The sequence below is a fragment of the Moschus berezovskii genome, chromosome 3, assembly GCF_049115385.1.
Source record: "Moschus berezovskii isolate FMDL1 chromosome 3, NW_MosBer_1.0, whole genome shotgun sequence".
Classification (NCBI taxonomy): Eukaryota; Metazoa; Chordata; class Mammalia; order Artiodactyla; family Moschidae; genus Moschus; species Moschus berezovskii.
This window is the reverse complement of record NC_142462.1, coordinates 4,397,343-4,468,319: the sequence shown is the minus strand read 5'-3', so window position 1 is coordinate 4,468,319 and position 70,977 is coordinate 4,397,343.

The window sequence follows — 70,977 nt, the reverse complement described above, 5'->3', positions numbered from 1 at the left end:
TGCCTTTCAAGAGGGAATATCATATTTCTCTTGAGATTGTGCAGCACAATATTTCCTCATCTCGCATTGAGGGGATAATTTTGTGTTTTTCGAGTTGCAGCGGGAAGCTGGGGGTACTTCTCGAGTTGCGACGGGGACTTCGGACACTCGCTCGGGTTGCTTCAGGGAAGTCAGGTCCCCTTTTGTTTTGCCATGGGAACTCCGGGTTACTCTCCAGCAGTTAAAAGGGAATAGGGCCTCATCTCGAATTGAGCCCATCAAGTGTGATCTCCTCTCCAAAGGGGACAACTATGTGAGGGAACTTTCCGAGTCACATAAAGGGTGTCAAGTACTCTTTTGTTTTTAAAGAGGGAATGTCGTATTTCTCTTGAGATTCTGAAGCGCAATATTTCCTCATCTTGCATTAAGGGGATAATTTTGTTGTGTTTCTCGAGTTGCGGCGAGAAGCTGGGTGTTCTTCTCTAGTTGCGACGGGGACCTCAGCAACTCGCTCGTGTTGCTTCATGGAACTCAGTCCCCTTTTGTGTTGGAAGGGGAACTTACGGTTTACTCTCGAGCAGTTATTTCAGAATAGGGCCTCATCTCGAATTGAGTCCATAAAGTGTGTTCTCTGCAATGGAGACGGCTGTGTAAGGGAAATTTCTGAGTCGCATAAAGGGTGTCAAGTACCCTTTTGCTTTTCAAGAGGGAATGTGGGATTACTCTTGAGATTATGCAGCGATAATTTCTACATCTCGAGTTGAGGAGATAATTTTTTGATGTTTCTCGAGTTGCGGCGAGAAGCAGGGTGTACTGTTCGAGTTGCAATGGGGAGCTCAGGAACTCACTCGGGTTGCTTCAGGGAAGTAAGGTCCCCTTTGCTGTTGGAAGGGGAACTTCCCGATTACTCTCAAACCATCAAATGGGAATAGGGCCTCATCTCAAATTGAGTCCATAAAGTGTGTTCTCCTCTCCATTGGGGACGGCTGTGTGAAGGAACTTTCTGAGTGGCATAAAGGGTGTCAAGTACACTTTCGCCTTTCAAGAGCGAATGTGGGATTTCTCTTGAGATTCTGCAGCGCAAAATTTTCTTATGTCGCATTGAGGGGATAATTTTGTGGTGTTTCTAGAATTGGGGCGGGAAACTGGGGGTACTTCTCTAGTTCCGATTCGGACCTCAGGAACTCACTCGAGTTACTTGAGGGAAGTCAGGTCCCCTTTTGTGCTGGAAGGGGAACATCCAGATTACTCTAAAGCCCTTTAATGGGAATAGGGCATCTTCTCGATTTGAGTTTATAATATGTGTTCTCCTCTCTAATATGACGGATGTTAGGGAACTTTCTGAGTGGCAAAAGGGTGTCAAGTACCATTTTGCCTTTCAAGCGGGAATGTGTGTTTTGCCTTGAGATTCTGCAGCGCAAAATTACCTCATCTTGCATTGAGGGGATAATTTGGTGGTGTTTCTCGAGGTGCGGCGGGAAGCAGGGGATACTTCTCGAGTTGGGACAGGGACCTCAGGATCTCGCTCTGGTTGCTTCAGGGAAGTCAAGTTCCCTTTTGTGTTGGAAGCGGAACTTCCGGATTACTCTCGAGCTGATAAATGGGAATATTGCCTCTTCTCGATTTGAGTCCATAAACTGTGTTCTCCTCTCCACTGAGGCCGGATGTTAGGGAACATTGTGAGTCGCATAAAGGGAGTTTAGTACCCATTTGCCTTTCAAGCGGGAAAGTGGGAGTTTTCTTGAAATTCTGGGGCGCAAAATTCCCTCACTTAACATTGAGGGCATAATTTTGTGGTGTTTATTGAGTTGGGACGAGGAACTCAGGAACTCAATCGAGTTATTTCAGGTTAGTCAGGTCCCATTTTGTGTTGGACGGGGAACTCCGTATTTCGCTCCAGCCGTTAAATGAGAATATTGCCTCTACTCGATTTGAATCCATAAAATGTGTTCTCCTCTCCAATGAGGACGGATGTTAGGAACCATTCTGAGTCGCCAAAGGTGAGTCAAGCACCCTTTTACCTTTCAAGCGTATATGTGGGATTTTTCTTGAGATTGTGCAGTGCAAAATTTCCTCATCAAGCATTGAGGGGATAATTTTGTGCTGTTTCTCGAGTTGCGGCGGGAAGCTGGAGGTACTGTTCGAGTTGCGACCGGGAACTCAGGAACTCTCTCTGCTTGCTTGAGAAAAGTCAGGTACCCTTTGGTGTTGGAAGAGGAACTTCCGATTTACTCTGGAGAAGTTAAATGGGAATAGAACCTCATTTCGAATTGAGTCCATAAAGTGTGTTCTCCTCTCCAATGGGGACTGATGTTAGTGAAATTTCTGAGTCGCATAAAGGGTGTAAAGTACCCTTTTGCCTTTCAAGAGGGAATGTGGTATTTCTCTTGAGATTCTGCAGCACAAAATTTCCTCATCTCGCATTGAGGGGATAATTTTGTGGTGTTTATCGAGTTGCCGCGGGAAGCTGAGGGTACTTCTCGAGTTGCGACGGGGAGCTCAGTAAATCGCTCGGGTTTCTTCAGGTAGGTCAGGTCCCCTTTTGTGTTGGAAGGGGAACTTCCGGTTTACTCTCGAGCCATTAAATGGAAATAGGGGCTCATCTCGATTGAGTCCATAAAGTGTGTTCTCCTGTCTAATGAGGAAGGCTGTATGAGGGATCTTCCTGAGTCGTATAAATGTTGTCAAGTACCCTTTTGCCTTTCAAGACGGAATGAGGTATTTCTCTTGAGATTCTGCAGCGCAAAATTTCCTCATCTCGCATTGAGGGGATAATTTGGTGGTGTTCCTCGAGTTGCGCCGGGAAGCAGGGGGTACTTCTCGATTTGCGACGGAGACTTCAGGAACTCGCTCGGTTTACTTCATTGAAGTCAAGTCCCCTTTTGTGTCGGAAATGGAACTTCCGGATTACTCTCGAGCAGTTAAATGGGAATATTGCCTCTACTCGATTTCATTCCTTAAAGTGTGTTCTCCTCTCCACTGAGGACGGATGTTAGGGACCATTCTGAGTCGCTTCAAGGGAGTCAAGTACCCTTTTGCCTTTCAAGCGGGAATGTGGGATTTCTCTTCAGATTCTGCAGCGCAAAATTTCCTCATCTCGCATTTAGGGGATAATTTGGTGGTGCTTCTCGAATTGCGGCGGGAAGCTGGGGTACTTCTCGAGTTGCGACGGGGTCCTCAGGAACTCACTCGAGTTACTTCAGGGATGTCAGGTCCACTTTGTGCTGGAACAGTAACTTCCGGATTACTCTCTAGCCCTTTAATGGCAATAGGGCGTCTTCTCGAGTTGAGTCCATAAAGTGTGTTCTCCTCTCCAATGGGGACGGATGGTAGGGAAGTTTCTGAGTGGCATAAAGGGTGTCAAGTACCCTTTTTACTTTCAAGAGGGAATGTGGTATTTCTCTTGAGATTCTGCAACGGAAAATTTCCTCATCTTGCATTAAGGGGATAATTTTTTGGTATTTCTCGAGTTGCGGCGGGAAGCTGGGGATACTTCTCGAGTTGTGACGGAGACCTCAGGAAGTCGCTCGGGTTGCTTAAGGGTAGTCAGGTCCCATTTGGTGTTGGAAGGGGAACTTCTGGTTTACTCTCGAGTTTTAAATGGGAATAGGGTCTCATTTCGAAATGAGTCCATAAAGTGTTTCCTCCTATCCAATCGGGACGGCTGTGTGAGAGAAATTTCAGAGTCACATAAAGGGTGTGAAGTACACTTTTGCCTTTCAGGAGGGATTGTGGTATTTCTCTTGAGATTCTGCAGTGCAAAATTTCCTCATCTCGCATTGAGGGGATAATTTTTTTGTGTCTCTCGCATTGCAGTGTGTAGCTGGTGGTACTGCTCGAGATGTGGCCGTTACCCTAGGACCTCGCTAGCGTTGCTTCAGGGAAGTCAGGTCCCCTTTTGTGTTGGAAGGGGAACTTCCGGTTTACTCTCGAGCCATTAAATGGGAATAGGGGCTCATCTCAATTGAGTCCATAAAGTGTGTTCTCCTGTCTAATGAGGACGGCTGTGTGAGGGATCTTCCTGAGTAGCATAAATGTTGTCAAGTACCCTTTTGCCTTTCAAGAGGGAATGAGGTATTTCTCTTGAGATTCTGCAGCGCAAAATTTCCTCATCTCACATTGAGGGGATAATTTGGTGGTGTTTCTCGAGTTGCTGCGGGAAACTGGGGGTACTTCTCGAGTTGCGAAGACCACCTCAGCAACTCTCTCGGGTTGCTTCATGGAAGTCAGGTCCCCTTTTGTGTCGGAAGGGGAACTTCCGGTTGACTCTCTAGCTGTTAATTGGGAATAGGGCCTCATCTCGAATTGAGTCCTTAACATGTGTTGTCCTCCATTGGGGACAGTAGTGTGAGGGATCACTCTGAGGCGCCTAAAGGGAGTCAAGTACCCTTTTGCCTTTCAAGCAGGGATGTGGGATTTCTCTTGAGATTCTGCAGTGCAAAATTTCCTCCTCTCGCATTGAGGGGATAATTTTGTGGTGTTTTTTGAGTTGCAGCGGAAAGCACGGTTTACTACTCGAGTTGTGAAGCGGACCTCAGTATTTTGCTCGGGTAGCTTCAGGAAAGTCAATCCCCTTTTATGTCTGAAGGGGAATTTCCGGAATATTCTAGCTGTTAAATGGGAATATTGCCTCTTCTCGATTTGAGTCCATAAACTGTGTTCTCCTCTCCACTTACGACGTATGTTTTGACCATTCTGAGTCGCCTAAAGGGAGTCAAGTACCATTTTGCCTTTCAAGCGGGAATGTCGGATTTCTCTTGAGATTGTGCAGCGCAAAATTTCCTCATCTCGCATGCATTGAGGGGATAATTTTGTGGTGTTCTCGAACTTCAGCGGGAACAGGGGGTACTTCTCCAGTTGCCAAGGGGACCTCAGGGACTCACTCGATTCACTTAAGGTAAGTCAGGGCCCCTTTTGTGCAGGAAGGGGAACTTCTGGATTACTCTCGAGCTGTTAAATGGGAATATTGCCTCTTCTCGTTTTAAGTTCATAAAGTTAGTTTTCCTCTCCAATGGTGACGAATATTAGGGAACATTCTGAGTGGCGTAAATTGTGTCAAGTACACTTTTGCCTTTCAATCGGGAAGGTGGAATTTCTCTTAAGATACTGCAGTACAAAATTACCTCAACTCGCATTGAGGGATAATTTTGTGGTGTTTTTTGTGTTGCGGCGGGAAGCAGGGTGTACTTCTCGCTTTGCGATGGGGACCTCAGGAAATCCCTTGCGTTGCTTCAGGGAAGTCAAGTCCCCTTTTGTGTTGGAAGGGGAACTTCCGGATAACTCTGGAGCCGTTAAATGAGAATATTGCCTCTTTTCTATTTGAGTCGATAAAGTGTGATCTCCTCTCCAATGGGGACGGATGTTACGGAACTTTCTGAGTCGCATAATTGTGTCAAGTACGCTTTTGCCTTTCCAGCGGGAATATGGTGTTTCTCTTGAGATTCTACAGCGCAAAATTACGTCATCTTCCATTGAGGGGATAATTTTGTGGTGTTTCTCGAATTGCAGCGGGAAGCTGGGGGTACTTCTCGAGTTGCGACGGGGACCTCAGGATCTCACTCGAGTTACTCCAGGGAAGTCAGGTCCCCTTTTGTGCTGGAAGGGGAACGTCCGGATTACTCTCGAGCAGTTAAATGGGAATATGGCCTCTTCTCGATTTGAGGCCATAAAGTGAGTTCTCCTCTCCACTGAGGACGGATGTTAATGACCATTCTCAGTCGCCTAAAGGGAGTCAAGTACCCTTTTGCCTTTCAAGTGGGAATGTGGGATTTTCTTTAGATCTTGCACCATAAAATTTTCTCATCTCGCTGAAGGGATAAGTTTGTGGTGTTTCTCGAATTGCGGCGGGAACCTGGGGGTACTTCTCCAGTTGGGATGCGGACCTCAGGAACTTACTCTAGTTACTTCAGGAAAGTCAGGTCCCCTTTTGTGTTGGAAGCGGAACTTCCGGATTACTCTCCATCCCTTTAATGGAAATAGGGCCTCTTCTCGAGTTGAGTCCATAAAGTGTGTTCTCCTCTCCAATGGGGACGGATGTTAGGGAACTTTCTGAGTGGCATAAAGTGTGTCAAATACCCTTTGCCTTTCAAGCGGGAATGTGGGATTTCTCTTAAGATTCTGCAGCGCCAAATTACCTCATCTCACATTGAGGGGTTAATTTTGTGCTGTTTCACGATTTGCGGTGGGAAGAAGGGGGTCCTTTTGGAGTTGTGACGGTGACCTCAGGACCTCACTCCTGTTGCTTCAGGTAAGTCAAGTCCCCTTTTGTGATGGAAGGCGAACTTCCAGATTACTCTCGAGCTGTTAAATGGGAATATTGCCTCATTTCTATTTGAGTCTATAAAGTGTGTTCTCCTCTACACTGAGGATGGATGTTAATGACCATGCTGAGTCGCCTAAAGGGAGTCAAGTACCCGTTTGCCTTTCAAGCGGGAATGTGGGATTTCTCTTGATATTCTGCAGCATTAAATTTCCTCATCTCGCATTGAGGGGATAATTTTGTGGTCTTTTTCGAATTGGGGCGGGATGCAGGGGTTACTTCTCCAGTTGGGATGCAGACCTCAGGAAATCACTCGAGTTACTTCAGGGAAGTCAGGTCCCCTTTTGTGATGGAAAGGGAACTTCCGGATTACTCTCCAGCCCTTTAACGGGAATAGGACCTCTTCTCCAGTGGAGTCCATAAAGTGTTCTCCTCTCCAATGGGGATGGATGTTAGGGAACTTTCTGAGTGGCATAAAGTGTGTCAAGTACACTTTTGCCTTTCAAGCGTGAATGTTGGATTTCTCTTGAGATTCTAAAGCACAAAATTACCTCATCTCACATTGAGGGGATAATTTTGTGGTGTTTTTTGAATTGCGCCAAGAAGCAGGGTTTACAACTTGAATTGTGACGGGGACCCAGGACCTCTCTCGGATTGCTTCAGGGAAGTCAAGTCCATTTTGTGTTGGAAGGGGAACTTCCGGATTACTCTCGAGCCGTTAAATGGGAATATTGCCTCTTCTCGATTTGAGTCCATAAAGTGTCTTCTCCTCTGCACTGAGGACGAATGTTCTGAACCACTCTGAGGCGCCTAAAGGGAGTCAAGTACCCTTTTGCCTTTCAAGCGGGAATGTGAAATTTCTCTTGAGATTCTGCAGCGTTAAATTTCCTCGTCTCACATTGAGGGGTTAATTTTGTTTTGTTTCTCAAGTTGCGGCAGGATGATGGGGGTACTTCTCCAGTTGTGACGGGGACCTCAGGAACTCACTCGAGTTATTTCAGGGAAGTCAAGTCCCCTTTTGTGCTAGAAGGGGAACTTCCGGATTACTCTTGAGCCTTTTAATGGGAATAGGGCCTCTTTCCAGTTGAGTCCATAAAGTGTGTTCTACTCTCCATTGGGGATGGATTTTAGGGAACTTTCTGAGTGGCATAAAGTGTGTCAAGTACACTTTTGCCTTTCAAGCGGTAATGTGGTATTTCTCTTGAAATTCTGCAGCGCAAAATTAGCTCATCTCACATTGAGGGGATAATTTTGTGGTGTTTTTTGAGTTGCGGCGGGAAGCAGGGTTTACTACTCGATTTGCGAAGGGGACCTCAGTACCTCACTCCAGTTGCTTCAGGGAAGTCAATGCCCTTCTGTGTCTGAAGGGGAACTTCCGGATTACTCTCGAGCCGTTAAATGGGAATATTGACTCTTCTCGATTTGAGTCCATAAAGTGTCTTATCCACTCAACTGAGGACGGATGTTAGGGACCACTCTGAGGTACCTAAAGAGAGTCAAGTACCCTTTTTCCTTTCAAGCGGGAATGTTGGATTTCTCTTGAGATACTGCAGTCGAAAAATTTCCTCATCTCGCGTTGAGGGGATAATTTTGTGGTGTTTCTCGAATTGGGGTGGGAAGCAGGGGGTACTTCTCCAGTTGCGACGCGGACCTCAGGAACTTACTCGAGTTACTTCAGGAAAGTCAGGTCCCCTTTCGTGTTGGAAGGGGAACTTCCGAATTACTCTCGAGCCCTTTAATGGAAATAGGACCTTTTTTCGATTTGAGTCCATAAAGTACGTTCTCCTCTCCACTGAGGACGGATGTTAAGGAACATTCTGAGTCGGCTAAGGGGAGTCAAGGACTCTTTTGCCTTTCAAGCAGGAATGTGGGATTTCTCTTAAGATTGGACAGCACAAAATTCCTTCATCTCGCATTGAGGGGAAAATATGGTGGTTTTTGTAGAGTTGCAGCCTGAATCAGGGGGTAATTCTCGAGTTGCGACGGGAACCTCAGGAACTCACTCGAGTTACTTAGGGTAGTCAGGTCCCCTTTTTTGCTGGGAGGGGAATTTCCGGATTACTCTCGAGCCCTTTAATGGAAATAGTGCCTCTTCTCGAGTTGAGTCCATAAAGTGTGTTCTCCTCTCCAATGGGGATGGATGTTAGGGAACTTTTTGATTGACATAAAGTCTGTCAAGTACCCTTTTGCCTTTCAAGCGGGAATGTGGGATTTCTTTTGAGATTCTGCAGTGCCACATTACCTCATCTTACATTGAGGGGAAATTTTTGTGGTGTTTTTTGAGTTGTGGCGGGAAGCAGGGGTTACTACTAGAGTTGGGATGGGGACCTCAGGACCTCGCTCGGGTTGCTTCAGGGAAGTCAAGTACCCTTTTGTGTTGGAAGGGGAACTTCTGGATTACTCTCGAGCCGTTAAATGAGAATATTGGCTCTTCTCGATTTGAGTCCATAAACTGTGTTCTCCTCTCCACTGAGGACGTATGTTAATGACCATTCTGAGTCACCTAAAGGGAGCCAAGTACCTTTTTGTCTTTCAAGCGGGAATGTCAGATTTCTCTTGAGATTGTACAGCGAATAATTTCCTCATCTCGCATTGAGGGGATAATTTTGTGGTGTTCTCAAATTGCAGCGGGAAATGGGGGTACTTCTCCAGTTGGGACGCAAATCTCAGGAACTCACTCGAGTTACTTCAGGGAAGTCAGGTTCCCTTTTGTGCTGGAAGGGGAGCTTCCGGATTACTCTCGAGCTGTTAACTGGGAATATTGCCTCTTCTCGAGTTGAGTCCATAAAGTGTGTTCTAATCTCCAATGGGGACAGATGTTAGGGAACTTTCTGAGTCGCATCAAGTGTGTCAAGTACCCTTTTGCCTTTCAAGAGGTAATGTGGTGTTTCTCTTGAGATTCTCCAGCGCAAAATTACCTCATCTTCCACTGAGGGGATAATTTTGTTGTGCTTCTCGAATTGCAGCGGGAAGCTGGGGGTACTTCTCGAGTTCTGACGGGGATCTCAGGAACTCAATCAAATTACTTCAGGGAAGTCAGGTCCCCTTTTGTGCTGGAAGGGGATCTTCCGGATTACTCTCGAGCCCTTTCATGGAAATAGGGCCTCTTCTCGAGTTGAGTCCATAAAGTGTGTGTTCCTCTCCAATGGGGACGAATGTTAGGGAACTTTCTGAGTAGCGTAAAGTGTGTCACGTACCCTTTTTCCTTTCAATCGGGAATGTGGGATTTCTCTTGAGATTCTTCAGCGGAAAATTACCTCATCTCGCATTGAGGGGATAGTTTGGTGGTGTTTGTAGAGTGGCGGCGGGAAGTAGGGGGTAATTCTTGAGTTGCGACAGGGATCTCAGGAACTAGCTCGGGTTGCTTCAGGGAAGTCAACCCTTTTATGTTGGAAGGCGAATTTCCGAATTACTCTGGAGCCTTTAAATGGGGATATTGCCTCTTCTTGAGTTGAGACCATAAAGTGTGCTCTCCTCTCCACTGAGGATGGATGTTAGGGACCGTTCTGAGTCGCCTAAAGGGAGTCAAGTACCCTTTTGCCTTTTAAGCGGGAATGTGGGATTTCTCTTGAGATTCTGCAGCACAAAATTTCGTCATGTCGCATTGAGGGGATAATTTTGTGGTGTTTCTCGAATTGCGCCTAGAAGCTGCATGTACTTCTCGCGTTGGGACGGGGACCTCAGGAACTCACTCGAGTTACTTCACGGAAGTCAAGTCCCCTTTTTTGCTGGCAGGGGAACTTCCGGATTACTCTCGAGCTGTTGAATGGGAATATTGCCTCGTCTCCATTTGAGTCCATAAAGTGTGTTCTCCTCTCCACTGAGGACAATAATATGGACCATTCAGAGTCGCCTAAAGGGAGTGAAGTACCCTTTTGCCTTTCAAGCGAGAATGTGGGATTTCTCTTGAGAATCTGCAGCATAAAATTTCCTCATCTCGCATGAGTGGATAATTTTGTGGTGTTTCTCGAATTGGGGCGGGAAGCAGGGAATACTTCTCCAGTTGTAACGTGGACCTAAGGAACTCACTGGAGTGACTTCAGGGAAGTCAGGTGCCCTTTGTGCTGGAAGGGGAACTTCCGGATTACTCTCGAGCCCTTTAATGGGAATAGGGCCTCTTCTCGTGTTGAGTTCATAAATTGTGTTCTCCTCTCCAATGGGGACAGATGTTAGGGAACTTTCTAAGTGGCGTAAAGTGTGTCAAGTACCTTTCTGCCTTTCAAGCGGGAATGTGGGATTTCTCTTGAGATTCTGCAGCTCAAAATTACCTCATCTCGCATTGAGGGGATAATTTTTTGGTGTTTGTAGAGTTGCGGCGGGAAGCAGGGGGTAATTCTTGAGTTCCGACGGGGACCTCAGGAACTCGCTCGGGTTGCTTCAGGAAAGTCAAGTCCCCTTTTGTGTTGTAAGGGGAACTTCCTGATTACTCTCGAGCAATTAAATGGGAATATTGCCTCTTCTCGATTTGAGTCCATAAAGTGTGTTTTCCTCTCCACTGAGGACGGATGTTAGGGACCATTCTGAGTCGCCTATAGGGAGTCAAGAACCCTTTTGCCTTTCAAGCGGGAATGTGGAATTTCTCTTGAGATTCTGCAACGCAAAATTACCTCATCTCGCATTGAGCGGTAATTTTGTTGTGTTTCTCGAGTTACAGCGGGAAGCAGGTGGTACTTCTCGAGTTGGGACAGGGACCTAGGAACTCGCTCGGGTTGCTTCAGGTTAGTCATGTCCCCTTTTGTGTTGGAATGGGAACTTCCGGATTACTTTCGAGCAGTTAAATGGGAATATTGCCTCTTCTCGTTTTGAGACCATAAAGTGAGTTCTCCTCTCCACTGAGGACGGATGTTAGGGAACATTCTGAATCGCCAAATGAGAATAAATTACCCTTTCGCCTTTCAAGCGGGACTGTGGGATTTCTCTTGAGATCCTGCAGCGTAAAATTTCTTCATCTCTCATTGAGGGGATACTTTTGTGGTGTTACTCTAATTGAGGCGGAAAACAGAGGGTACTACTCAAGGTGCGACGAGGACCTCAGGAACTCACTCGAGTTATTTCAAAGAAGTCAGGTCCCCTTTTGTGCTAGAAGAGGAACTTCCAGACTACTCTCGAGCCCTTTAATGAGAAAAGGGCCTCTTCTCATGTTGAGTCCATAAAGTGTGTTCTCCTCTCCACTGAGGACGGATGTTAGGGACCATTCTGAATCTCCTAAAGGGTGTCAAGTACCCTTTTGACTTTCAAGAGGGAATGTGGTAGTTCTCTTGAGATTCTGCAGCGCATAATTTCCTCATCTCCAATTGAGGGGATAATTTTGTGGTGTTTCTCGAGTTGCGGTGGGAAGCTGGAGGTACTTCACAAGTTGCGACGGGGACCTCAGGAATTCGCTCGGGTTTCTTCAGTGAAGGCAGGTCCCCTTTTGTGTTGGAAGGGGAACTTCTGTATTACTCTCTAGCCGTTAAATGGGAATAGGGGCTCTTCTCGAATTGAGTCCATAAGTTGTGTTCTTCTCTCCAAAGGGGACAGATGTTAGTGAAATTTCTGAGTCTCATAAACGGTGTCAAGTACCCTTTTGGCTGTCACGAGGGAATGTGGTATTTCTCTTTAGAATCTGCAGTGCAAAATTTCCTCATCTCGCATTGAGGGGATAATTTTGTGGTGTTTCTTGTGTAGTGACGAGAAGCTGGTGGTAGTTCTCGATTTGCGACGGGGACCTCAGGAACTCATTCAGGTTTCTTCACGGAAGGCAGGTCCTCTTTTGTGTTGGAAGGGGAACTTCCGGTTTACTCTCGAGCCAATAAATGGGAATAGGGCCTCTTCTCGAATTGAATCCTTAAAAATGTGTTCTCCTGTCCAATGGCAACAGCTGTGAGGGAACTTTCTGAGTCGCATTAAGGGTGTCAAGTACATTTTGCCTTTCAAGACGCAATGTGGTATTTCTCTTGAGATTCTTCAGCACAAAATTACCTCATCTCGCATTGAGGGGATAATTTTGTGGTGTTTCTCGAGTTGCGGCGGGAAGCTGGGGGTACTTCTCGAGTTGCGGCCGGGACCTCGGAACTCGCTCTTCTTGATTCATGGAAGTCAAGTTCACTTTTGTGTTGGAAGGGGAACTTCCGGATTACTCTCGAGTCTTCAGATGGGAATATTGCCTCTTCTCGCTTTAACTCCATCAGTGTGTTCTCCTCTCTACTGATGACGGATGTTAGGGTACATTGTGAGTCGCATAAAAGGTGTCAAGTACCCTTTTGCCTTTCAAGCGGAAATGTGGGATTTCTCTTGAGATTCTGCAGCACAAAATTTCCTCATCTCGCATTGAGGGGATAATTTGGTAGTGTTTCTTGAGTTGTGGAGGGAAGCAGAGGGTATTTCTCGAATTGCAATGGGAATCTCAGGAGCACGTTCCTGTTGCTTCAGGCAAGTCAAGTCCCCTTTTTTGTTGGAAGGGTAACTTCCGGATTACTCTCATGCCCTTTAATGGGAATATTGCCTCTTCTTTATTTGCATCCATAAATTGTGTTCTCCTCTCCACTGAGTACTGATGTTAGGGGACATTCTGAGTCGCATAAAGGGAGTCAAGTACCATTTTGCCTTTCACGCGGGAATGTGGGATTTCTCTTAAGATTCTTCAGCTCAAAATTTCCTCATCTCGCATTGAGGGGATAATTTTGTGGTTTTTCTCGAGTTTAGGCTGGAAGCCTCCAGTTATGCCCGGGACCTCAGGAACTCGCTTGGGTTGCTTCAGGGAAGTCAAGTTCCCTATTGTTTTGGAAAAGGAACATCCGGATTACTCTGGAGCCGTTAAATGGTAATATTGCCTCTTCTCGATTTGAGTCCATAATGTGTGTTCTCCTCTCCACTAAGGAAAAATATTACAGAACATTCTGAGTCACATAAGCAGAGTCAAGTACCCTTTTGCCTTTCAAGCGGCAATGTGGGATTTCTTTTCAGATTCTGCAGTGCAAATTTACCTCATTTAGCATTGAAGGGATAATTTTGTGGTGTTTCTCGAGTTGCAGCAGGAAGCATGGAGTACTTCTTGAGTTGCGGCGCGGACCTCAGGAACTCGCTCGGGTTGCTTCAGGGAAGTCAAGTCCACTTTTGTGTTGGAAGGGGAACTTCCTGTTTACTCTCGAGCTGTTAAATGGGAATAGGTCCTTATCTCGAACTGAATCCATAAAGTGTGTTCTCTCCAATGGGGACGGCTGTGTGAGGGAACTTTCTGGGTCACATAAAGGGCGTCAAGTACCCTTTTGCCTTTCAAGAGGGAATGTGGTATTTCTCTTGGGATTCTGCAGCGCAAAATTTCCTCATCTCGCATTGAGGGGATAATTTTGTTGTGTCTCGAGTTTCGGCTTGGCACTGGGGTTACTTCTCGAGTTGCGACGGGGACCTCAGGAACTCCTTCGGGTTGCTTCAGGCAAGTCCGGTCCCCTTTTTTGATGGAAGGGGAACGTCCGGATTACTCTCGAGCCCTTAAATGTAAATAGGGCGTCTTCCAGAGTTGAGTCCATAAGGTGTGTTCTCCTCTCCAATGGGACGGATGTTAGGGAGCTATCTGAATCGCATAAAGTGTGTCTAGTACCCTTTTGCCTTTCAAGCGGGAATGTGGGATTTCTTTTGGGTTGTGCAGTGCAAAATTTCCTCATCTCGCCTTGAGCGGATAATTTTGTGGTGTTTCCCCTGTTGAGGGGGGAAGCTGGGGTTATATCTCAACTTGTGATGGGGACCTCAGGAACTCGCTGGTGTTGCTTCAGGGAAGTCAGGTACTCTTTTGTGTTTCAAGGGGAATATCGGGATTTCTCTTGAGCCGTTAACTGGTAATAGGGCCTCTTCCCACGTTGAGTCTATAAATTGTGTTGTCGTCTCCAAAGGGGACACAAGTGTGAAGGAATTTTCTTAGTCGCATAAAGGGTGTCAAGTACAGTTTTGATTTTCCAGCGGAACATGGGATTTCTCTTGAATTGTACAGCGCAAAATTTCCTGATCTCACATTGAGTGGCTAATTTTGATGTGTTTCTCGAGTTGCGGCGGGAAGGTGGTTGAACTTCTCGAGTAGTGAAGAGGACCTCAGGAATTCACTCTGGTTGATTCAGGGAAGTACGGTCCCCTTTTGTGTTGGAAGGGGAATTTCGGGATTACTGTTGAGCCTTTAAATGGGAATAGGGCCTCTTCTCGAGTTAAGTCCATAAAGTGTGTTCTCCTCTCCAGTGGGGTCGACTGTCTGAGGGGATTTTCTGAGTCTCACCCGGCTGTGCAGACGGGAGAGGTACCAGTCCCACCCGCGCAGACACTAGAGAAGCCGGCCCCGGCGGCTGAGATGGGAGAGACACCGGCCCCGCCCACGTTGACGGGAGAGACGCCTTCCCGACCCGCGCAGTCGCGAGAGACACAGGCCCAGCCCGCGTAGACGCAAGAGACCCTGGCCCCACTTGCGAAGACGGGAGACACCCTGGCCCCACCCGCAGAGATGCGAGAGACCCTTGCCCCGCCCGTGCAGACACGAGATACCCGGGCCCCACCCACCCAGATGCGGGATCCGCAGGCCCCGCCTGCACAGACGCAAGAGACACAGGCCTTGGCGCAACCGACCATGCAAAGATGTGCGGCCGAGAGGAGCTACCCCATGCTTGAGGCCAGAGCAGGCGAGAGGAGGTACCCAACCTCCAATAGGTGGTGGCTGTGCGGGGTAGGGCCGAGAGGAGGTATATACTTTCAAGGTCAGAAGGGGCGGCCTTGAGGACATACCTCTCATCCAAGGTAAGGTGCAGTAGTTGCACTTTCTTGGAACAGCTGTGAAGAGATATCCCACACCCAAGGTAAGAGAAACTCAAATAAGATGGTAGGTATTGTGAGGGGGCATCAGAGGGCAGACACACTGAAATCATAATCACAGGAATCTAGTCGATCTGATCACATGGACCACAGCCGAATGTGGTCCACTGGAGAAGGGAATGGCAAACCACTTCAGTATACTTTCCTTGAGAACCCCATGAACAGTATCAAAGGCAAAACGACAGGATACTGAATGAGGAATTCCCCAGGTCTGTAGGTGCCCAGTATGCTACTGGAGATCAGTGGAGAAATAACTCTAGAAGGAATGAAGGGATGGAGCAAAAGCAAAACCAGTACCCAGTTGTGGATGTGACTGGTGATAGAAGCAAGATCCGGTGCTGTAAAGAGCAATATTGCATAGGAACCTGGAATGTTAGGTCCATGAATCAAGGCAAATTGGAAGTGGTCAAACAGGAGAAGCAAGAGTGAACATAGACATTCTAGAAATCAGTGGATTAAAATGGACTGGAATGGGTGAATTTAACTCAGATGACCATTATATATCTACTACTGTGGGCAGGAATCCCTTAGAAGGAATGGAGTACCCATCATGGTCAACAAGAGACTCCAAAATGCAGTACTTGGATGCAATCTTAAAAAGGACAGAATGATTTCTGTTCTTTTCCAAGGCAAACCATTCAACATTACAGTAATCCAGGCCTCTGCCCCAACAAGTAACACTGAAGAAGCCAAATTCGAATGGTTGTATGAAGACATACAAGACCTTAAAGAACTAACACCCAAGAAAGATGTCCTTTTCATTATAGGGGACTGGAATGCAAAAGTAGGAAGTCAAGAAACACCTGGAGTTACAGGCAAATTTGGCCTTGGAGCACGGAATGAAGCAGGGCTAAGGCTAATCGAGTTTCGTCAAGAGAACGCACTGGTCATAGCAAACACCCTCTTCCAACAACAAAAGAGAAGACTCTACACGTGGACATCACCAGATGGTCAACACCAAAACCAGATTGATTATATTCTTTGTAGCCAAAGATGGAGAAGCTACATACAGTTAACAAAAACAAGACCAGGAGCTGGCTCAGATCATGAACCCCTTATTGCCAAATTCAGACTTAAATTGAAGAAAGTATGGAAAACCCCATTACCATTCAAATATGACCTAAAACAATTCCCTTATGATTATACAGTGGAAGTGAGAAATAGATTTAAGGGATTAGATCTGATAGATAGAGTGCCTGATGAACTCTGGACGGAGCTTCGTGACATTGTACAGGAGACAGGGACCAAGAGCATCCCCATGGAAAAGAAATGCAAAAAAAGCAAAATGGCTGTCTGAGATGGCCTCAGAAATAGCTGTGAAAAGAAGAGAAGCGAAAAGCAAATGAGAAAAGGAAAGATATAAGCATTAGAATGCAGAGTTCCAAAGAATAGCAAGGAGAAAAAAGAAAGCCTACCTCAGTGATCAATGCAAAGAAATAGAGGAAAACAAGAGAATAGGAAAAACAAGAGATCACTGCAAGAACATTAGAGATTCAAGGGAACATTTCATGCAAAGATGGGTCGATAAAGAACAGAAATCGTATGGACATAACAGAAGCAGAAGATATTAAGAAGAGGTGGCAAGAATACACAGAAAACTGTACAAAAAAAAGATCTTCTCGACCAGTATAGTCACGAAAATGTGATCACTGACCTAGAGCCAGACATCTTCGAATGTGAAGTCAAGTGGGCCTTAGAAAGCATCACTACGAACAAAGCTAGTGGAAGTGATGGAATTCCAGTTGAGCTATTTCAAATCTTGAAACATGATGCTGTGAAAGTGCTGCACTCAATATTCCAACAAATTTGGAAAACTCAGCAGTGGCCAAGGACTGGAAAAGGTCAGTCTTCATTCCAATCCCAAAGAAAGGCAATGACAAAGAATGCTCAAACTACCGCACAGTTGCATTCATCTCACACGCTAGTAAAGTCATGCTCAAAATTCTCCAAGCCAGGCTTCAGCAATATGTGATCCGTGAACTCCCAGATGTTCAAGCAGGTTTTAGAAAAGGCAGAGGCACCAGAGATCAAATTGCCAACATCCGCTGGATCATGGAGAAAGCAAGAGAGTTCCAGAAAAACATCTATTTCTGCTTCATTGACTATGCCAAAGCCTTTGACTGTGTGGACCACAATAAACTGTGGAAGATTCTGAAAGAGATGGGAATTCCAGACCACCTGACCTGCTTCTTGAGAAACCTGTATGTAGGTCAGGAAGCAACGCTCAGAACTGTACATGGAACAACAGACTGGTTCCAAATAGGAAAAGGAGTACGTCAAGGCTGTATATTGTCACTTTGCTTATTTAAATTATATGCAGAGTGCATCATTAGAAATGCTGGGCTGGAAGAAGAACAAGCTGAAATCGAGATTGCTGGGAGAAATATCAATAACCTCAGATATACAGATGACACCACCCTTACGGCAGAAAGTGAAGAGGAACTCAAAAGCCTTTAGATGAAAGTGAAAGAGGAGAGTGAAAAGGTTGGATTGAAGCTCAACATTCAGAAAACAAAGATCATGGAATCTGGTCCCAACAATTCATGGGAAATAGATGGAAAAACAGTGGAAACAGGGTCAGATTTTATTTTTTTGGGCTCCAAATTCACTGAAGATGCTGATTGCAGCCATGAAATTAAAAGGCGCTTACTCCTTGGAAGGAAAGTTATGACCAACCTTGATAGTATATTAAAAAGCAGAGACATCACTTTGCCAACAAATGTCCCTCTAGTCAAAGCTATGGTTTTTCCCATGGTCATGTATGGATGTGAGAGTTGGACTGTGAAGAAAGCTGATCGCCGAAGAATTGATGCTTTTGAACTGTGGTATTAGAGAAGACTCTTGAGAGTCCCTTGTACTGCAAGAAGATCCAACCAGTCCATTCTAAGGGAGATCAATCCTGGTTGTTCATTGGAAGGACTGATGCTAAAGCTGAAACTGCAATACTTGGGCCACCTCATGTGATGAGTTGACACACTGGAAAAGATTCTGATGCTAGGAAAGTTTGGGGGCGGGAGGAGAAGGGGACGACAGAGAATGAGATGGCTGGATAACATCACCGATTCTGTGGACATGAGTTTGAGTGAACTCCGAGGGTTGGTGATGGACAGGGAGGCCTGGCGTACAGTGATTCATGGGGTCGCGGAGAGTCGTACACGACTGAGCGACTGAACTGAACTGAACTGAATAAAGTGTGTCAAATAACCTTTTCCCTTTCAGGCGGGGATGTGGTTTTTCCCTTGATTGTGCAGTTCAAAATTTCCTCATATCTCATTGAGGGGATAATTCTGTGGTGTTTCTCGAGATGCGGCGGGAAGCTGAGGGTACTTCTCGAGTTGCGACGGGGACCTCAGTAATGAGCTCAGGGTGCTTCAGGGAAGTCAGGTTCCCTTTTATGTTGGAAGGGGAACTTCGGGATTTCTCTCGAGCCGTTAAATGGGAATAGGGACTCTTCTCGAGTTGAGTCAATCAAGTGTGCTCTCCTCTCCAATGGGGACGGATGTTAAGGAAAGTTCTGAGTCCCATAAAGTGTTTTTAAGTACCCTTTGGCCTTTCAAGTGGGAATGTGGGACTTCTCTTGAGATTCTGCAGCACAAAATTACCTCATCTCGCATTGAGGGGATAATTTGGTGGTGTTTCTTGAATTGCCGCGGTAAGCAGGGGGTACTTCTCGAGTAGCAATGGAGACCTCAGGAACTCTCGTGAGTAACTTCAGGGAAGTCAGGTGCACTTTTGTGTGGAAGGGGAACTTCTGGATTACTCTTGAGCCGTTCAATGGGAATATTGGCTCTTCTCGATTTGAGTCCATAAAGTGTGTTCTCCTCTCCACTCAGGATGGCTGTTAGGGAACATTCTGAGTCGCCTAAAGGGTGTCAAGTACCCTTTTGCCTTTCAAGTTGCAATGTGAGATTTCTCCTGAGATTCTGCAGCGCAAATTTCTTCATCTCGTTTTGACGGATTAATATTATGGTGTTTCTTGAATTACGGCAGGGAGCTGGGGGTACTCCTCGAGTTGCTACGGGGACCTCAGGAACTCATTCGAGTTACTTCAGGGAAGTCAGGTCCACTTTTGTGCTGGAAGGGGATCTTCCGGATTACTCTTGAGTCCTTGAATGGGAATAGGGCTTCTTCTCGATTTGAGTCCATAAAATGTGTTCTCCTCTCCAATGCAGACGGATATTAGGGAACTTTCTGAGTGGCATAAAATGTGTCAAGTACCCTTTTGCCTTTCAAGTGGGAATGTGGGATTTCTCATGAGATTCTGCAGCGCAAAATTACCTCATGTCGCATTGATCGGATAATTTTGTGGTGTTTATCTTGTTGCGGCGGGAATCAGGGGGTATTCTCGATTTGCGATGGGAACCTCAGGAACTTGCTCGGGTTGCTTCAGAGAAGTCAAGTCCCCTTTTGTGTTGGAAGGGGAACTTGCAGATAAATCTCGAGCGGTTAAATGGGAATATTGCCTCTTCTCGATTTGAGTCCATAAAGTGTGTTCTCCTCTCCACTCAGGATGGATGTTAGGGACCAGTCTGAGTCGCCTAAAGAGAGTCAAGTACCCTTTTTCATTTCAAGCATGAATGTGGAATTTCTCTTGAGATTCTGTAGGGCAAAAATTCTTCATCTCGCATTGAGCGATTAATATTGTGGTTTTTCTCGAATTGCCGTAGGAAGCTGGGGGTACTTCTCGAGTTGCTACGGGGACCTCAGGAACTCATTCGAGTTACTTCAGGGAAGTCAGGTCCACTTTTGTGCTGGACGGGGATCTTCCAGATTACTCTTGAGCCCTTGAATGGGAATAAGGCTTCTTCTCGATTTGAGTCCATAAAGTGTGTTCTCTCCAATGCGGACGGATGTTAGGGAACTTTCTGAGTGGCATAAAGTGTGTCAAGTACCCTTTTGCCTTTCAAACGGGAATGTTGGATTTCTCTTGAGATTCTGCAGGGCAAATTTTCCTCATCTCGCATTGAGGGGATAATTTGGTGGTGTTTCTCAAGTTGTGGCTGGAAGAAGGGGGTACTTCTCGAGTTGCGAACGTGACCTCAGGAACTCGCTCGGGTTGCTGCAGGAAAGTCAAGTCCCCTTTTGTGTTGGAAGGGGAACTTCCAGATTAATCTCAAGCAGTTTAATGGGAATATTGCCTCTTCTCGATTTGAGTCCATAAAGGGTGTTCTACTCTCCATTGGGGACAGATATTAGGGAACTTTCTGAGTTGCATAAATTTTGTCAAGTACCCTTTTGCCTTTCAAGAGGGAATGTGGGATTTCTCTTGAGATTCTGCAATGAAAAATTACCTCATCTCACATTGAGGGGATAATTTTGTGCTGTTTCTCGAGTTGCGGCGGGAAGCAGGGGGGTATACCTCGAGTTGCTATGGGGACCTCAGGAACTCGCTCAGGTTGCTTCAAGGAAGTCATGTCCCCTTTTGTGTTGAAAGACGAACTTCCTGAATACTCTCGAGCTGTTAAAAGGAAATATTGCCTCTTTTCGATTTGAGTCCATAAATGTGTTCTCCTCTCCACTGAGGATGGATGTTAGGGACCATTCTGAGTCGCCTAAAGGGAGTCAAAATACCCTTTTGTCTTTCAAGTGGGAATGTGGGTTTTCTCTTGAGATTTTGCTTTGCAAAATTTCCTGATCTCGCATTGAGGGGATAATTTTGTGGTGTTCCTCCAGTTGCGGTGGGAAGCTGGGGGTACTTCTCGACTTCTGACGGGGACCTCAGGAACTCGCTCATGTTGGTTAAGGGAAATCAATTCCACTTTTATGAATGAAGGGGAACTTCGGGATTACTATCGAGCCATTAAATGGGAAAAGGGCCTCTTCTCGAGTTGAGTCCATAAAATGTGTTCTCCTCTCCAATGGGGATGGTAGTTTGAGGGAACTTTCTGATTCGCGTAAAGCGTTACAAGAATCCTTTTGCCTTTCAAGCGGGAATGTGGGATTTCTTTTGAGACACTGCAGCGCAAAATTTCCTCATCTCGCATTGAGGGGATAATTTTGTGGTGTTTCTCTAGTTGTGGTGGGAAGCTGGGGTACTTAGTGATTTGTGACGGGACCTCAGGAACTCGCTCCGGTTGCTTCAGGGATGTCAGGTCCCCTTTTATGCTGGAGGTAAACTTCCGGTTTACTCTCGATCCATTATACGGGAATAGAGCCAATTCTCGAGTTGAGTCCAAAAGTGTGTTCTCCTCTCCAATGTTGACGGCTGTGTGGGGGAACTTTCTGAGTCGCAAAAAAACGTGTCAAGTACCCTTTTGCCTTTCAAGCGGAAATTTGTGATTTCTCTTGAGATTCTGCAGTGCAAAATTTCCTCATCTCGCATTTAGTGGATAATTTTGTGGTATTTCTTGAATTGCGTCGGGAAGCTTGGCTAATTCTTGAGTTGCTACGGGGACCTTAGGAACTCACTCGAGTTACTTCAGGGAAGTCAGGTCCCCTTTTGTGTTGGAAGGGGAACTTCCGGATTACTCTCGAGCCTATTAATGGGAATAGGGCCATTTCTCGAGTTGAGTCCATAAAGCGTGTTCTCCTCTCCAATGGGTCGGATGTTAGGGAACTTTCTGAGAGGCATAAAGTGTGTCAAGTACCCGTTTGCCTTTCAAGCGGGAATGTGGGATTTCTCTTGAGATTCTGCAGCACAAAATTACCTCATCTCTCATTGAGGGGATAATTTTGTGGTGTTTCACGAGTTGCGGCGGGAAGCAGGGTGTACTTCTCGAGTTGAGACGGGAACCTCAGGAACCCGCTCGGGTTGGTTCAGGGAAGTCAAGTCCCCTTTTGGGTTGGAAGGGGAACTTCCGGATTACTCTGGAGCTGTTAAATGGGAACATTACCTCTTCTCGATTTGAGTCCATAAAATGTGTTCTTCTCTCCACTGAAGGCGGATGTCAGGGAACATTCTGAGTCGCATAAATGGACTCAAGTACCCTTTTACCTTTCAAGAGAGAATGTAGGATTTCTCTTGAGATTTTGCAGCGCAAAATTTCCTCATCTCATATTGTAGGGATAATTTTGAGTTGATTCTCGAGTTGCGACGGGGACATCAGGAAATCACTCGAGTTACTTCAGGGAAGTCAGTTCCCCTTTTGTTCTGGAAGGGGAACTTCTGGATTGCTCTCGAGCACTTTAGTGGGAATAGGGCCTCTTCTCGAGTCGAGTCCATAAAGTGTGTTCTCCTATCCAATGGGGATGGCAGTTTGAGGGAACTTTCTGATTCGCATAAAGCGTTTCAAGAATCCTTTTGCCTTTCAAGCGGGAATGTGGGATTTCTCTTGAGACACTGCAGCGCAAATTTTCCTCATCTCGCATTGACTGGATAATTTTGTAGTGTTTATCTAGTTGTGGTGGGAAGCTGGGGTACTTAGTGATTTGTGACGGGACCTCAGGAACTCGCTCCAGTTGTTTCATGGATATCAGGTCCACTTTTGTGCTGGAGACGGATTTCCGGTTTACTCTCGAACCGTTACACGGGAATAGGGCCAATTCTCGAGTTGAGTCCAAAAGTGTGTTCTCCTCTCCAATGTTGACGGCTGTGTGGGGGAACTTTCTGAGTCGCATAAAAGGTGTCAAGTACCCTTTTGCCTTTCAAGCGGGAATTTGTGATTTCTCTTGAGATTCTGCAGTGCAAAATTTCCTCATCTCGCATTTAGTGGATAATTTTGTGGTGTTTCCCCAGTTTGGGCAGTAAGCTGAGGTTACTTCTCGAGATGCAACGGGGACAACAGGAACTCGCTCGGGTTGCTTCAGGGGAGTCGTTTCCCCCTTTTTGTTGAAAGGGGAACTTTGGGATTTCTCTCGAGCCCTAAAATGGGAATTGGCCTCTTCTCGAGTTGAGTCCATACAGTGTGTTCTCCTCTCCAATATGGACTGTTGTGTGAGGGAAATTTCTAAATTGTTTCATAAACTGTTTCACGTACCGTTCTATCTTTCAAGCAGGAATGTGGGATTTGTCTTGAAATTCTGCAGTGCAAAATTTCCTGATCTCGCATTGAGGGAATAATTTTCTGGTGTTTCTCGAGTTGCGGCTGGAAACTGGGGATACTTCTCGAGTTGCGATGGGGACCTCAGGAATTCTCTCCGGTTGCTTCAGGGAAGTCAGGTCCCCTTTTGTGTTGGAAGGGGAACTTCCGGATTACTCTCGAGCCTTTTAATGGGAATAGGGCCTCTTCTCGAGTTGAGTCCATAAAATGTATTCTCCTCTCCAATGTGGACGGATGTTAGGGAACTTTCTGAGTGGCATAAAGTGTGTCAAGTACCCTTTTGCCTTTCAAGCACAAATGTGGGTTTCCTCTTGAGATTCTGCAGCGTAAAATTTCCTCATCTCGCATTGAGGGGTTAATTTTGTGGTCTTTCTCGAGTTGCGGTGGGATGCTGGAGGTATTTCTCGAGTTGGGATGGGGACCTCAGGAACTTGCTGGGTTTGCTTCAGGGAAGTCAGGTCCCCTTTTGTGAACGAAGGGTAACTTTGGGATTACTCTCGAGCCGTAAATGGGAATAGGGCCTCTTCTCGAGTTGAGTCCATAAAGTGTGTTCTCCTCTCCAATGGGGACGGATGTTAGGGAACTTTCAGAGTGGCATACAGTGTGTCAAGTACCCTTTTGCCTTTCAAGCGGGAATGTGGGAATTCTCTTGAGATTCTGCAGCGTAAAATTTCCTCATCTCGCTTTGAGGGGATAATTTTTGTTGTTTCTCGAGTTACGGCGGGAAACTGGGGATTACTTCTCGAGTTGTGACGGGGACCTCAGGAACTCGCTCGTGTTGCATCAGGGAAGTCAGGTCCCCTTTGGTTTTAGAAGGGGAACTTCCGGTATACTCTCAAGACGTAAAATCTGAATAGGTGCTCATCTCGAATTGAGACCATAAAGTGTGCCCTCCTCTCCAATTCAGACTCATGTTAGTGAAATTTCTCAGTCACATAAAGGGTGCCAAGTACCCTTTTGCCTTTCAAGAGGGAATGTGGACTTTCTCTTGAGATTCTGCAGCGCAAAGTTTCCTCATCTCGCATTGAGGGGATAATTTTGCGGTGTTTCTCGAGTTGAGGCAGGAAGGTCTGCGTATTTCTCAAGTTGCGACGGGGTCCTCAGAAACTCGCTCAGGTTGCTTCAGGGAAGTGAAGTCCCCTTTTACGTTGGAAGGGGAACTTCGGGATTACTCTCGAGCCGTTAAATGGGATTTGGGCCTCTTCTCCAGTTGAGTCTAAAAATTGTGTTCTACTTTCCCATGGTGTCGGCTGTGTGAGGGAAATTTCTGATTCGCATAAAGGATGTCAAGTAACAATTAAATACTTAGGAATATATCTACCTAAGGAAACAAAAGACTTGTACATAGAAAACTATAAAACACTAGTGAAAGTAATCAAAGAGGACACGAATAGATGGAGAAATATACCGTGTTCGTGGATTGGAAGAATAAATATTGTAAAAATGAGTATACTACCCAAAGTAATTTATACATTCAATGCAATCCCTATCAAGCTACCAACAATATTTTTCACAGAACTAGAACAAATAATCTCACAATTTGTATGGAAATACAAAAAACCTTGAATAGCCAAAGCAATCTTGAGGAAGAAGAATGGAACTGGGGGAATTAACCTGCCGGACTTCAGGCTCTATTACAAAGCCACAGTCATCAAGACAGTATGGTACTGGCATAAAGACAGAAATATAGATCAATGGAACAAAATAGAAAGCCCAGAGATAAACCCACGCTCCTATGGACACCTTATCTTCGACAAAGGAGGCAAGAATATAAAATGGAGAAAAGACAGTCTCTTTAACAAGTGGTGCTGGGAAAACTGGTCAGCCACTTGTAAAAGAATGAAACTAGAACACTTCCTAACACCATACACCAAAATAAACTCAAAATGGATTAAAGATCTAAATGTAAGACCAGAAACTATAAAACTCCTAGAGGAGAACGTAGGCAAAACACTCTCCGACATAACTCACAGCAGGATCCTCCAAGACTCACCTCCCAGAATATTGGAAATACAAGCAAAAATAAACAAATGGGACCTAATTAAAATCAAAAGCTTCTGCACAGCAAAGGAAACTCTAAGCAAGGTGAAAAGACAGCCTTCAGAATGGGAGAAAATAATAGCAAATGAAGCAACTGATAAAGGATTAATCTCCAAATTATACAAGCAGCTCCTGCAGCTTAATTCCAGAAAACTAAGTGACCCAATCAAAAAATGGGCCAAAGAACTAAACAGACATTTCTCCAAAGAAGACATAAAGATGGCTAATAAACACATGAAAAAATGCTCAACATCCCTCATCATCAGAGAAATGCAAATCAAAACCACAATGAGATACCATTTCACACCAGTCAGAATGGCTGCTATCCAAAAGTCTACATGCAATAAGTGCTGGAGAGGGTGTGGAGAGAAGGGAACCCTCTTACACTCTTGGTGGGAATGCAAACTAGTACAGCGACTATGGAGAACAGTGTGGAGATTCCTCAGAAAACTGGAAATAGAATTGCCATATGATCCAGCGATCGCACTCCTGGGCATACACACCGAGGAAACCAGAATTGAAAGAGACACATGTACTCCAATGTTCATTGCAGCACTGTTTATAATAGCCAGGACATGGAAGCATCCTAGATGTCCATCTGCAGATGAATGGATAAGAAAGCTTTGGTACATATACACAATGGAGTATTTCTCAGCCATCAAAAAGAATGCATTTGAATCAGTTTTAATGAGGTGGATGAAATTGGAGCCAATTATACAGAGTGAAGTAAGCCAGAAAGAAGAACATCAATACCGTATATTAACGCATATATATGGAATTTAGAAAAATGGTAACCTGAACCCTGTATAAGAGACTGCAAAAGAGACATAGGCATTTAGAACAGTCTTTGGGACTCTGTGGGAGAGGGTGAAGGTGGAATGATTGGGGAGAATGGAATTGTAGCATGTATATTATCATAAGTGACCAGTCCAGGTTCGACGCATAAATTTTCCTCTGTTCATTTCTTTGCATTTGTGCTTTTTTAATAAAATTCTTTTTTAGAAATAAAATAAAAAAAAAATTGTGTTCTACTTTCCCATGGTGTCGGCTGTGTGAGGGAAATTTCTGAGTCGCATAAAGGATGTCAAGTAACCTTTTGCTTTTCAAGCGGGAATGTGGGATTTCTCTTGAGATTCTGCAGCGCAAAAATTTCTCATCTCACATTGAGGGGATAATTTTGTGGTGTTTCTCGAGTTGCCGTGGGAAGCTGGATGTACTTTTCGATTTGCGACCTGGTCCACCCGAACTCGCTCGGGTTGCTTCAGGCAAGGCAGGTCCCCTTTTGTGTTGGAAGTTCACTTCTGGATTACTCTCGAGCCATTAAATGGGAATAGGGAATCTTCTCGATTTGAGTCCATCAAGTGTGCTCTCCTCTCCAATGGGGACGGCTGTGTGAGGGAATTTTCTGAGTCGCATAAAGGGTGTCAACTAAACTTTTGCCTTTCAAGCGGCAATGTCGGATTTCTCTTGAGATTCTGCAGCGAAAAATTTCCTCATCTCGCAATGAGGGGATAATTTTGTGGTGTTTCTCGAATTGCGGCGGGAAGCTGGGAGTATTTCTTGATTTGCGACGGGGACCTCAGGGACTCACTCGAGTAACTTCAGAGCGGTCAGGTCCCCTTTTGTGGTAGAAGGGGAACTTCCCGATTACTCTCGAGCCCTTTAATGGGAATAGGGCCTCTTCTCGAGTTTAGTCCATAAAGTGTGTTCTCCTCTCCAATGGGGATGGATGTTAGGGAACTTTCTGAGTGGCATAAAGTGTGTCAAGTACCCTTTTGCCTTTCAAGCGGAAATGTGGGATTTCTCTTAAGATTCTGCAGCGCAAAATTTCCTGATCTCGCAATGAGGGGATAAGTTTGTGGTGTTTCTCGAGTTGCAGCGGGAAGCAGGGGGTACATCTCGAGGTGTGATGGGGACCTCAGGAACTCGATTGGGTTGCTTCAGGGAAGTTCAGTCCCCTTCTGTGTTGGAAGGGGAACTTCCGGATTATTCTACAGCCGTTAAATGGGAATATTGTCTTTTCTCGATTTGAGTCCATAAGTGTGTTCTCGTCTCCACTGAGGACGGATGTTAGGGAACTTTCTGAGTGGCATAAAGTGTGTCAATTACCCTTTTGCCTTTCAAACGGGAATGTGGGATTTCTCTTGAGATTCTGCAGCGCAAAATTTCCTCATGTCACATTGAGCGGATAATTTGGTGGTGTTCCTCGAATATGGCGGGAAGCTGGGGGTAATTCTGCTGTTACGACAGGGACCTCAGGAACTCACTGGAGTTACTTCAGGGAAGTCAGGTCCCCTTTTGTGCTGAAAAGGGAACTTCTGCATTACTCTCGAGCCCTTTGATGGGAATAGGGCCTCTTCTTGTGTTGAGTCCATAAAGTGTGTTCTCCTCTCCAATGGGGAGTGATATTACGGATCTTTCTTAGTAGCATAAAGTGTTTCAAGTACCCTTTTGCCTTCAAGATGGAATGTGGGATGTCTCTTGATATTCAGCAGCGCAAAATTACCTCATCTCGCATTTAGGGGATAATTTTGTGGTGTTTCTCGAGTTGCGGCGGGAAGCAGGGGGTACTTCTTGAGTTAAGAAGGGGACCTCAGTTTCTCGCTCCGGTTGCCTCAGGGAAGAGAAACCCCTTTTTGTGTTGGAAGGGGAACTTCCGGATTACTCTCGAGCCGTTCAATGGGAATATTGCCTCTTCTCGATTTGACTTAATAAAATGTGTTCTCCTCTCCAATAAGGACAGATGTTAGGGACCATTCTGAGTCGCCTAAAGGGAGTCAAGTACCCTTTTGCCTTTCAGGAGAGCATGTGGGATTTCTCTTGAGATTTTGCAGCGCAAATTTCCTCATCCCGTATTGAAGGGATAATTTTGTGGTGATTCTCGAGTTGAGACGGGGACCTCAGGAAATCACTCGAGTTACTTCAGGGAAGTCAGTTCCACTTTTGTGCCTGAAGGGGAACTTCCGGATGACTCTCGAATGCCTTTAGTGGGAATAGGGCCTCTTCTCGTTTGAGTCCATAAAGTGTGTTCTACTCTCCATTGGGGACGGATATTAGGGAACTTTCTGAGTTGCATAAATTTTGTCAAGTACCCTTTTGCCTTTCAAGCGGGAATGTGGGATTTCTCTTGAGATTCTGCAGCGAAAAATTACCTCATCTCGCATTGAGGGGATAATTTTGTGGTGTTTCTCTAGTTGCAGCGGAAAGAAGGGTGCACATCTCGTGTTGCGACGGGGACCTCAGGAACTCGCTTGCGTTGCTACAGGGAAGTCAGGTCCTCTTTTGTGATGGCAGGGGAACTTCCGGTTTACTCTCCAGCCGTTAAATGGGAATAGGGCCTCATCTCGAAGTGAGTCCATAAAGTGTGTTCTACTCTCCAATGGGCACTTCTGTGTGAGGGAGCCTTCTGAGTCGCATAAAGGGTGTCAAGGAACCTTTGCCATTCAAGAGGGAATGTGGGATTCGTTTTGAGATTGTACAGCGAAAATTTCCTCATCTCCCATTGTGGGGATAATTTTCTGGTGTTTCTGAATTGCAGGAAGCTGGGGGTACTTCTCAAGTTGCGACAGGGACCTCAGTGACTTGCTCGGGTGTCTTCAGGGAAGGAAGGTCCCCTTTTGTGTTGGAAGGGGAACTTCCGGTTTACTCTTGAGCCTTTAAATGTGAATATTGCCTCTTTTTGAGTTGAGTCCATAAAGTGTGTTCGCCTCTCCACTGAATATATATGTTAGGGAACATTCTGTGTCGCCTAAAGGTAGTCAAGTACCCTTTTGCTTTTCAAGCGGGAATGTGGGATTTCTCTTGAGATTCTGACCACAAAATTTCCTCATCTCGCATTGAGGGGATAAGTTTTTGGATTTCTCAAATTTCGGCGCGAAGCTGGGGGTACATCTCGAGTTGCGACGGGAACCTCAGGAATTCACTCGGGTTACTTCAGGGAAGTCAGTTCCCCTTTTGTGCTGGATGGGGAACTTCCAGATTACTCCTGAGCCCTTTGATGGGAATAGGGACACTTCTCGTGTTGAGTCCATAAACTGTGATCTCCTCTCCAATGGGAATGGCTGTGTGAGGGAACTTTCTGAGTCGCATAAAGGGTGTCAAGTACCCTTTTGCCTTTCAAGAGGGAATGTTGTGTTTCTCTTGAGATTCTGCAGCGCAAAATTTCCTCATCACGCATTGAGGGGATAATTCTGTGGTGTTTCCTGAGTTGAAGTGGGATGACGGGGTACTGCTAGAGTTGTGACTGGGACCTCAGGAACTCGCTCGTGTTGCTTCACGGAAGTCAGGTTCCCTTTGGTGTTGGAAGGGGAACTTCCGGTTTACTCTCTAGCCGTTAAATCGGAATAGGGGCTCATTTCGAATTGAGTGGAAAATTTTGTGGTGTTTCTCGAGTTGCGGCGGGAAGATGGGGCATCTGCTCGAGTTGCGACCAGGACCTCAGGAACTCGCTTGGGTTGCTTCAGGGTAGTCAGGTCTCCTTTGGATTTGGAAGGGGAACTTCCGGTTTACTTTCCAGCTTTTAAATGGGAGTAGGGTCCCATCACGAATTGAGTCCATATAATGTGTTCTCCTCTCCAATGGGAACGGCTGTGTGAGGGAACATTCTGAATCGCATAAAGGGTGTCAAGTACCGTTTTGCCTATCAAGAGGGAATGTGGTATTTCTCTTGAGATTCTGCAGCGCAAAATTTCCTCATCTCGCATTGAGGGGATAATTTTGTGGTGTTTCTCGAGTTGAGCCGGGAAGCTGGGGGTACTTCTCGTGTTTCGACGGCGACCTCTGGAACTCACTCGGGTTACTTCAGGGAAGGCATGTCCTCTTTTGTGTTGGAAGGGAAACTTCCGGTTTACTCTCAAGCCATTAAATGGGAATAGGTGCTCATCTCGAATTGAATCCATAAACTGTGTTCTCCTCTCCAATGGGGACTGATGTTACTGAAATTTCTGAGTCGCATAAAGGGTGTCAAGTACCGTTTTGCCTTTCAAGAGCGAATGTGCTATTTCTCTTGAGATTCTGCAATGCAAAATTTCCTCATCTCGCATTGAGGGGATAATTTTGTGGTGTTTCTAGAGTTGTGACGGGAAGCTGGGGGTACTTCTCGATTTGCGACGGGGACCTCAGGAACTTGCTCTGGTTGCTTCAGGGAACTCAGGTCCACTATTGTGTTGGAAGGGGAACTTCCGGTTTACTATCGAGCTGTTAAATGGGAATAAGGGCTCATCTCGAATTGAGTCCAGAAAGTTTGTTTTGCTGTCCAATGTGGACGGCTGTGTGAGGGAAATTTCTGAGTCGCATACAAGGTGTCACGTACCCTTTTGCCTTCTAGGAGGGAATATGGTATTTCTCTGGAGATTCTGTAGCGGAAAATTTCCTCATCTCGCATTGAGGGGATAATTTTGTGGTGTTTCTCTAGTTGTGGTGGGAAACTGGGGTTACTTCTCGAGTTGCGACGGGCACCTCAGGAAATCGATTGGGTTGCTTCAGTGAAGTCAGGTCCCCTTTTGTGTTGGTAGGGGAACTTCCGGTTTACTCTCGAACCGTTAAATGGCAATAGGGGCTCATCTCGAATTGAGTCCATAAAGTGTGTTCTCCTCTCCAAAGGGGACAGCAGTGTGAGTTAACTTTCTGAGTCGCATAAAGTGTGTCAAGTACCCTTTTGCCTTTCAAGAGGGAATGTGGGGTTTCTCTTGAGATTCTGAAACACCAGATTTCTTCTTCTAGCATTGTTCGATAATTTCTGTTGTTTCACGTGTTGCGGCGGGAAGCTGGGGGTACTTCTGGAGTTGCGACGGGGACCTAAGGAACTCTCTCGGGTTGCTTCAGGGAAATCAGGTCCCCTTTTCTATTGGAAGGGGAACTTCCGGATTACTCACCAGCCATTAATTGTGAATAGGGCCTCTTCTCGAGTTGAGTCCATAAATTGTGTTCTCCTCTCCAATGGGGATTGCTCTGTGAGGGAACTTTCTGAGTCGCATAAACAGTGTGAAGAACCGTTTTGCCTTTCAGGCGGGATTGTGGGATTTCCCTTGAGATCTGCCACACAATATTTGCTCATCTCGCATTGGGGGATACTTTTTTGGTGTTTCTCGACTTGCGGTGGGAAGCTTGGGGTACTTCTCGAGTTGCGACAGGGAACTCAGGAACTCGCTCGGGTTGCTTCAGGGAAGTCAGGTCCCCATTTGTGCTGGAAGGGAAATTCCGGTTTACTCTCGAGCCATTAAATAGTAATAGGACCTCTTCTCGAATTGAGTCCATAAAATGTGTTCTACTCTGTAAAGGGAAGGCTATGTGAGGGACCTTTCTGAGTCGCATAAAGGGTGTCATGTACCTGTTCGCCTTTCAAGCGTGAATGTAGGATTTCTCTTGAGATTCTGCAGGGTAAAATTTCCTCATCTCGCATTGGGGGATAATTTTTGGTGTTTCTCGAGTTGCGGCTGGAAGCTTGGGGTACTACTCAACTTGCGACGGGGACCTCAGGAACTCGGCCTGGTTCCTTCAGGGAACTCATTTCCCCTTTTGTGTTTAAAGGGCTACTTCGGTATTACTCTCAAGCCGTTTAATGGGAATATTGCCTCTTCTCGAGTTGAGTCCATAATTGTGTTTTCCTCCCAATGGGGAGGGCTATGTTATGGAACTTTCTGAGTCCCATAAAGAGTGTCAAATTCCCTTTTGCCTTTCAAGCAGGAATGTCGGATTTCTCTTGAGATTCTGCTGTGCAAAATTTCCTCATCTCGCATTGAGGGGATAATTTTGTGGTGTTTCTCGAGTTGCGACGGGGACCTCAGGAACTCGCTAGGGTTGCTTCAGGGAAGTCAGGTCCCCTTTTTTGTTGGAAGGGGAACATCGGGATTACTCTCGAGCTGTTAAATGTGAATTGGCCTCTTCTCGAGTTGAATCCATAAAGTGTGATTTCCTCTCCAATGGGGACGGCTGTGTGAGGGTCCTTTCTGTGTCACTTAAAGGATGTCAAGTACCCTTTTGCCTTTCAAGCGAGAATGTGGAATTTCTCTTGAGATACTGAAGCACAAAATTTCCTTACCTCTCATTGAGGGGATACTTTGCTGTGTTTCTCGAGTTGCGCCGGGAAGCTGCGGGTACTTTTCGAGTTGTAACGGAGACCTCAGAAACACACTCAGTTTGCCCTAGGGAAGTCAGTTCCCCTTTTGTGTTGGACGGGGAACTTCGGGATTACTCTCGCCAACTTAAATGGGATTAGGGCCTCTTCTCGAGTTGAGTGCAGAAAGTGTGTTTTACTCTCCAAAGGGGATGGCTGTTTGAGGGAAATTTCTGAGTCTCATATACTGTCTCAAGAACCCTTTTTTTTTTAAAGCGGGAATGTCGGATTTCTCTTGCGATTCTGCAACGCAAAATTTCCTCATCTCGCAAGGAGGGAATAATTTTGTAATGTTGCTCGAGTTGTGGCGGGAAGCTGGGGGTACTTCTCGAATTGTGACGGGGACCTATGGAACTCGCTAGTGTTGCTTCAGAGAAGTCAGGTCCCCTTTTGTGTTGGACGGGGAATTTCGGCATTAGTCTTGAGCCTTTAAATGGGAATAGGGCCTCTACCCGAGTTGAGTCCATAAAGTGTGTTCTCCTCTCCAATGGGAACGGCTGTGTGAGGGATCTTTCTGAGTCGCATAAAGGGTGTCAAGTACCTTTTTGGTTTCAAGCAGGAATGTGGGAATTCTCTTGAGATTCTACAGCGCAAAATTCCACATCTCGCATTGAGGAGATAATTTTGTGGTGTTTCGAATTGCAGCGGGATACTGAGGGTAGTTCTCGAGTTGCGATGTGGACAACAGGAAATCTCTCAGGTTTTTTCAGGGAAGTCAGGTCCCCTTTTGTGTTGGAAAGGGAATGGCGGGATTACTCTCGAGCCGTTAAAAGGGAATAGGGCCTATTCTCGAGTTTAGTCCATAAATTGTATTCTCCTCTCCAATGTGGACAGCTGTGTGAGGGAACTTTCTGGGTCGCATGAATGTCTTGTACCCTTTTGCCTTTTATGTAGGAATGTGGGATTTGCCTTGAGATCTGCATGAAAATTTCCTGATCTCGCATTGAGGGATAATTTTGTGGTGTTTCTCAATTTGCAGCAGGAAGCTGTGGGTACTTCTCGAGTTGCGACGGGGAACTCAGGAACTCGTTTGATTTGCTTCTTGGAAATCAGGTCCCCTTTTTTGCTGGAAGGGGAACTTCCGGATTACTCTCGAGCTGTTAAATGGGAATAGTGCCTCTTCAAGAATTGAGTCCATAAAGTGTGTTCTCCTCTGTAATGGGAAGGCTAGGTGAGGGACCTTTCTGAGTCGCATAAAGGGTGTCAAGTACCTTTCGCCTTTCAAGCGGGAATGTGGGATTTCTCTTGAGAGTCTGTGGTGTAAAATTTCCTCTTCTCGCATTGAGGGGATATTTTCTAGTGGTTTTTCTCTAGTTTCAGTGAAAAGCTGGGGTTACTTCTCGAGTTGTGATGGGGATCTAAGGAACTCGCTCACGTTTCTTCAGGAAAGTCAGGTCCCCTTTTGTGTTGTAAGGGGAACTTCCGGTTTACTCTCGAGCCATTAAATGGGAATAAGGCCTCTTCTCGAGTTGAGTCCAAAATGTGTGTTCTACTCTCCAAGGGGAAAGCTGTTTGAGGGAACTTTCTGAGTCGCATAAAGGGTGTCAAGTACCCTTTTGTCTTTCAAACCTGAATGTGGGTTTTACCTTGAGATTATGCAGTGAAAAATTTCCTCATCTGCAATGAGGGGATAATTTTGTGGTGTTTCTTGAGTTGCGGCAGGAATCTGGGCTACTTCTCGAGTCGCGTTGGGAAACTCAGAAACTCGCTAGGGTTGCTTCAGGGAAGTCAGGTCCCCTTTGTGTTGGAAGGGGAACTTCCGGATTATTCTCGAGCCGTTAAATAGGAATAGGGCCTCTTCTCGAGTTGAGTCCAAAAATTGTGTTTTCCTCTCCAATGGGGACGGCTCTTTGGGGGAAATTTCTTAGTCGCATAAAGGGTGTCAAGTACCCTTTTGCCTTTTTTACAGGGAATGTGGGATTTCTCTTGAGATTCTGAAAGGCAAAATTTCCTCATCTCGCTTTGAGGGGATAATTTTGTTGTGTCTCTCCAGATTCAGCGAGAAACTGGGTGTACTTGTCGAGTTGCGACGGGGACCTCAGGAACGTGCTCGGGTGGCCTCGGGGAAGTCAGTTCCCCTTTTGTGAAGGAAGGGGAACTTCGGGATTACTCTCGAGCCTTTAAATGGGAATAGGTCCTCTTCTCGAGTTGAGTCCATAAAGTGTGTTTTCCTCTCCAATGGGAACGGATGTTAGGGAACTTTCTGAATCGCATAAAGGGTGTCAAGTACCCTTTTGCCATTCAAGCGGAAATGTGGGATTTCTCTTGAGATTCTGCAGCGCAAACTTTCCTCATCTCACATTGAGGGGATAATTTTTTGTGTTTCTCTAGTTGCGGCGGGACGCGTCGGGTACTTCTCGAGTTGAGAAGGGGATCTCAGGAACTCGCTCAGGTTGCTTAAGGGAAGTAAGTTCCTCTTTTGTGAAGGAAGGGGAACTTCGGGATTACTCTCGAGCCCTTAAATGGGAATAGGGCCTCTTCTTGAGTTGAGGCCATAAAGTGTGTTCTCCTCTCCAATGGGGATGGCTGTGTGAGGGTACTTTCTGAGTCTCATAAAGGGTGTCAAGTAACCATTTGCCTTTCAAACGGGAATGTTGCATTTCTCTTGAGAATCTGCAGCACAAAATTTCCTCATCTCGCATTGAGGGGATAAATTTGTGGTGTTTCTCTAGTTGGAGCCGGAGGCTTGTGTTACTTCTCAAGTTGCAACTGGGACCAAAGGTACTCGCTCGGGTTGCTTCAGGAAAGTCAGTTCCCCTTTTGTGTTGGAAGGGGAACTTCCGGATTAATCTCGAGCCATTAAATGGAAATAGGTCCTTTTCTCGAGTTGAGTCCATTAAATGTGTTCTCCTCTCCAATAAGGACGGCTGTGTGAGATAAATTTCTGCTTCTCATGAAGGGTGTCAAGTTCCCTTTTGCCTTTCATGGAGGAATGTGGGATTTCTCTTGAGTTTCTGCAGCGCAGAATTTCCTCAACTCGCATTGAGGGAATAATTTTGTGGTCTTTCTACAGTTGTGGCCGAAAGGTGGGGGTACATCTCCAGTTGCGACGGGGACCTCAGGAACTCGATGAAGTAGCTTCTGGGAATTCAGGTCCCCTTTTGTGTTGGACGTGGAACTTCCGTATTAGTCTCGAGCCGTTAAATGGCAATAGGGCCTCTTCTGAGTTGAGTACATAAAGTGTGTTCTTCTCTCCAAAGGGGACGGATGTTAGGAAAATTTCTGAGTCGCAAAGGGTGTCAAGTACCATTTTGCCTTTCAAGAGTGTTGTGCGAATTCTCTTCAGAATCTCCAGCGCAAAATTTCCTCATCTCGCATTGAGGGGATAATTTTGCGGTGTTTCTCGAGTTGCGTTGGGAAGCTGGGGGTACATCACAAGTTGAGACGTAGACCTCAGGAACTCGCTTGGTTTGCTTCAGGGAAGTCAGGTCCCCTTTTTTGTTGGAATGGGAACTTACTGATTACTCTCCAGCCATTAAATGGGAATAGGGCTTCTGTGCTTGTTAAGTCGAGAAAATGTCTTAACCTCTCCAATTGGGAGGGCTATTAGGGAACTTTCTGAGTTGCATAAAGTGTGTCAAGTACCCTTTTTCATTCAAGCCGGAATGTGGGATTTCTCTTGAGATTCTGCAGCGCAAAATTTCCTCATCTCTCATTGAGGGGATAATTTTATGATGTTACTCGAGTTGCGCCGGGAGGCAGGGGTATTTTTCGAGTTGTGATGGGGACCTCAGGAACTCGCTCGGGTTGTTTCAGGGAAGTCAGGTCCCATTTTTTGTTGGAAGGCGATCTTCCGGATTTCTCTCGAACCGTTAAATGGTAATAGGGCCTCTACTCGAGTTGAGTCCATGACGTGTTTTCTCCTCTCCAATGGGAACGGCTGTTAGGGAACTTTCTGAATCGCATAACGGGTGTCAAGAACACGTTTGCCTTTCAAGCGGGAATGTTGGATTTCTCTTGAATACTGCAGCGCAAAATTTCCTCCTCTCGCATTGAGGGAATATTTATTTGGTGTTTATCGAGTTTCCGCGGGAAGCTGGGGGTACATCACAAGTTGCGACGTAGACCTAAGGAACTCGCTTGGGGTGCTTCAGGAAGTCAGGTCCCCTTTTGTGTTGGAAGGGGAACTTCCGGGTTACTCTCGAGCCTCTTCTCGAGTTGAGTCCAAAAATTGTGTTCTCCTCTCCAATGGCGACGGCTGTGTGAGGGAAATTTCTGAGTCGCATGAAGGTTGCCATGTTCCCTTTTGCCTTTCACAGGGAATGTGGGATTTCTCTTGACATTGTGCAGCGCAAAATTTCCTCATCTCGCATTGAGGAGATAATTTTGTTGTGTTTCTCAAGTTGCGGCCGGAAGATGGGGGTATTTCTTGACTTGCGATGGGGACCTCAGGAATTTGATTGGGTAGCTTCAGGGAATTCAGGTCCCCTTTTGTGTTGGAAGGGGAACTTCTGTATTATTCTCAAGCCGTTAAATGGGAATTCGGCCTCTTCTCGAGTTGAGTCCATAAAGTGTGTTCTCCTCTCCAATGGGGACGGATGTTTGTGGGAACTTTCTGAGACCCATAAATGGTATCAAGTACACTTTTGCCCTTAAAGAGGGAATGTGGGATTTCTCTTGAGATTCTGCAGCGTAACATTTCCTCATCTCACATTGATGGGTTAATTTCTTTGTGTTTCTCGAGTTTCGGCTGGAAGCTAGAGGTACTTCTCGAGTTGAGAAGGGGATCTCAGGAACTCACTCGGTTTGCTTAAGGGAAGTAAGTTCCTCTTTTGTGAAGGAAGGGGAACATCGGGATTACTCTCGAGCCCTTAAATGGGAATAGGGCCTCTTGTTGTGTTGAGTCCATAAAGTGTGTTCTCCTCTCCAATGGGGATGGCTGTGTGAGGGAAATTTCTGCATAGCATTAAGGGTGTCAAGTACCCTTTTGCCTTTCAAGGGGGAATGTGGGATTTCTCTTGAGATTCTGCAGCGCAAAATTTCCTTATCTCGCATTGAGGGGATAATTTTGTAGTGTTTCTCGAGTTGCGTCGGGAAACTAGGGGTACATCTCAAGTTGCGACGTAGACGTCTGGAACTCACTCGGGTTGCTTCAGGGAAATCAGGTCCCATTTTGTATTGGAATGGGAACTTACTGATTACTCTCCAGCCATTAAATGGGAATAGGGCCATTGCTCGTGTTGAGTCCATAAAGTGTCTTCTCCTCTCCAATGGTAACGGCTATGTGAGGGAACTTTCTGAGTCGCATAAAGGGTGTCAAGTATCCTTTGTCTTTTCAAGCGGGAATGTGGGATTTCTTTGAGATTTTGCAGCGCAAATTTCCTCATTTCGCATTGAGGGGTTATTTTTGTGGTGTCTCTCGAGTTTCCTCGGGAAGCTGTGGGTAATTCTCGAGTTATGACGGTGACCTCAGGAACTCGCTCGAGTTGCTTCAGGAATGTCAGGTCCCTTTTGTGTTGGAAGGGGTACTTTGAGATTAGTCTCGGGCCGTTAAATGGGAATAGGTCTTCTCGAGTGAGTCCATAAAGTGTGTTCTCTCCAACTGGTCGGATGTTAGGGAACTTTCTGAGTCGCAAAAAGGGAGTCAAGTACAATTTTGCCTTTCAAGCGGGTTGTGCGATTTCTCTTGAGAATCTCCAGGGCAAAATTTCCTCATCTCGCATTGAGGGGATAATTTTGTGGTTTTTCTCGAGTTGCGTCAGGAAACAGGGGCTACATCTCAAGTTGTGACATAGAACTCAGGCACTCACTCGGGTTGCTTCAGGGAAGTCAGGTCCCCTTTCGTGTTGGAATGGGTACTTATGATTACTCTCCAGCCATTAAATGGGAATAGGGACTCTGAGCGTGTTGAGTCCATGAAGTGTCTTCTCCTCTCCAGTTGGTACGGCTATTAGGGAACTTTCTGGGTCACATAAACTGTGTCAAGTGCCCTTTTTCATTCCAGCGGGAAAGTGGGATTTCTCTTGAGATTCTGCAGCGCAAAATTTCCTCACCTGGCAAGAAGGGGATAATTTTGTGGTGTTTCTCGAGTTTTGGCAGAAGCTGGGGGTACTTTTCGAGTTGCAACGGGGAATACAGGAACTTCCTCGGGTTGCTTCGGGGAACTCAGGTCCCCTTTTGTTTTGGAAGGGGAAATTCACGACTACTTAAGATCCGTTAAATTGGAATAGAGCCTCATCTCGAGTTGAGTCCATAAAAAGTGTTCTTCTCTACAATGGGGACATATATTAGGGAACTTCCTGAGTCGCATAAATGGTGTCATGTACCCTTTTCTGTTTCAACCGAGAATGTGGGATTTCTCTTGTATTTCTACAGCGAAAAATTTCATCATCTCCTATTGAGGGGATAATTTTGTGGTGTTTCTCGAGTTGCGGCGGGAAGCTGAGGGTATTTCTCGAGTTGTGACGGGGCCCTCAGGAACTCGCTCGGGTTACTTCAGTGAAGTCAGGTCCCCTTTTGTGTTGGAAGGGGAACTTCCGGATTACTCTCGAGTCGTTAAATCGGAATACGGCCTCTTCTCCAGTTGAGTCCATAAAGTGTGTTCTCCTCTAAAATAGGGACGGATGTTAGGGAATTTTCTGAGTCGCATAAAGGGTGTCAAGTACACTTTTGCCTTTTAAGGGGAATGTGGGCTTTCTGTTGAGATACTGCAGCACAAAAAGGATATCAATCATGGGTGTTCATTGGAAGGACTGATGCTAAAGCTGAAACTGCAATATGTTGGCCACATCATGCGACGAGTTGACTCACTGGGAAAGACTCTGATGCTGGCAAAGGTTGGGGGCGGGACGAGAAGGGGACGACAGAGAATGAGATGGCTGGATGGCATCACAGACTCTGTGATCATGAGTTTGAGTGTACTCCGGGAGCTGGTGATGGACAGGGAGGCCTGGCGTGCTGTGATTCATGGGGTCCCGGGGATTCAGACACGACTGAGCGACTGAACGGAACTGAACTGAACTTTGTGGTGTGTCTCGAGTTGCGATGGGAAGCTTGTTGTACTTTCCGAGTTTCGACGGGGACGTCAGGAACTCGCTCGGGTTGCTTCAGGGAAGTCAGGTCCCCTTTTGTGTTGGAAGGGGAACTTCGGGTTTACTCTTGAGCCTTTAAACCGGAATAGGGCCTCTTCTCGAATTGAGGCCATAAAGTGCGTTCTCCTATCCAATGTGGATGTCTGTTAGGGAACTTTTTGTGTCGCATAAAGTTTGTCAAGTACCCTTTTGTCTTTCAAGCGGGAATGTGGGATTTTTCTTGAGATTCTGGAGTGCAAAATATCCTCATCTCGCATTGAGGGGATAATTATGGGGTGTTTCTCGAGTTGCGGTGGGACGCTGTCGGTACTTCTCGAGTCGACTAGGACCAGAGGAATTTGCTTGGGTTGTTTCAGAGAAGTCGGGTTCCCTTTTGTGTTGGAAGGGGCACTTCGGGATTACTGTCCTGACTTTAAATGGGAATAGTGCCTCTTTTCTGTTGAGTCCATAAAGTGTGTTCTCCTCTCCAATGGGGACGGCTGTGTGAGGGAACCTTCTGAGTGGCATGAAAGGTGTCAAGTACACTTTTGCCTTTCAAGCGGGAATATGGGCTGTCTCTTGAGATTCTGCAGTGCAAAATATCCTCATCTCGCAAATAGGGGATATTTTTCTTGTGTTTCTCGAATTTCGGCGGGAAGCTAGGGGTACTTCTCGAGTTGTGACGGGACCTCAGGAACCAGCTTGGGTTGTTTCAGGGAAGTCAGTTCCCCTTTGTGTTGGAAGGGGAATTTCGGGATTACTCTCGAGCCGTTAAATGGGAATAGGGCCTCTTCTCGAGTTGAGTGAATAAAGTGTGTTCTCCTCCTCAGTGGGGACGCTGTGTGAGGGAACTTTCTGAGTCGCAAAAAGGGTGTCAAGTAACTTTTGCCTTTCAATCGGGAATGTGGGATTTCTCTTGAGATTCTGCAGCGCACATTTTCCTCATCTCGCATTGAGGGGATCATTTTGTTTTGTTTCTCTACTTGCGGTGGGAAGCTGGGGATACTTCTTTAATTGTGACGGGGACCTCAGTAGCTCGCTCGGGTTGCTTCAGGGAAGTCAGGTCCCCTTTTTTGTTGGAAAGGGAACTTCCGGATTACTCTCAAGCCGTTAAATTGGAATACGTCCTCTTCTCGATTTGAGTCCATAAAGTGTGTTCTTCTCTCCAAAGGGTACGGATGTTAGGGAATCTTCTGAGTCGCATAAAGGGTGTCAAGTACCCTTTTGCCTTTCAAGAGGGAATGTGGTTTTTCTCTTGAGATTCTGCAACGCAAAATTTACTCATCTCGCATGACGGGATAATTTTGTGGTGTTTCTCGAGTTGTGGTGGGAAGCTAGGGGTTCATCTCAATTTGCGACGTAGACCTCAGGAACTCGCTCGGTTTGCTTCAGAGTAGTTAGATCCCCTTTTGTGTTTGAATGGGAACTTACTGATTACTTTCCAGCAATTAAATGGGAATAGGGCCTCTTCGCATGTTGAGTCCATAAAATGTCTTCTCCTCTCCAATTGGGACGGCTATGAGAGAAATTCCTGAGTCAAATAAAATGTGTCAAGTACCCTTTTTCTTTCAAGCGGGAATGTGGGATTTCTGTTGAGAATTGCATCGCAAAATTTCCTCATCTCGCAGTGAGGGGATATTTGTCTGTTTTTTCTCGAGTTTTGGCGGGAAGCTAGGGGTACTTCTCGAGTTGCAATGCAGAATACAGGAACTTCGTCGGGTTGCTTCAGGGAATTCAGGACCCCTTTTTTTGTTGGAAGGGAAACTTCGGGATTTTTCCCGAGCCGTTAAATGGGAATAGGGCCTCTTCTCGAGTTGAGTCCATAAAGTGTGTTCTCCTCTCCAATGTGGACAGTGGTGTGAGGGAACTTTCTGAGTAGCATAAAGGTTGTCAAGTAACCTTTTGCCTTTCAAGCGGGAATGTGGGATTTCTCTTGAGATTCTGTCGAGCAAAATTTCTTCATCTCGCTTTGAGGGGATATTTTTGTGGTGTTTATCGAGTTTCCACGGGAACCTGGGGGTACTTCTCGAGTTTTGACTGTGACTTTAGGAACTCGCTCGGGTTGCTTCATGGCAGTCAGGTCCCATTTTGTGTTGGAAGGAGTACTTCGGGATTACTCTTGAGCCATTAATTGGGAATAGGTCCTCTTCTCGAGTTGAGTCCATAAACGGTGTTCTCCCTCCAATGGGGACGGCTCTGTGAGGGAACTTTCTGAGTCTCATGAAGCATGTCAAGTAAACTTTTGCCTTTCAAGGGGGAATGTGGGATTTCTCTTGAGATTCTGCAGTGAAAAATTTCCTCATCTCGCATTGACGGGATAATTTTGTGGTGTTTCTCGAGTTGCAACGGGAAGCTGGGAGTTCATCTCAATTTGCGATGTAGACCACACAAACTCACTCTGTTAGCTTCAGGGAAGTAGGTCCCCTTTTGTGTTAGAATGAGAACTTACTGATTACTCTCCAGCAATTAAATGGGAATAGGGTCTCTGCGCGTGTTGAGTCCATAAAATGTCTTCTCCTCTCCAATTGGGAGGACTATGAGGGAACTTTCTGAGTCGCATAAAGTGTGTCAAGTACCCTTTTACTTTCAAGCGGGAATGTGGGATTTCTCTTGAGATTCTGCATCGCAAAATTTCCTCATCTCGCAGTGAGGGGATATTTTAGTGTTTTTTCTTGAGTTTTGGCCGGAAGCTAGGCATACTTCTTGAGTTGCAACACGGAATACAAGAACTTCGTCGGGTTGCTTCAGGGAATTCAGGACCCCTTTTTTTGTGGGAAGGGGAACTTCGGGATTTCTCCCGAGCCGTTAAATGGGAATAAGGCCTCTTCTCGAGTTGAGTCCATAAAGTGTGTTCTCGTCTCCAATGGGGACAGTTGTGTGAGGGAGCTTTCTGAGTCACATAAAGGTTTTCAAGTAACCTTTTGGCTTTCCAGCGGGAATGTGGGATTTCTCTTGAGATTCTGCAGCACAAAATTTTCTCATCTTGCATTGAGTGGATAATTATGTGGTGTTTCTCGAGTATCGCCGGGAAGCAGGGGTATTTCTCAGGTTGTGATGGGGACCTCAGGACTCGCTTGGGTTTCTTAAGGGAAGTCAGGTCCCCTTTTGTGTTGGAAGGGTAACTTCCGGATTTCTCTCGAGCCGTTAAATGGTAATAGGGCCTCCACTCGAGTTGAGTCCATAAAGTGTTTTCTCCTCTCCAATGGGAACGGCTTTTAGGGAACTTTCTGAGTCTCATAAAGGGTGTCAAGAACACTTTTGTCTTTCAAGCGGGAATGTGGGATTTCTCTTGAGATTCTGCAGGACAAAATTTCCTCATCTCGCATTGAGGGGATAATTTTGTGGGGTTTCTGGAGTTTCGTCGGAAGTTGGGTATACTTTTCGAGTTGCAACGTGGAATACAGGAACTTCCTCACGTTCCTTCAGGGAATTCAGGACGCCTTTTTGTGTTGGAAAGGGAAATTCAGGATTACTCTCACGTTGTTAAATGGCAATAGGGCCTCTTCTCCAGTTGAATCCATAAAATTTTTTCTCCTCTCCAATGGGGACGGTTGTTTGTGGGAACTTTCTGAGTCCCATAAATGGTGTCAAGGACACTTTTGCCTTTCAAGCGGGAATGTGGGATTTCTCTTGAGATTCTGCAGCGCAAAATTTCCTTATTTTGCAAGGAGGGGATAATTTTTGGTGTTTCTCGAGTTAGGGCGGGAAGCTGTTGGTACATCTCAATTTGCGATATAGACCTCAGGAACTCGCTTTGGTTGCTTCAGGGAAGTCAGTTCTCCTTTTTGTTGGAAGGGGAACTTACTGATTACTCTCAGCCATTAAATGGGAATAGGGCCTCCGCTCGTGTTGAGTCCATAAACTGTCTTCTCGTCTCCAATTGGGACGGCTATTATGGAACTTTCCGAGTCACACAAAGAGTGTCAAGTACCCTTTTGCCTTTCAAGGGGGAAGGTGGGATTTCTCTTGGGATTCTGCAGCGCAAATTTCCTCATCTCGCATTGAGGGGATAATTTTGTGGTGTATCTCGAGTTTCGGCGGGAAGCTAGGGGTACTTCTCGAGTTGAGAAGGGGACCTCAGGAACTCGCTCAGGTTGCTTAAGGGAAATAAGTTCCTCTTTTGTGAAAGAAGGGGAATTTCGGGATTACTCTCGAGCCCTTAAATGGGAATAGGGCCTCTTCTTGAGTTGAGTCCATAAAGCGTGTTCTCCTCTCCAATTTGGATGGCTATGTGAGGGAACTTTCTGATTCGGATAAATGGTGTCAAGTAACATTTTACATTTCAAGCGTGAATGTGGGATTTCTCGTGAGAATCTGCAGCGCAAAATTTCCTCATCTCGCATTGAGTGGTTAATTTGGTGGTGTTCCTCGAGTTGCGCCGGGAAGCAGGCGTACTTCTCGAGTTGCGACGGGGACCTCAGCAACTCGCTCAGCTTGCTTCAGGGAAGTAGTTCCCCTTTTGTGAAGGAAGAGGAACTTCATGATTACTCTCCAGCCGTTAAATTGGAAAAGGGCCTATTCTCGGTTTGAGTCTATAAAGTGTGTTCTACTCTCCAATGGGGACGGCTGTGTGAGGGAACGTTCTGAGTCGCATAAAGGATGTCAAATACCATTTTGCCTTTCAATCGGGAATTTGGTATGTCCCTTGAGATTCTGCAGGGGGAAATTTCCTCATCTCGCATTGAGGGGATAATTTTCTTGTTTCTCGAGAAGCGGCGGGAAGCTTGGGGTACTTCTCGAGCTGCAACGGGGACCTCAGGAACTCGCTCGGGTTGCTTCAGGGAAGACAGGACCCTTTAGCTTTGGAAGGGGAACTTCGGGATTACTCTCGAGTCTTTAAATGTGAATAGGCCCTCTTCTCGAGTTGAGTCCATAAAGTGTGTTCTCCTCGCCAATGGTGACGGCTCTGGGAGGGAACTTTCTGAGGCGCATAAAGGTTGTCAAGTACCCTTTGCCTTTCAAGCGGGAATGTGGGATTTCTCTTCAGAACCTGCAGTGCAAAATTTCCTCATCTCGCATTAAGGGGATAATTTTGTGCTGTTTCTCGAGTTGCACCAGGAAGCTGGGGGTACTTTTTGGGTTGCAAAAGGTACCTCAGGAACTCGCTCGCGTTGCTTGAGGGAAGTCAGGTCTCCTTTTGTGTTGGAAGGGGAACTTCCGGATTACTCTGGAGCCGTTAAATGGGAATAGGGCCTCTTCTCGGGTAGAGTCCATAAAGTGTGTTCTCCTTGCCAATGAGGACGGCTCTGTGAGGGAACTTTCTGAGTCACATAAAGTACCCTTTTGCCTTTCAAGCGGGAATGTGGGATTTCTCTAGTGATTCTGCAGAGCACAATTTCCTCATCTCGCATTGAGGGGATAATTTTGTCGTGTTTCTAGAGAAGAGGCAGGAAGCTGGGCGTACTACACAAGTTGCGACGCAGACCTCAGGAACTTGCTTGGGTTGCTTCAGGGAAGTCAGGTCCACTTTGTGTTGGAAGAGGAACTTCCGGATTACTCTCCAGCCCTTAAATTTGAATAGGGCCTCTTCTCGGGTTGAGTCCATAAAGTGTGTTCTCCTCTCCAATCTGACGGATGTTAGGGAACTTACTGTGTCGCATAAAGGGTGTCAAGGACACTTTTGCATTTGAAAAGTGAATGTGAGTTTTCTCTTGAGATTCTGCAGTGCAAAATTTCCTCATCTCGCATTGAGGGGATAAATTTTTGGTGTTTCTCGAGTTGCGGTGGGAAGCTGGGGGTAGTTCTCGAGTTGCGTCTGGGACCTTGGGAACTCGCTCGGGTTTCTTCAGGGAAATCAGTTCCCCTTTGTGTTTGAAGTGGAACTTCCGGATTACTTTCGAGCCCTTAAATGGGAATAGGCCCTCTTCTCGAGTTGAGTCCATAAAGTGTGTACTCCTCTCCAATTGTGACGACACTGTGAGGGAACTTTCTGAGCCACATAAAGGGTGTCAAGTACCCTTTTGCCTTTCAAGCGGGAATGTGGGATATCTTTTGAGATTCTGCAGCGGAAATATTCCTCATCTCACATTGAAAGGTTAATTTTTTGGTGTTTCTCGAGTTGCGGGGGGAAGCTTCAGGTACTTCTCGAGTTGCGATTGGTACCTCTGGAACTCGCTCAGGTTACTTTCGGGAAGTCAGATCCCCTTTTGTGTTGGAAGGGGAACTTCGGGATTCCTCCCGAGCTGATAAATGGGAATTGGTCTCTTCTCGAGTTGATTCCATGAAGTGTCTTCTCCTCTCCAATGGTGACAGCTGTTAGGAAACTTTCTGAGTAGTATCAAGGGTGCCAAGTATACTTTTGCCTGTCAATTGGGAAAGTGGGATTTCTGTTGAGATTCTGCAGTGCAAAATTTCCTCATCTCGCATTGACGGAATAATTTTGTGATGTTTGTCGAGTTGCGGCGGGAAGCTGGGGGTACTTCTCGAGTTGCGACGGGGACCACAGGAACTCGCTCGGGTTGCTTCAGGGAATTCAGGTCCCATTTTGTGTTGGAAGGGGAACTTCCGGATTACTCTAAAGCCGTTAAATGGGAATAGGGCCTCTTCTCGAGTTGAGTCCATAAAGTGAATTCTTCTCTCCAAAGGGGCGGATGTTAGGGAACTTTCTGAGTCGCATAACGGGTATCAAGTACCATTTTGCATTTCAAGCTGGTTGTGGGATTTCTCTTGAAATTCTGCATCACAAAATTTCCTCATCTCGCATTGAGGGGATAATCTTGTGGTGTTTTCGAGTTGCGAGGCGGACCTCAGGAACTTTCTCAGGTTGCTTCAAGGAAGTCACGTCCCCTTTTGTGATGTAAGGGGAACTTCGGGAATTCTCTAGAGCCATTAAATGGGAATAGGGCCTCTTCTCCTGATTTGAGTCCATAAGGTATGTTCCTCTCTCCAATGGGGACGGCTGTTTGAGCGAACTTTTGAGTCGCATTAAGGGTGTCAAATACCATAGTGCCTTTGAAGCGAGAATGCGGGATTTCTCTTGAGATTCTACAGCGCAAAATTTCCTCATTTTGCATTGAGCAGATAATTTTGTGGTGTTTCTAGAGTTGCAGTGGGAATTGGGGGTACTTCTCGAGGTGCGACGGGGACCTCAGGAACTAGCTCGGGTTGCTTCAGGGAATTCAGGTCCCCTTTTGTGTTGGAAGGGGAACTTCGGGATTACTCTCAAACCTTTAAATTGGAATAGGGCTTCTTCTCGAGTTGAGTCCATATAGTGTGTTCTCCTCTCCAATGGGGATTGCTGGGTGAGGGAAATTTTGGAGTCGCTTAACGGTTTTCATGTACCCTTTTTCCTTTCAAGCGGGAATGTGGGATTTCACTTGAGATTTTGCAGCGAAAATTTCCTCATCTCGCATTGAGGGGATAATTTTTGGTGTTTCTATAGTTGCGGCGGGAAGCTGGGAGTACTTCTCGAGTTGCAACGGGGACCTCAGTCATTCGCTCGGGTTTCTAGAGGTAAGTCAGGTCCCCTTTTTTGTTGGAAGGGGAACTTTCAGATTTCTCTAGAGCCGTTAAATGGGAATAGGGCCTCTTCTCGGGTTGAGTCCATAAAGTGTGTTCTCCTCTCCAATGGAGACGGCTGTTAGGGAACTTTCTGATTCAGGTAAAGGGTGTCAAGTAGTATTTTGCCTTTCAAGCGGGAATGAGGGATTTCTTTTGAGATTCTGCAGCACAAAATTTCCTCATCTCGCATTGAGGGGATAATTTTGTGCTGTTTCTCGAGTTGCGGTGGGAAAGTGGGGGTACTTCTAGAGTTGCGACGGGGACCTCAAGAACGTTCTCGGGTTGCTTCATGAAAGTCAGGTCCCCTTTTGTGCTGGAAAAGGAACTTCCTTATTACTCTCGAGCCCTTAAATGGGAATAGAGCCTCTTCTACTTTTGAGTCCATAAAGTGTGTTCTCCTCTCCAATGGGGACTGCTGTTAGGGAACTTTCTGATATTCATAAAGGGTGTCAAGTACCCTTTTGCTTTTCAAGCGGGAATGTGGGATTTCTCTTGAGATTCTGCAGCGTAAAATTTCCTCATCTCTCATTGAGGATATAATTTTGTGCTGTTTTTCGATTTGCGTCAGGAAGCTGATGGTACATCTTGAGTTGCGACGGGGACCTCAGGAACTCGCTTGGGTTGCTTCAGGGAAGTAGCTCCCCTTTTGTGAAGGAAAGGGAACTTCATGATTACTCTCCAGCCGTTAAATGGGAAAAGGGCCTTTTCTCAACTTGAGTCCATAAAGTGTGTTCTCCTCTCCAATGGGGACGGCTGTGTGAGGAAATGTTCTGAGTCGCATAAATGGTGTCAAGTACCTTTTGCCTTTAAAGCAGGAATTTGGGATGTCCCTTGAGATTCTGCAGGGCAAAATTTACTCATTTCGCATTGAGAGGATAATTTTGTGCTGTTTTTCGAGTTGCGGCAGGAAGCTGGGAGTACATCTCGAGTTGCGACAGGGACCTCAGGAACTCTCTCGGGTTTCTTCAGGGAAGTCAGTTCCCCTTTTGTGAAGGAAGGGGAATTTCGGGATTACTCCTGTGCTGTTAAATGGGAAAAGGGCCTCTTCTCGAGTTGAGTTATAAAGTGTGTTCTCCTCTCCAATGGGGATGGCTCTGTGAGGGAACTTTCTGAGTTACATAAAGGGTGCCAAGTACCCTTTTGCCTTTCAAGCGGGAATGTGGGATTTCACTTCAGATTCTGCAGCGCAAAATTTCCTCATCTCACATTTAGGGGATAATTTTGTTGTGTTTCTCGAGTTTCACCGGGAAGCTGGGGGTACTTCTTGAGTTGCCACGGGGACTACAGGAACTTGCTTGGGTTGCTTCAAGGAATTCAGGTCCCCCTTTTGTGTTGGAAGGGTAACATCAGGATTACCCTAGAGCCCTTGAATGGGAATAGGGCCTCTTCTCGAGTTGAGTCCATAAAGTGTGTTCTCCTCTCCAAATGCGGACGGCACTGTGAGGGAACTTTCTGAGTCGCATAAATGGTGTCAAGTCCAATTTTCCTTTCAAGCGGGAATGTGGGATTTCTCTTGAGATTCTGCAGCGCAAAATTTCCTCATCTAGCATTGAGGGGATAATTTTGTGCTGTTTCTCGAGTTGTGGCAGGAAGCTGGGGTACTTCTCGAGTTGCGACAGGGACCTCAGGAACTCGCTCGGGTTGCTTCAGGGAAGTCAGGTCCCCTTTTTTGCTGGAAGAAGAACTTTCGGACTACTCTCCATCAGTTAAATGGGAATAGGCCCTCTTCTCGAATTGAGTCCATAAATTGTGTTCTCCTCTCCAAAGGGGTCGGCTGTGTGAGGGAACTTTCTGAGGTGCATAAAGGGTGTCAAGTACCCTTTTTACTTTCAAGCGTGTATATGGGATTTTTTCCTGAGATTCTGTAGCGCAAATTTACCTCATCTCGCATTGAGGGGATAATTTCGTGGTATTTCTGGAGTTTTGGCTTGAAGCTAGGGGTACTTCTCGAGTTATGATGGGGACCTCAGGAACTCGCTTGTGTTGCTTCAAGGAAGTAAGTTCCTCTTTTGTGAAGGAAGGGGAACTTCTGGATTATTCTCGAACCGTTAAATCGGAATAGGGCCTGTTCTCGAGTTGAGACAAAAAGTGTATTCTCCTCCCCAAAGCCGACGGCTGTTTGAGGGAACTTTCTGAAGCGCATAAAGCGTGTCAAGTACCATTTTGCCTTTCAAGCGGGAATGTGGGATTTCTCTTGAGATTCTGCAGGGCAAAATTTCCTCATCTTGCATTGAGGGGATAATTTTGTGGTGTTTCTATAGTGTAAGCGGGAAGCTGGGTCTACTTTCCGAATTGTGACGGGGACCTCAGGAACTCGCTCGGGTTGCTTCAGGGAAGTCAGTTCCCCTTTTGTGAAGTATGGGGAAATTCGGGATTACTGTCAAGCCGTAAAATGTGAATACGGCCTCTTCTCCATTTTAGTCCATAAACTGTATTCCCCTCTCCAATGGGGATGGCTGTTTGAGGGAAATTTCTGAGTCACAAAAATGGTGTCATGTACCCTTTTGCCTTTCAAGGGGAATTTGGGATTTCTCTCGTAATTCTGCAGCGCATATTTTCCTCATCTCGCATTGAGGGGATAATTTTATGGTGTTTCTCGAGTTGCGGGGGGGAAGCTGCGGTACTTCTTGAGTTGCGACAGGGATCTCAGGAACTTACTTGGGTTGCTTCAGGGAAGTCAGGTCCCCTTTTGTGTTGGAAAGGGAAACTCGGATTACTTTTGAGCCATTAAATTGGAACAGGGCCTCTTTCCTGAATTGAGTCCATAAAGTGTGTTCTCCTCTCCAATGTGGACTGCTGTGTGAGGGAAACTTCTGAGTCGGGTAAAGGGTATCAAGTACACTTTTGCCTTTCAAGCGGGAATGTGGAAATTCTCTTGAGGTACTGCAGTGCAGTATATCCTCATCTCGCATTGAGGGGATAATTTTGTGGCGTTTTTGGATTTGCACCTGGAAGCTTGGGGGTATTTCTCGAGTTGGACTGCGACATCAGGAACTCCTTCAAGTTGCTTCAGGGAAGTCAGGTCCCCTTTTGTGTTGAAAGGGGAAGTCCCGGATTAATCTCCAGCTGTTATATGGGAATAGGGATTCTTCTCGAGTTGAGTCCATAAAGTGTGTTCTCCTCTCCAATGGGGACGGCTGTGTGACGGAACTTTGTGAGTCGCAGAAAGGGTGTCAGTACACTTGTGCCTTTCAAGCGGGAATGTGGGATTTCTCTTGAGATTCTGCAGCGCAAAATTTCCTCATCTCGCATTGAAGGGATAATTTTGTGGTGTTTCTCGAGTTCCTGCGGGAAGCTGGGGGTCATTCTCGAGTTGCGACAGGGACCTCAAGAACTCGCTCGGGTTGATTCACGGAAGTCAAGTTCCTTTTGATGTTGGAAGGGGAACTTTCGGTTTACTCTCGAGCACTTAAATGGGCATAGGGTCTCATTTCGAAATGAGTCCATAAAGTGTGTTCTCCTCTCCAAAGGGGACTTATATTAGTGAAATTGCTGAGTCGTCTAAAGGGTGTCAAGTACCCTTTGTCCTTTCAAGAGGGAATGCGGTATTTCTGTTGAGATTCTGCAGCGCAAAATTTCCTCATCTCGCATTGAGGGGATAATTTTGATGTGTTTCTCGAGTTACTGCGGGAAGCTGGGGGTCATTTTCGAGTTGCGACGGGGACCTCAAGAACTCGCTCGGTTTGCTTCAGCAAGTCAAGTCCGTTTTGGTGTTGGAAGGGGAACTTCCGGTTTACTCTCGAGCCCTTAAATGTGAACAGGGGCTCATCTCGAATTGAGTCCATAAAGTGTGTTCTCCTCTCCAATGGGAAGGGCTGTGTGAGGGAACTTGCTGAGTGGAATAAAGGGTGTCAAGTGCCTTTTTTCCTTTCAAGAGGGAATGTGTTATTTCTCTTGAGATTCTGCATCGCAAAATTACCTCATCTCGCATTGAGGGGATAATTTTGATGTGTTTCTCCAGTTGCGGCGGGAAGCTGGGGGAACTTCTCGAGTTGCGAAAGAAACCACAGGTACTCGCTTGGGTTGCTTCAGGGAAGTCAGGTCCCCTTTTGTGTTGGAAGGCGAACTTCCGGTTTACTCTCGAGCCCTTTCATGTGAACAGGGGCTCATCTGGAATTGAGTCCACAAAGTGTGTTCTCCTTTCCGACGGGGACGGCTGTGTGAAGACATTTTCTGAGTCGAATAAATGGTGTCAAGTACCTTTTTGCCTTTCAAGAGGGAATGTGGTATTTCTCTGGAGATTTGGATCGCAAAATTTCCTCATCTCGCATTGACGGGATAATTTTGTGTTGTTTCAGGGGTTGCAGCGGGAAGCTGTGGTTACCTCTCCAGTTGGGACGGGGACCTAAGGAACTCGCTCGGGGTCTTTCAGGGAAGTTAGGTCCCCTTTGGTGTTTGAAGGGGAACATCCGGTTTACTCTCGAGCCCTTAAATGTGAACAGGGGCTCATCTCGAATTGAGTCCATAGAGTGTGTTCTCCTATCCAATTGAGATGGCTGTGTGAGGGAACTATCTGAGTCGCATAAAGGGTGTCAAGTACACTTTTGCCTTTCAAGAGGGAATGTTGAATTTCTCTTCTGATTCTGCATTGCAAAATTTCCTCACCTCGCATTGAGGGGTTAATTTTGTGGTGTTTCTGGAGTTGCGGCGGGAACTTGGGGGTAATTTTAGATTTGCGAAAGAAACCTCACGAACTTGCTCGGTTTGCTTCAGGGAAGTCAGGTCCCCTTTGGTGTTGGAAGGGGAACTTCCGGGTTACTCTCGAGACCTTAAGAGACCTTAAATGTGAACAGGGGATCATCTCGAATAGAGTCCATAAAGTGTGTTCTCATCTCCAATGGGGACAGCTGTGTGAACGAACTTTCTGGATCGAATAAAGGGTGTCAAGTACCTTTCTGCCTTTCAAGAGGGAATGTGGTATTTCTCTTGAGATTCTGCATCGCAAAATTTCCACATCTCGCATTGAGGGGATAACTTTGTGGTGTTTCTCGAGTTGCGGCGGGAAGCTCGGGGTACATCTCAAGTTTCGACGGGGACCTCAGAAACTCGCTCGTGTTGCTTCAAGGAAGTCAGGTCCCCTTTGGTGTTGGAAGGGGAACTTCCGGTTTACTCTCGAGTCGTGAATTGGGAATAAGATGTCATCTCAAATTGAGTCCAGAAAATGTGTTCTCCTCTCCAATGGGGACGGCTGTTTGACGAAACTTTCTGAGTCGAATAAAGGGTGTTAAGTACCTTTTTGCCTTTCAAGAGGGAATGTGGAATTTCTCTTCAGATTCTGCAGTGCAAAATTTCCTCATGGCGCATTGAGGAGATAATTTTGTCGTGTTTCTCGAATTGCAGTGGGAAGCTGGGGGTACTTCTCGAGTTGGGAAAGGAACCTCAGGAACTCGCTCGGGTTACTTCAGGGAAGTCAGGTCCCCTTTGGTGTTGGAAGAAGAATTTCCAGTTTACTCTCAAGCCCTTAAATGTGAACAGGGGCTCACCTCGAATTGAGTCCATAAAGTGTGTTCTCCTCTCCAAAGGGGACGGCTGTGTGAGGGAACTTTCTGAGTCGAATAAAGTGTGTCAAGTACACTTTTGCCTTTCAAGAGGCAATGAGGAATTTCTCTTCAGATTTTGCTGTGCATAATTTCCTCATCTCGCATTTAGGGGATAATTTTGTGGTGTTTCTGAAGTTGCGGCGGGAAGCTGGGAGTACTTCTCGAGTTGCGAAAGAAACCACAGGAACTCGCTCGGGTTGCTTCAGGGAAGTCAGGTCCCCTTTGGTGTTGGAAGGGGAACTTCCGGTTTACTCGTGAGCCCTTACATGTGAACAGGGGCTCATCTCAAATTGAGTCCATAAAGTGTGTTCTCCTCTCCAATGGGAACGGCTGTGTGAGGGAACTTGCTGAGTCGAATAAAGGGTGTCAAGTGCCTTTTTTCCTTTCAAGAGGGAATGTGGTATTTCTCTTGAGATTCTGCATCGCAAAATTTCCTCATCTCGCATTGAGGGGTTAACCTTGTGGTGTTTCTCGAGTTGCGGCGGGAAGCTGGCTAATTTCTAGAGTTGCGATGGGGACCTCAGGAACTCGCTTCAGGGAAGTCAGGTCCTTTCCTGTTGGAAGGGGAACTTCCGGTTTACTCTCGAGCCCTTTCATGTGAACAGGGGCTCATCTCGAATTGAGTCCATAAAGTGTGATCTCCTTTCCGAAGGGGACGGCTGTGTGAGGAAACTGTCTGAGTCGAATAAAGGGTGTCAAATACCTTTTTGCCTTTCAAGAGGGAATGTGATATTTCTCTTGAGATTCTGCAGCCCAAAATTTCCTCATGTCGCATTGAGGTGATAATTTTGTGGTGTTTCTCGAGTTGCGGCGGGAAGCAGGGGGTACTTCTCGAGTTGCGACGAGGATCTCAGGAAATCGCTCGGGTTACTTCAGGGAAGTCAGGTCCCCTTTTGTGTTGGAAAGGGAAATTCCGGTTTACTCTCGAGCCGTTAAATGGGAATAGGGGCTCATCTCGAATTGAGTCCTTAAAGTGTGCTCTCCTCTCCAATTCAGACTGATGATAGTGAAATTTCTGCGTCGAATAAAGGGTGTCAAGTAACCTTTTGCCTTTGAAGAGGGAATGTGGTATTTCTCTTGAGATTCTGCAGCGCAAAATTTCCTCCTCTCGCATTGAGGGGATAATTTTGTGGTGTTTCTCGAGTTACGGTGGGAAGCTGGGGGTACTTCTGAGTTGCGATGGTGACCTCAGGAACTCGCTTGGGTTGCCTAAGTGAAGTCACGTCCCCTTTGGTGTTGGAAGTGAACTTCCAGTTTACTCTCGAGCCATTAAATGGGAAGAAGTGCTCATCTCGAATTAAGTCCATAAAGTGTGTTCTCCTCTCTAATGGGGACGAGTGTGTGAGGGAACGTTCTAAGTCGCATAAAGGGTGTCAAGTAAACTTTTGCCTTTCAAGAGGGAATGTGCTATTTCCCTTGAGATTGTGTAGTGGAAAAATTGCCTCATCTCGCATTGAGGGGATCATTTTGTGGTGTTTCTCGAGTTGTGGCAAGAAGTTTGGGGTAATTCTCGAGCTGCGATGGGGACCTGAGGAACTCACTCGGGTTATGTCAGGGAAGTCAGGTCTCCTTTGTGTTGGAAACGGAACTTCCAGTTTACTCTCGAGCCGTTAAATGGGAATAGGGGCTCATCTCGAATTGAGTCCATAAAGTGTGTTTTCCTATCCAATGGAGACTGATGTTAGTGAACTTTCTGAGTGCATGAACGGTGTCAAATACCATTTTGCCTTTCAAGAGGGAATGTCGTATTTTTCTTGAGATTCTGCAGTGCAAACTTTCGTCCTTTCGCATTGAGGGGATAATTTTTTGGTGTTTCCCGAGTTGCGGCGGGAAACTGGGGGGTACTTCTTGAGTTGCGACGGGAACCTCAAGTTCTCGTTCGGGTTGCTTCAGGGAAGTCAGGTCACCTTTGGAGTTGGAAGGGGAACTTCCGGTTTACTCTCGAGCCGTTAAATGGGAATATGGGCTCATCTCGAATTGAGTCCATAAAGTGTGTTCTCCTGTCCAATGAGAGCGGCTGTGTGAGGGAAATTTCTGAGTTTCATAAAGGGTTTCAAGTTCCCTTTTGCCTTTCAAGAGGGAATGTGGAATTTCTTTTCAGATTCTGCAGTGCAAAATTTCCTCATCGCGCACTGAGGGGATAATTTTGTGGTGTTTCTCTAGTTGCGGTGGGAAGCTGGGGGTACTTCTCGAGTTGCGAATGGAACCTCAGGAACTCGCTCAGGTTGCTTCAGGAGTGTCAGGTCCCCTTTGGTGTTGGAAGAGGAATTTCCAGTTTACTCTCAAGCCCTTAAATGTGAACAGGGGCTCATCTCGAATTGAGTCCATAAAGTGTGTTCTCCTCGCCAATGGGGACAGCTGTGTGAGGGAACTTTCTGAGTCGAATAAAGGGTGTCAAGTGCTTTTTATCCTTTCAAGAGGGAATGTGGTATTTCTCTGACATGTGCATCGCAAAATTTCCTCATCTCGCATTGAGGGGATAATTTTGTGGTGTTTCTGTAGTTGCGGGGGGAAGCTGTGGTTACTTCTCGAGTTGCGATGGGGACCTCAGGAACTCGCTCGGGTTGCTTCAGTTAAGTCAGGTCCCCTTTGTTGTTGGAAGGGGAAGTTCCGGTATACTCTAGAGCCGTGAATTGGGAATAGGGCGTCATCTCGAATTGAGTCCATAATGTGCTCTCCTCTCCAATTGGAACGTCTGTGTGAGGGAACTTTCTGAGTCGAATAAAGTGTGTCAAGTACACTTTTGCTTTTCAAGAGGCAATGTGGAATTTCTCTTCAGATTTTGCTGTGCAAAATTTCCTCATCTCGCATTTAGGGGATAATTTTGTGGTGTTTCTGAAGTTGCGGCGGGAAGCTGGGGGTACTTCTCGAGTTGCGAAAGAAACCACAGGAACTCGCTCGGGTTGCTTCAGGGAAGTCAGGTCCCCTTTGGTGTTGGAAGAGGAACTTCCGGTTTACTCGTGAGCCCTTAAATGTGAACAGGGGCTCATCTCGAATTGAGTCCATAAATTGTGTTCTCCTCTCCAATGGGAACGGCTGTGTGAGAGAACTTGCTGAGTCGAATAAAGGGTGTCAAGTGCCTTTTTTCCTTTCAAGAGGGAATGTGGTATTTCTCTTGAGATTCTATATCGCAAAATTTCCTCATCTCGCATTGAGGGGTTAATTTTGTGGTGTTTCTCGAGTTGCGGCGGGAAGCTGGGGGAACTTCTCGAGTTGCGATGGGGACCTCAGGAACTCGCTCGGTTTACTTCAGGGAAGTCAGGTCCCCTTTGGTGTTGGAAGGGGAACTTCCGGTTTACTCTCGAGCCCTTTCATGTGAACAGGGGCTCATCTCGAATTGAGTCCATAAAGTGTGTTCTCCTTTCCGAAGGGGACGGCTGTGTGAGGAAACTGTCTGTGTCGAATAAAGGGTGTCAAATACCTTTTTGCCTTTCAAGAGGGAATGTGATATTTCTCTTGAGATTCTGCAGCCCAAATTTTCCTCATCTCGCATTGAGGTGATAATTTTGTGGTGTTTCTCGAGTTGCGGCGGGAAGCAGGGGGTACTTCTCGAGTTGCGACGAGGATCTCAGGAAATCGCTCGGGTTACTTCAGGGAAGTCAGGTCCCCTTTTGTGTTGGAAAGGGAAATTCCGGTTTACTCTCGAGCCGTTAAATGGTAATAGGAGCACATCACGAATTGAGTCCTTAAATGTGCTCTCCTCTCCAATGCAGACTGATGATAGTGAAATTTCTGAGTCGAATAAAGGGTGTCAAGTATCCTTTTGCCTTTGAAGAGGGAATGTGGTATTTCTCTTGAGATTCTGCAGCGCAAAATTTCCTCATCTCGCATTGAGGGGATAATTTTGTGGTGTTTCTCGAGTTGCGGCGGGAAGCTGGGGGGTACTTCTCGAGTTGCGATGGTGACCTCAGGAACTCGCTTGGGTTGCCTAAGTGAAGTCACGTCCCCTTTGGTGTTGGAAGTGAACTTCCAGTTTACTTTCGAGCCATTAAATGGGAAGAAGTGCTCATCTCGAATTGAGTCCATAAAGTGTATTCTCCTCTCTAATGGGGACGAGTGTTTGAGAGAACGTTCTAAGTCGCATAAAGGGTGTCAAGTAAACTTTTGCCTTTCAAGAGGCAATGTGCTATTTCCCTTGAGATTATGTAGCGGAAAAATTACCTCATCTCGCAATGAGGGGATCATTTTGTGGTTTTTCTCGAGTTGTGGCAAGAAGCTTGGGGTAATTCTCGAGCTGCGACGGGGACCTGAGGAATTCACTCGGGTTAGGTCAGGGAAGTCAGGTCCCCTTTGTGTTGGAAACGGAACTTCCAGTTTATTCTCGAGCCGTTAAATGGGAATAGGGGCTCATCTCGAATTGAGTCCAAAAAGTTTGTTTTTCTTTCCAATTTGGACCGCTGTGAGAGGGAACTTTCTGAGTCGCATAAAGGGTGTCAAGTACCTTTTCCTTTCAAGAGGGAATGTTGCATTTTTCTTGAGATTTTGCAGCGCAAAATTTCCTCATCTCGCATTGAGGGGATAATTTTGTGGTGTTTCTCGAGTTGCGGCGGGAAGATGGGGGCAGTTCTCGAGTTGCGAAGGGGACCTCTGGAACTCGGTCTCGTTGCTTCAGGGAAGTCTGGTACCCTTTTGTGTTGGAAGGGGAACTTCCGGTTTTCTTTCGCATGGTTAAATCGTAATAGGATCTCATCTCGAATTGAGTCCATAAAGTGTGTCCTCCTCTCCAATGAACGGCTGTGTGGAGAACTTTCTGAGTCTCATAATGTGTGTCAAGTACCCTTTTGCCTTTCAAGAGGGAATGTGGTATTTCTCTTGAGATTCTGCAGTGTAAAATTTCCTCAACTCGCATTGAGGGGATAATTTTGTGGTGTTTATTCAGCTTGACGGGAAGCTGGGGGTATTTCTCGAGTTGCGACGGGGAACTCAGGAACTCGCTCGGGTTCCTTCAGGGAAGTCAGGTCCTCTTTTGTGTTGGGTGGGAACTTCCGGCTTACTCTCGTGACGTTAAAGGGAATAGGGGCTCACTAGGAATTTAGTACTTAAAGTGTGTTCTCCTGTCAATGGTAACGGCTGTGTGAGGGAACATTCTGAGTCGCATAAAGGGTATCAAGTACCCTTTTGCCTTACAAGAGGGAATGTGATAGTTCTATTGAGATTCTGCAGCGCAAAATTTCCTCATCTCACATTGAGGGGATAATTTTGTGGTGTTTCTCGAGTTGCGGCGGGAACCTGGGGGTACATCTCGAGTTGCGACGGGGACGTCAGAAACACGCTCGGGTTGCTTCAGGGAAGTCAGGTCCCCTTTCGTGTTGGAAGGGGAACTTCCGGTTTACCTCAAGCCCTTAAATGTCAACAGGGGCTCTTCTCGAATTGAGTCCATAAAGTGTGTTCTCCTCTCCAATGGGGACGGCTGTGTGAAGGAACTTTCTGAGTCGAATAAAGGGTGTCAAGTACCTTTTCACCTTTCAAGAAGGAATGTGGTATTTCTCTTGAGATTCTGCATCGCAAAATTTCCTCATCTCTCACTGCGGAGATATATTGTGGTGTTTCTCGAGTTGCGGCGGGAAGCCTGGAGTACTTCTCAAGTTGTGACGATGACCTCAGGAACTCACTCGGGTTGCTTCAGGGAAGTCAGGTCCCCTTTGTTGTTGGAATGTGCACTTCCGGTTTCCTCTCGAGCCCTTAAATGTGAACAGGGGCTCATCTCGAATTGAGTCCATAATGTGTGTTCTCCTCTCCAAAGGGGACGGCAGTGTGAGGAGACTTTCTGAGTCGAATAAAGGGTGTCAAGTACCGTTTTGCCTCATTCTAAGGAATCCCTTAGAAGAAATGGAGTAGCCATCATGGTCAACAAAAGAGTCCGAAATGCAGTATTGGATGCAATCTTAAAAACGACAGAATGATTTCTGTTCGTTTCCAAGGAAAACCATTCAAAATTACAGTAATCCAGGCCTATGCCCCAAAGAGTAACACTGAAGAAGCCGAAGTTGAATGGTTCTATGAAGACCTACAAGACCTTATAGAAGTAACACGGAAAAAAATGTCCTTTTTATTATAGGGCACTGGAATACAAGGGTAGGAAGTCAAGAAACACCTGGAGTAACAGGCAAATTTGGCCTTGGAGCACGGACTCTACACATGGACATCACCAGATTGTCAAACCAAAATCAGATTGATTATATTCTTTGCAGCCAAAGACAGAGAAGCTGTATACAGTTAGCAAAAACAAGACCAGGAGCTGACTGTTGCTCAGATCATGAACTCTTTATTGCCAAATTCAGACTTAAATTGAAGAAAGAAGGGAAAACCCCTAGACCATTCAGATACGACCTAAATCAAATCCCTTATGATTATACAGTGGAAGTGAGAAATAGATTTAAGGGACTAGATCTGATAGATAGAGTGCCTGATGACCTCTGGACAGAGGTTCGTGACATTGTAGAGGAGACAGGGACCAAGAGCATCCCCAAGGAAAAGAAATGCAAAAAAAGCAAAATGGCTGTCTGAGGTGGCCTTACAAATAGCTGTGAAAAGAAGAGAAGCGAAAAACAAAGGAGAAAGGGAAAGATATAAGCTTTAGACTGTAGAGTTCCTAAGAATACCAAGGAGAGATAAGAAAGCCTTCCTCGGTGATCTATGCAAAGAAATAGAGGAAAACAACAGAATAGGAAAAACAAGAGATCTCTTCAAGAACATTAAAGATTCCACAGGAACATTTCATGCAAAGATGGGCTCGATAAAGGACAGAAATGGTATGGACCTAACAGAAGCAAAAGATATTAAGTAGAGGTGGCAAGAATACACAGAAGAACTGTACAAAAAAGATCTTCACGACCAGGATAGTCACGAAAATGTGATCACTGACCTAGAGCCAGACATCTTGAAATATGAAGTCAAGTGGGCCTTAGAAAGCATCACTAGGAACAAAGCTAGTGGAAAGGATGGAATTCCAGTTGAGCTCTTTTAAATCTTGAAAGATGATACTGTGAAAGTGCTGCACTCAATATGCCAACAAATTTGGATAACTCAGCAGTGGCCACAGGACTGGAAAAGGTCAGTCTTCATTCCAATCCCAAAGAAAGGCAATGCCAAAGAATGCTCAAACTACCGCACAATTGCACTCATCTCACACGCTAGTACAGTCATGCTCAAAATTCTCCAGGCCAGGCCGCAGCAATATGTGAACCGTGAACTCCCAAGTGTTCAAGCAGGTTTTAGAAAAGGCAGAGGCACCAGGGATCAAATTCCCAACATCCGCTGGATCATGAATAAAGCAAGAGAGTTCCCGAAAAACATCTATTTCTGCTTCATTGACTATGCCAAAGCCTTTGACTGTGTGGATCACAGAAAAATGTGGAAGATTCTGAGAGATGGGAATCCCAGACCACCTGAGCTGCCTCTTGAGAAATCTGTATGCAGGTCAGGAAGCAACACTCAGAACTGTACATGGCACAACAGACTGGTTCCAAATAGGAAAAGGATTATGTCAAGGCTGTATATTGTCACCTTGCTTATTTAACTTGTATGCAGAGTACATCATGAGAAATGCTGCCTGGAAGAAGCACAAGCTGGAATCAAGATTGCTGTTAGAAATATCAATAACCTCAGATATGCAGATGACATCACCCTTAGGGCAGAAAGTGAAGAGGAACTCAAAAGCCTCTTGATGAAAGTGAAAAAGGAGAGTGACTCGGTAACTCGGTCGGGTTGCTTCAGGGAAGTCAGGTCCCCTTTTGTGTTGGAAGGGGAACTTCCGGTTTACTCTCGATCCGTTAAATGGAAATAGGGGCTCATCTCGAATTGAGTCCATAAAGTGTGTTCTCCTCTCCAATGGGGACGGTTGTGTGAGGGAACTTTCTGAGTCTCATAAAGGGTGTCAAGTTCCCTTTTGCCTTTCAAGAGGGAATGTGATATTTCTCTTGAAATTCTTCAGCGCAAAATTGCCTCATCTCGCACTGAGGGGATATTTCTGTGGTGTTTCTCTAATTGCGGCGGGTGGCAGTGAGTAAGTCTTGAGTTGCGACGGGGACCTCAGAAATTCGCTTGGTTTGCATCAGGAAGTCAAATCCCCTTTTGAGTTGGAAGAGGGACTTACGGATTACTCTCAAGCCGTTAAATGGGAATATTGCCTCTTTTCGATTTGAGTCCATAAAATGTATTCTCCTCTCCAATGGGGATGGCGGTGTGAGGGAACTATCTGAGTCGCATAAAGGGTATCAAGTACCATTTTAGCTTTCAAGAGGGAATGTGGTATTTCTCTTCAGATTCTGCCAGGCAAAATGTCCTCATCACACATTGAGGGGATAATTTTTTGGTGTTTCTCGAGTTGTGGCGGGAAGCTGGGGGTACTTCTCGAGTTGCGACGGGGACCTCAGGAACTCGCTCGGGTTGCTTCAGGGAAGTCAGGTCGCCTTTTGTGTTGGAATGGGAACTTCCGGTTTACTCTCCAGCCGTTAAATGAGAATCGGGCTTCGTGTCAAATTGAGTCTATTAATTGTGTTCTCCTCTCCAATGGGGACGGCATTTTGAGGGAACATTCTGAGTCGCATAAAGGGTGTCAAGTTCCCTTTTTTCTTTCAAGCAGGAATGTGGGGTTACTCTTGAGATTATGCAGCGAAAATTTCCTCATCTCGCTTTGAGGGGATAATTTTGTGGTGTTTCTCGAATTGCCGTGGGAATCTGCTGTACTTCTTTAGTTGGGACGGAGACCTCAGAAACTCACTTGAGTTACTTGAGGGAAGTGAGGTCCCTTTTTGTGCTGGAATGGGAACTTCCGGATTACTCTCTAGCCCTTTAATGGGAATAGGGCCTCTTCTCGACCTAAGTCCATAAAGTGTGTTCACCTCTCCAATGGACATGGATGTTAGGGAACATTCTGAGTTGCATAAAGTGTGTCAAGTACCTTTTTGTCTTTCAAGCGGGAAGTGGGATTTCTCTTGAGATTCTGTAGCGAAAAATTACCTCATCTCCCATTGAGCGGATAATTATGTGTTGTTTCTTGAGTTGCGACGTGGACCTCAGGAACTCACTTGAGTTACTTCAGGGAGGTCAGGTCCCATTTTGTCCTGGAAGGGGAACTTCCGGATTACTCTCGAGCCCTTTAATGGGAATAGGGCCTCTTCTCGAGTTGAGTCCTTAAAGTGTGTTTTCCTCTCCAATGGGAATGGATGTTAGGGAACTTTCTGAGTGGCATAAAGTGTGTCAAGTACCCTTTTGCCTTTCAAGCGTGAATGTGGGATTTCTCTTGAGATTCTGCAGCGCAAATTTACCTCACCTCGCATTGAGGGGATAATTTTGTGGTGTTTCTCTAGTTTGCGGCGGGAAGCAGGGGGTACTTCTCGAGTTGCGACGGGGACCTCAGGAACTCGCTCGGGTTGCTTCAGGGAAGTCAAGTCCCCTTTTGTGTTCGAAGGGGAAATTCCAGATTACTCTCGAGCCCTTTAATGGGAATAGGGACTCTTCTCGAGTTGAGTACTTAAAGTGTGTTCTCCTCTATACTGAGGACGATGTTAGGATCATTCTGTGTCGCCTGAAAGGAATCAAGTACTCTTTTGACTTTCAAGTGGGAATTTGGAATTTCTCTTCAAATTCTGAAGCGCAAAATTTCCTCATCTCTCTTTGAGGGGATAATTTTGTGGTGTTTCTCGAGTTACGGCGGGAAGATGGGGGTACTTCTCGAGTTTCGACGGGGATCTCAGAAACTCATAAGAATTACTTCATGGAAGTCAGGACCCCTTTTATGCTGGAAGGGGAACTTCCGGATTACTCTCGAGACCTTTAATGGCAATAGGGCCGTTTCTCGAGTTGAGTCGTTAAAGTTTCTTCTTCACTCCACTTAGGATAGATGTTAGGGACTTTCAGAGTGGCTTAAAGTGTGTCAAGTACCCTTTTGCCTTTCAAGCGTGAATGTGGGATTTGGCTTGAGATTCAGTAGCGCAAAATTTCCTCATCTCGCATTGAGGGCATAATTTTGTCGTGTTTCTCGAGTTGCGGGGGGAAGCAGGGGGTACTTCTCGAGTTGTGACAGGGACCTCAGGAACTCGCTGTGGTTGCTTCAGGGAAGTCAAGTCCTATTTTGTATTGGAAGGGGAACTTCCCGATAACTCTGGAGGCGTTACATGGGAATATTGCCTCTTCTCGATTTGAGTCCAGAAAGTGTGTTCTCCTCTCCACTGAGGACGGATGTTAGGGACCATTCTGAGTCGCCTAAAGGGAGTCAAGCACCCTTTTGTCTTTCAAGCGGGACTGTGAGATTTCTTTTGAGATTCTGCAGCGCAAAATTCCCTCATCTCGCATTGAGTGGATACTTTTGTGGTTTTTCTCGAATTGCGGCGGGAAGCTGGGGTACTTCTTGAATTGCGACGAGGACCTCAGGAACTCACTAGAGTTACTTCAGGGAAGTCAGGTACCCTGTTGTGCTGGAAGGGGAGACTTCCGGATTACTCTCGAACCCTTTAACAGGAATTGGGCTTCTTGGATTTGAGTCCATAAAGTGTCTTCACCTCTCCAATGGGCACGGATGTTAGGGAACATTCTGAGTTGCATAAAGTGGGTCAAGTACCCTTTTGCCTTTCAAGCGGGAAGTGGGATTTCTCTTGAGATTCTGCAGTGCAAAATTACCTCATCTTGCATTGAGGGGATAATTTTGTGCTGTTTCTCGGGTAACGACGTGGACCTCAGGAACTCACTTGAGTTATTTAAGGGAAGTCAGGTCCCCTTTTGTGCTGGAAGGGGAACTTCCGGATTACTCATGAGCCCTTTAATGGGAATAGGGCCTCTTCTCGAGTTGAGTTCATAAAGTGTGTTTTCCTCTCCAATAGGAATGATTGTTGGGAACTTTCTGAGTGGCATAAAGTGTGTCAAGTACACTTTTGCATTGCAAGCGGGAATGTGAAATTTCTCTTTAGATTCTGCAGCGCAAAATTACCTCACCTCGCATTGAGGGGATAATTTTGTGGTATTTCTCTAGTTGCGGCGGGTAGCAGGGGGTAATTCTTGAGTTGAGACGGGGACCAAAGGAATTCGCTCGGGTTGAATCAGGGAAGTCAAGTCCCCTTTTGAGTTAGAAGGGGGACTTACAGATTACTCTCGAGCCGTTAAATGGAAATATTGCCTCTTTTCGATTTGAGTCCATAAAATGTATTCTCCTCTCCAATGGGGATGGTGGTGTGAGGGAATTATCTGAGTCGCATAAAGGGTATCAAGTACCATTTTAGCTTTCAAGAGGGAATGTGGTGTTCCTCTTGAGATTCTGCCACGCAAAATGTCCTCATCACGCATTGAGGGGATAATTTTTTGATGTTTCTCGAGTTGGGGTGGGAAGCTGGGGGTACTTCTCGAGTTGCGACGGGGACCTCAGGAACTCGCTCGGGTTGCTTCAGGGAAGTCAGGTCGCCTTTTGTGTTGGAATGGGAACTTCCAGTTTACTCTCCAGCCGTTAAAAGCGAATAGGACTTCATCTTGAATTGAGTCCATTAATTCTGTTCTCCTCTCGAATGGGGACAGCTTTTTGAGGGAACATTCCGAGTCGCATAAAGGGTGTCAAGTTCCCTTTTTTCTTTCAAGCAGGAATGTGGGGTTACTCTTGAGATTATGCAGCAAAAATTTCCTCATCTCTCTTTGAGGGGATAATTTTGTAGTGTTTCTCGAATTGCCGCGGGTATCTGCTGTACTGCTTTAGTTGGGACGGAGACCTCAGGAACTCACTCGAGTTACTTGAGGGAAGTGAGATCCCCTTTTGTGCTGGAATGGGAACTTCCGGATTACACTCGAGCCCTTTAATGCGAATAGGGCCTCTTCTCGACTTGAGTCCGTAAAGTGTGTTCACCTCCCCAATGGACATGGATGTTAGGGAACATTCTGAGTTGCATAAAGTGTGTCAAGTACCCTTTTGCCTTTCAAGCGGGAAGTGGGATTTCTCTTGAGATTCTGCAGAGAAAAATTACCTCATCTCATATTGAGGGGATAATTTTGTGGTGTTTCTCGAGTTGCGACTTGGCCCTCAGGAAATAACTCGAGTTACTTCAGGGAGGTCAGGTCCCATTTTGTCCTGGAAGTGGAACTTCCGGATTACTCTCGAGCCCTTTAGTGGGAATAGGGCCTCTTCTCGACTTGAGTCCGTAATGTGTGTTCTGCTCTAGACTGAGGACGATGTTAGGACTTTTCTGAGTCGACTGAAACGAATCAAGTACCCTTTTGCCTTTCAAGCGGGAATTTGGGATTTCTTTTGAGATTCTGCAGCGCAAAATTACCTCATCTCGTATTGAGGGGATAATTTTGTGGTGTTTCTCGAGTTGTGACGTGGACCTCAGGAAATCACTCGAGTTACTTCAGGGAGGTCAGGTCCCATTTTCTCCTGGAAGGGGAACCCCGGATTACTCTAGAGCCCTTTAATGGGAATAGGGCCTCTTCTCGACTTGAGTCCGTTAAGTGTGTTCTGCTCTAGACTGAGGACGATGGTAGGACCACTCTGAATCGCCCGAAAGGAAACAAGTACCCTTTTGCCTTTCAAGCGGGAATTTGGGATTTCTCTTGAGATTCTGAAGCGGAAAATTTCCTCATCTAGCTTTTACGGGGTTATTTTGTGGTGTTTCTCGAGTTGCGGCGGGAAGCTGGGGGTACTTCTCCAGTAGCGACGGGTACCTCAGGAAATCACTCGAGTTACTTCAGGGAATTCAGGTCCCCTTTTGTGCTGGAAGAGGTACTTCCAGATTACTGAAGAGCCCTTTAATGAGAATAGGGCTTCTTCTCGAGTTGAGTCCATAAATTGTGTTCTCCTCTCCACTGGGGATGGATGTTAGTGAACTTTCTCAGTGGCATAAAGTGTGTCAAGTATACTTTTGCCTTTCAATCGGAAATGTGGGATTTCTCTTGAGATTCTGGAGCACAAAATTACCTCATCTCCCATTGAGGGGATAATTTTGTGGTGTTTCTCGAGTTGCAGGGGGAAGCAGAGGTACTTCTCAAGTTGCGATGGGGACCTCAGGAACTCGCTCGGGTTGCTTCAGGGAAGTCAAGTCCCATTTTGTGTTGGAAGGGGAAAATCCCGATAACTCTAGAGCTGTTAAATGGGAATATTTCCTCTTTTCGATTTGAGTCCAGAAAGTGTGTTCTCCTCTCCACTTAGTACGGATGTTAAGGACCATTCTGAGTCGCCTAAAGGGAGTCAAACACCCTTTTGCCTTTCAGGAGGGAATGTGGTATTTCTCTTGAGATTCTGCCATGCAAAATTTCCTCATCTCTCTTTGAGGGGATAACTTTTTTTGGTGTTTCTCGGGTTGTCGCGGGAAGCTGGGGCTACTTCTCGAGTTGGGACGGGGACCTCAGGAACTGGCTCGGGTTGCTTCAGGAAAGTCAGTTCCCCTTTTGTGTTGGAATGGGAACTTCCGGTTTACTGTCCAGCCGTTAAATGCGAATAGGGCTTCATCTCGAATTGAGTCCATAAATTGTGTTCTTCTCTCCAATGGGGACGGCTGTGTGAGGGACCTTTCTGAGTCGCATAAAGGGTGTCAAGTTCCCTTTTTTCTTTCAAGCAGGAATGTGGGATTACTCTTGAGATTATGCAGCGAAAATTTCCTCATCTCGCATTGAGGGGATTATTTTGTGGTTTTTCTCGTGTTGCGGCGGGAAGCTGGGGTTATTTCTCGAGTTACGATGGGGACCTCAACAACTCGCTTGGCTTGCTACAGGGAAGTCAGGTCCCCTTTTGCGTTGAAAGGGGAACTTTCGCTTTACTCTCGAGATGTTAAATGGGAAGAGGGCCTCATCTCGACTTGATTCCAAAAGTGTGTGTTCTTCTCTAATTGGAACGGCTGTGTGAGGGAACTTTCTGAGTTGAATAAAGAGTGCCAAGTACCCTTTTGCCTTTCATGCGGGAAAGTGGGATTTCTCTTGAGATTCTGCAGTGCAAAATTTCCTCATCTCACATTGAGGGGATAATTTTGTGGTGTTTCTCATTTGCGGCGGGAAGATCGGGGTACTTCTTGAGTTACGGCAGGGACCTCAGGAACTCGCTTGGTTTACTTCACGGAAGTCAGGTCCCCTTTTATGTTGTACTGGGTACTTCGGGATTACTCTCAAGCCTTTAAATAGTAATTGGCCTCTTCTAGATTTGAGAATATATAGTGTGTTCTCCTTTCCAATGGGGATGGCAGTTTGAGGGAACTTTCTAGTCGGATAAATAGTGTCAAGTACTCTTTTGCCTTTCAAGAACATAGTGGGATTTCTCTTGAGATTCTGTAGCACAAAATTTCCTCATCTCGCATTGAGGGGATAATTTTGTGGTGTTTCTCGAGTTGAGGCAGGAAGTTCTGTGTACTTCTAAAGTTGCCACCGGGTCCTCAGGAACTCACTCAGGTTGCTTCAGGGAAGTCAGGTTTCCTTTTGTGTTGGAATGGGAACTTCGGGATTACTCTCAGGCCGTTAACTGGGAATTGGGCCTCTTCTCGAGTTGAGTCTCAAAAGTGTGTTCTACTTTCCCATGGGGACGGCTGTGTGAGAGAAATTTCTGAGTCGCATAAAGGATGTCAAGTACACTTTTGCCTTTCGAGAGGGAATGTCGTATTTCTCTTGAGATTCTGCAGCGCAAAATTTCCTCATCTCGCATTGAGGACATAATTTTGTGGTGTTTCTCAGGTTGCCGCGGGAAGCAGGGCGTACTTCTCGAGTTGCGACCTGGTCAACCGGAACTCGCTCGGGTTGCTTCAGGTAAGTCAGGTCCCCTTTTGTGTCACAAAGGGCATTTCGCGGTTACTCTCGAGGCATTAAATGGAAATAGGGAATCTTCTCGAGATGAGTCCATAATGTGTGTTCTCCTCTCCAATGGGGACGGATGTTAGGGAACTTTCTGAGTGGCATAAAGGGTGTCAACTAACCTTTTGCCTTTCAAGCGGCAATGTGGGATTTCTCTTGATATACTGCAACGAAAAATTTCCTCATCTGACATTGAGGGGATAATTTTGTTGTGTTTCTCCAATTGGGACGAAAAGCTGGGGGTTCCTCTCGAGTTGAGACGGAGACCCCAGGATGTCGCTCAGGTTGCTTCAGGGAAGTCATGTCCCCTTTTGTGTTGGAAGGGGAACTTCTGGATTACTCTCGAGCCGTTAAATGGGAATATTGCTTCTTCTCGATTTGAGTGCATGAAGTGTGTTCTCCTCTCCACTGAGGACGGATGTTAGGGATCATTCTGAGTCGCCTAAAGGGAGTCAAGTACCCTTTTGCATTTCAATCGGGAATGTGGGATTTCTCTTGAGATTTTGCAGCACAAAATTACCTCATCTCGCATTGAGGGGATAATTTTGTCGTGTTTCTCAACTTGCGGCAAGAAGCAGGGGGTACTTCTTGAGTTGCCATGGGCACCTCAGGAACTCGCTCGGGTTTCTTCAGGGAAGTCAAGTCCCTTTTGAGTTGGAAGGGGAACTTCCGGATTACTCTCGGGCCGTTAAATGGGAATATTGCCTCTTCTCGATTTGAGTACATAAAGTGTGTTCTCCTCTCCAGTGAAGATGGAAGTTAAGGACCATTCTGAGTGGCCTAAATGGTGTCAAGTACACTTTTGCCTTTCAAGTGGGAATGTGGGATTTCTCTTCAGATTCTGCAGCACGAAATTTCTTCATCTCGCATTGAGGGGATAATTTTGTGGTGTTTCTCGAATTGTGGCAGGAAGCTGGGCGTACTTCACGATTTGGGATGGGGACCAGAGGAACTCACTCGAGTTACTTTAGGAAAGTCAGGCCCCTCTTGTTTTGGAAGGAGAACTTCCGGATTACTCAAAAGCCCTTTAATGGCAATAGGGCCTCTTCTCGAGTTGAGTCCATAAAGTGTGTTCTCCTCTAAAATGGAGACGGATGTTAGGGAACTTTCTGAGTTGCATAAAGTGTGTCAAGTACCTTTTTGCCTTTCAAGCGGGAACGTGGGATTTCTCTTGAGATTCTGCAGCGTAAAATTACCTCATCTCGCATTTAGGGGATAATTTTGTGCTGTTTCTCGAATTGCAGCGAGAAGCTGGGGTTTTTTCTTGAGTTGCGATGGGCACCCCAGGAACTCGCTCGACTTGCTTCAAGGAAGTGAAGTCCCCTTTTATGTTGGAAGGGGAACTTCCAGATTACTCTCAAGCCATTAAATGTGAATATTGCCTGTTCTCGATTTGAGTGCATAAAGTGTGTTTCGTCTCCACAGAGGATGGATGTTATGGACCATTCTGAGTCCCCTAAAGGGAGTCAAGTACCCTTTTGCCTTTCAAATGGTAATGTGGGATTTCTCTTGCGATTCTGCAGCGCAAAATTTCTTCATCTCGCTTTGAGGGATTAATTTTGTGGTGTTTCCCGAATTTCGGCAGGAAGCTGGGCGTACTTCACGATTTGGGACGGGGACCAGAGGAAATCACTCGAGTTACTTTAGGGAAGTCAGGCCCCTCTTGTGTTGGAAGGGGAACTTCCGGATTACTCTCGAGCCCTTTAATGGCAATAAGGCCTCTTCTCGGGTTGAGTCCATAAAGTGTGTTTTCCTCTCCAATGTGAACGGATGTTAGGGAACTTTCTGAGTTGCATAAAGTGTGTCAAGTACCCTTTTGCCTTTCATGTGGGAATGTGGGATTTCTCTTGAGATTCTGCAGCGTAAAATTTTCTCATCTCACATTTAGGGGATAATGTTGTGACGTCTCTCAAATTGTGGCGAAAAGCTGGGGGTTCTTCTCGAGTTGCGACGGGCACCCCAGGAACTTGCCCGGGTTGCTTCAGGGAAGTGAAGTCCCCTTTTGTGTTGGAAGGGGAACTTCCGGATTACTCTCAAGCCGTTAAATGTGAATATTGCCTGTTCTCGATTTGAGTGCATAAAGTGTGTTCTCCTCTCCACGAAGGACTGAAGTTAGGGACCATTCTGAGTCGCCTAAAGGGAGTCAAGTATCCTTTTGCCTTTCAAGCGGGAATGTGGGATTTCTCTTGTCATTCTGAAGCGCAAAATTTCCTCATCTCACATTAAGGGGTTAATTTTGTGGTGTTTCTCGAATTGCGGTGAGAAGCTGGGGGTTCTTCTCCAGTTGCGACGGGGACCTCATGAACTCACTCGTGTTACTTCATAGAAGTTAAGTCCTCTTTTGTGCTGGAAGAGGAACTTCCGGATTATTCTCAAGCCCTTTAATGGCAATAGGGCCTCTTCTTGGGTTGAGTCCATAAAGTGTGTTCACCTCTCCAATGGGCACGGATGTTAGGGAACTTTCTGAGTGGCATAAAGTGTTTCAAGTACCCTTTTTCTTTCAAGCGGGAATGTGGGATTTCACTTGAGATTCTGCAGCGCAAAATTACCTCATCTCGCATTGAGGGGATAATTTTGCGGTGTTTCTCGAGTTGAGGCGGGAAGCAGGGAGTACTTCTCGAGTTGCGACAGGGACCTCAGAAACTCGCTCGTGTTACTTCAGGGAAGTCAAGTCCCTTTTGTGTTGGAAGGGGAACTTCCGGATTACTCTCAGGCCATTAAATGGGAATATTACCTCTTCTCGATTTGAGGACATAAAGTGTGTTCTCCGCTTCAGTGAAGATGAAAGTTAGGGACCATTTTGAGTCGCCTGAAAGGAATCAAGTACCCTTTTGCCTTTCAAGCGAGAATTTGGGATTTCTCTTGAGATTCTGCAGCGCAAAATTAACTCATTTCGCATTGAGGGGATAATTTTGCGGTGTTTCTCGAGTTGCGACGTGGACCTCAGGAAATCTCTCGAGTTACTTCAGGGAGGTCAGGTCTCATTTTGTCCTGGAAGGGGAACCCCGATTACTCTCGAGCCCTTTAGTGGGAATAGGGCCTCTTCTCGACTTGAGTCTGTTAAGCGTGTTCTCCTCTAGACCGAGGACGATGTTAGGACCATTCTGAGTAGCCTGAAAGGAATCAAGTACCCTTTTGCCTTTCAAGAGGGAAAGTGGGATTTCCCTTGATAATTTGCAGCACAAAATTTCCTCATCTCGCATTGAGGGGGTAATTTTGTTGTGTTTCTCATGTTGTGTCGTGAAGCTCTGTGTACTTCTCGAGATTCGATTCAGACCTCAGGAACTCGCTCGTGTTGGTTCAGGGAAGATAGGTCCCCTTTTGTTTTGGAAGCGGAACATCCGGATTACTCTTGATCCCTTAAATGGGAATAGGCCCTCTTCTACAGTTGAGTCCATAAAGTGTGTTCTCCTCTCTAGTGGGGACGGCTGTGTGAGGGAACTTTCTGAGTCGCACAAAGGGTGGCAAGTAACCTTTTACTTTCAAGCAGGAATGTGGGATTTCTCTTGAGATTCTACAGTGCAAAATTTCCTCATCTCTCATTGAGGGGATAATTTTGTGGTGTTTCTCTAGTTGTGGCAGGAAGCTGAGGTAGTTAGTGATTTGCGATGGGACCTCAGGAAATCGCTCGGGTTGCTTCATGGAAGTCAGTTCCGCTTTTGTGCTGGAGGCGGAACTTCCGGATTGCTCTCGAGCCGTTATGGGGGAATAGGGCCAATTCTCGAGTTGAGTCCATAAAATGTGTTCTCCTGTCCAATGTTGACGGCTGTGTGGGGGAACTTTTTGAGTCGCATAAAAGGTGTCAAGTACCCTTTTGCCTTTCTAGCAGGAATGTGGGAATTCTCTTGAGATTCTGCAGCCCAAAATTTCCTCATCTCGCTTTGAGGGGATAATTTTTGGTTTTTCTCGAGTTGCGGCGGGAAACTGGGAATTACTTCTCGAGTTGTCATGGGGTCCTAAGGAACTCGCTCGGGTT